We start from the raw sequence: 72089 nt of genomic DNA, 5'->3' as shown, positions 1-72089 counted from the left end.
CAGGGGTTCAGATTTAGCCTGTCTGGCCCAGAGGCCAGGATTTACCTATTTACCAAGCAGCTCAGTGACTCTGATGCAGGTGGCACATAAACCCATAGTTTAAGAAACACTCTACCTGTGAGGTGACAGTAGCAGAGAGAAGATGGGAGATAATGTGGTCAAGTATCTGGGTTTGGATTAAGAAAGATCTGGAAAGACCTTTTCAAGGTACTGTTCGAGACCTTTCAAAAGGTCTTGAAGGCCATGTTGAGGGATTTTGAGCTCAGTCTCTATGCAGGGAGGACCTCTGAATTGTTAAATCAGGAGAATATTATCATCAGGCTCAAATGTTCACTGCCCTCACATTGTGGTCAGATTAGAACTGGGAGAAATCTGAGTAAGAGACATTATTTAGGAGATGATTGTAATAGATCAGGTGAGTCAACATCAGGGATTCAGGTGATGCTGGCATATCAAATAATTTGCTCCTGACCATAGCTGTAAGTTGAATGTACTCAGTAATTATGTGCTGAATGAATGTTTTAAATGTACAACGTGCATATTTGGACTTGGGGAGATTAAAACTTTCGCAACATCAGCAGCACTCACAAACTGGAATTGAACATACAATTGGTGGACCCTAATTTTTGGTGAGTTTGATGTTGATGGCACGTATTCATTCAGAAATGAATCCCCTTACCTGTATTTAACCTCCTTTTAAGACAATCTTCTCGGAGGGAGCATAGCTCCTTTATTGAAAGATCGTTAAACATACGATCTCCTTCCAAGATTAATTAGGCGATCTCTCTGGGTACATTCTATTAACCTGTAATTAGAGTGTAAAGATACTCACGCTCCATGACACACATTTTAATTGCATCTCACTGTGTGCTGATATGACACACACCACTGGAAAACAAGGCAGGAGGAAGAAAACTGGCTGCAGAGAAAAAAGTGGCTTTGGCTCCTGGGCTGCATTCCCGGGCAAGGCAGCTCTCTGGCTCCCTGTCTCCCTTTATCCAGTGCCTTCTGGAAGACTCTCCTGTGAAAGACAGCAGGAGGCGGGATTCAGGTGTCTGGATGTTGTGCAAAATAATTTGGCTCCGCTCCATCAAACAGGTTTATTTGTACCTTTCCTAAGTTCCTCCTCTTGCCCTCAGGGTATTTCTGGTAAGAACCAATGACTTTGGATGCATTTACCACTAATAATAAAGAACTTTGGGAACAGCAGGACAAGAATTCGTTCCCCATTTTACAGATGCAAAAACTAGGACTTGGCAACAGGATCAGAATCTGGCTCTTCTGGTTTCTAGTCCAATTCCATTCTAGAATGTTCTTGTCTGCCTAAACTGGGCAGGTGAGTGTAAATCCCAGACCATGCTCTTAGAAGCTGTGTAATGGGATAGATTATCTTCCCAACCCTCCTCCACTTATTTATTTAAGGGGCATTTCCTGAGCACCCATGAGCCACAGTATTAGAGTTAATGCTTTGGGGAAGCCCCATTTCCTGTCCTCATTGAGTTTACAGTCTAATATCAATTAATGACACTTTTGATGAATGCTGTAATTACAAATGAGAACTATAAGATGTTGTGAATATTCTCATCCATCAAAATACGAATGTTCCCTATCTCAATAGGACTCCCTGTTTCTGCTCTCACAAGCATGTACGATGGTGACATTTTTTGTTGCAAAGCAAGGGATTCAGAAAAGGAGTATGAGAAGGAGGTTAGCAGGGAGGAAGAGAACTGAGTTCAATGGTGCCCCCCAAAATATATGAACATGTCTTTGACCCCAGACACTGTGAATGGAAAAGGGTCTTTGCGGATGTATAATAATTAAGGATGTCAAGATAAGATTATCCTGGATTATACAAGTGATCCTTAAATCCAATGACAAATGTCTTTATATGAGACAGAAGAGGAGAGACACAAAGAGGGGAAGGTCATGTGAAGATAGAGGCAGAGATTGGAGCGAGGTATCCATGGTCAGTGAACACCTGGAGCCGCCAGAAGCTGGGAGGAGCAAGGAACTTTCTCCCCTAGAGACTTCGGAGGGAGTGAGGCCCTATGACACCTTGATTTTGGACTTCTAGCCTCCAAACCTCTGATAGAATAATAAATTTGTGTTATAAGCTACCCGGTTTGTGATAATAGGCTAAGGCAGCCTGAGGACACAAATGCAAGAGCCAGGGAAGGCAGGAAGGGCACTGGGGGAGGGCAGCAGGCACATGGCAGGCAGCATTTAGGGAGGCACTCACTCTTAGGTCATACGAGCACAAGGGTGGCCATTGCAGAAACATAACAGTGAACCCCAGGCACCTAATTCGACTCCGTGCACGGAAGGATCTACACACGGTAGATGCTCAGGAGATGTCCCTTTGATTTTATCTTTTTGTTATTGACTCCCTTCGCTGTCTGTGTCCATCATATGATTTTTGGAGAGAAAGGAAAGACAGCGATAGTTAAGTGTTCAACTTTTAACATGCCAACCTGACCTCAATTCTGAAAATTTTGTCTGAGCTAAGAGACATAATTCTCATTTCAGAGGTGAGAAACTGAGGTAGGTGATGGGTGATGGGTGACTTTTCCTTGTGTTGGACTTAGGGCTAAAACCCAGATGTCCGTGACTCCAGCCCAGCTACCCCAGATGGCTCAGTTTGTTAGCCCTTGACTCACCCACAGGCTTGGACTTTCTGCTTTCTTTCTGATCACCTGCTAATGTGCTATTCACTCTTTTTTGATTTGGAGTAAGATATTCTGCCTTCAGGTGGCTTTTGGTCTAGTAAAGGGGGCAAGAGCTAGAATAAACCATTTAATGTAAAAAAAGGAAGAAAAAGATAAATATTAAATAGAAGAATGAAAAATAATGAGGGGATGCCTGGATGTGGAACCCTGCATCTTGGTAAACAGGAACATACAACCGCATAGTCCAAGTGGGAAATGCCTTTGTTTTCACATGAATTCATTTGATCCAAGGCTACTTCTACTTCAGTTGGACCAAGAAGCTGTCTCCTAGCTCTTTTTCCTTTGAGCTTCGGTATTTAAAATATCTTCAAAGCAAGCTAGGAAATAACTTTCCATTTTGCCAATGTTTGCTTTTCAGTGTTTTGAATGAATCTTCTTTGCAAACTGCTAAGCTAATTGAACCACCACCATTTCAGCTGAAAAAACATTCTGCCTTGCCAAAGCACATTTACTTGTGTACTCAACTTCCCCAATGAGGGGGGCCAGAGCTAGGGGAAATAATTGTTTTTGGCCTAAATGCCAGGTGCAGAATAAAAAGGTTTTTTTTTTTTTTTATTTGTTCTCTTTTGGGGAGGATGGGGGCTGACATTTGAAGGGCCTACTTCACACTCTTGAGAGATATTATTTTTCTTGGTTCAGAAATGCAAAGAATGAGTAGCTCAGAGAAGTCAAGTGACTTGCCCAAGGTTATAGACAGAAGGGTTGCTGTCAGGTCCCAGCCCAGTTTGTCTCATCTAGCAATGGCACATCGGCTCAGGCCGTAGGCTAACCATTCAAACACTAGGTGAATTTAATTTTCTCCCTGATATCTGTGATTTGATTCAGTGAAAAAAACTGGAATTTAAACTCAGTTGTATAACACTGCTGTGCCCTTATTTGATAATGTCCTATGTTCCAAATATGCCATTCAGCAATTGCAAAAAAAAAAAAAAAAAAAAAAAAGCTCTAAAAATACACTCTAAAGGAACATCAAAACTTTCCATGAATCAGATTCATTTGAGCAACGTATTACCTAGCCTTTAAAAAAAATCCAACGTATTCCCTTGACAGATTTATAAAACTAGGTTATTTCATCATAAAACCAGGTACTGTATATGTGTTATGGTTCTAGAAATGTGCTGGTGAATAGTCAGATTCTTCTTCCCAAGTTCAAAACAGAACTTAGGGACAAAGGGACTAAGATGAGGTATAACAGCACTAATGCATCACAATGGGACTAAGATGAGGTATAAGTCACCTTTGTCTTCAGGTCAGCAAAGGGAAATTGACACTTGGCAATGGAGAGATGGGATGCTGAACTGGAATTCACTTTGAAAAAATACTTTTTTTTAAAAACATGAAAATTGTGTTCAGCTCAAGGTTGAGCTTTTTTTTTCTTTCTATTTTTTTTCCCAAAGAAATGCATTTTATTTGTTTTAAGTCCATGTAGTAAGGAGAGCTGGGCTACCCAGGTGGCACTGGTTGGAACAAAGAGAAAACCGTGGTCTATAATTAAGACATTGAGTCATCTGCACACATGGGTCAAAACCTTTCCCTGTTTGTACGACGTGTTCCATAAAGGTTGTGTGAAGGAATGTTAGAGTACTTTGGGAACATTCCTGACACCTTGCCCACACAGACAACTTGTACAACAAAACCCATCCCTCATAGAGGTAAGACCAGTTATCAGGTCTTCTTAAATGTGTGAGACTCCGGTGCTGTAATCCTGGGCCCCATAACACCAATCCCCTCTCCTTGTCAGGGAAATGTGAGGCTGGGTCCTCCCATGAGGGACCATGGCTTTGTCAAGGGAGGAGATGGGTTCCGGTAGTAATGGCCATAAAATGAGTCCGGGTTCCCACTCACATTCAGTATAAAATCAGTGCTGTGGTTCCAGTGAAAAGAGCCCCCAAAGGACGGCCTCCTCTTATACCTTGTGACAAGAGTGACAAGGCCCCAGCCAAGACCATTTCTGAGCCAGAGGTTGTAGGCTGGGCCTGAACTTCTGAGGCTTCTCCCTTCTTTTTATTCCGTTGGGGCTGCCTTCTTCCGTCCAAGAGTCAGAAGTCTGTTACTTTCAAGGCACTCAGCAGTCACATCCCATCCCCAGATGAGTGAGAAGCCTGCCCCCAGACTCATGACTAGGCCTCTGCCTCAGGAATAGAAGTTCATCCAAAGTGAACTTGCCCCTTAATACGGTAGATGCATGTCTGTCTGTCAAGTTTACTTATAAAGGGTGATACCCAGCTCTGTCAGTCAGCACAGGACCATTGCCTTAGACCAGCATCATCTCCCTGGATGGATCCCCCACTGCCTGCTGAGGCCAAGTGCCCTCTGGCAGGGCCCACATCAGTTCTACCTTTGGATGGTTCCTCCCTGACCCCCATCCCCAAGGGGGCTGGCCTAGTGAAGTGGCCCCTGACAGATGCCCATTGAGGGAAATGCCACCACTGGGGGCTTCCCCGACAGCCACCAAACTCAGTCTGGCCTGCAGGATGAGTGGAGCAAGGCCCCGGTCACCTCTCTAAGCCTACAGCTCACTGCCGTCCCTCCCAGACAAATGGCCAAAGGAAGTGAGCTTGGGTTGGGGGTGTGTGTGTCTTGGTGGTTTTCAGAGGGTGTGCGGGAGGGCATGAGACTGGGACATCCATTGCGAGTAAGCAGGAATCACAACTCTGTGGTTTTGAGTGGAGACACACTAGCCTTCCTAATATAAAGTTCCACTGAGATTCTCTGCCCTGTCGACCTGTTTACGTCCCTTTCTGTACACAGGTGTGCACCTGTGCGTGAGCTTTGGATCCTGCACTTTCTGTACCCACTTAACCCCCACTCTTCAGAACTCAAGGGAAGAATCCTTTATCCTCAAAGGACATGGGAAATAGCCCACACTCTGTCAGCCTGGATGTAGCCCCTAAGTTCCACCACGTCATCCCTGTTTTTCTCACGGAGAGGGTGGCTCACCCCCACGCCTTTGCCCAAAGTGAGAACTCGCTCCTTCCTCCCCAGACACCTCTCCCTCACGTGTCTGGCTGCCTCTGTCAGGAGCTCTCTGGAGACTCCCAGTCAGGGGCCCAAGGCCTGGCCTCCGTAAGAGAGGGCTCCACCTCCATTGGAACAAACCTTCTTGCCCACCTTGGAAAGCTCCCTGCCTAGGAGTGAAGCAAAACTCAGGGAAAACAAGCATCCAAAGTCACCCAGCAAGTTCATGGAAACCTGGAACTCTGCCTGCCCCTCTTGCAATCCTGAAAGGCCCATGTCCTGTGAGAAGCCACTGGCAATCCCACTCTCAGGGCTCCCCCCACAAGCAGGAAAGTGACTGGTCCAAGGGGCTGTGACTGGATGAAACTGGCAAGGCTGAGCTTTCTAATGTTTGAAATTTACCTAGGTTTGGGCAAACACCATCTGATATTTTGAAGTTAAATGAACTTTTCTATAAATGGGTAGGTTTTGATATATGAATGGCCGAATGACATAGCCAAGAATTATCTGTGTCCCCAACACACAACACTCAGCTTGGTACTTGGCATGTGGAATGTACTGAACAAAAATGAGATTTTATTTAAGTGGTTTGGTAGCTTAATATTGGGTGGGTCAAAAGGTTTGTTCGTTTTTTTCCCTAAGATGGCTCTAGTAGCATTTAGTTGTCTTTAACTTCATTCGAAGCAATTTTGTTAGATTGTATGTGACAGCTGTCATATCAGTGTGCTTTTTAAAAAAAGACTGATCAAAATCGGTGAATTTTTGTGTAGCCATTTTAATATTGAAGATGGAAGAAAAAAAGCAACATTTTTGGCATATTATGCTTTATTATTTCAAGAAAGATAAAAATGCAACTGAAATGCACAAAAAGATTTGTGCAGTGTACGGAGAAGGTGCTGTGACTGATCGAACGTGTCAAAAGTGGTTTGCAAAGTTTCATGCTGGAGATTTCTCACTGGACGGTGCTTCATGGTCAGGTAGCAGTTGAAGTTGATAGTGATCAAATTGAAATAATAATTTAGTGCAATCAACGTTATACCACTCGGGAGATAGCCGACATACTCAAAATATCCAAATCAAGCGTTGAAAATCATTTGCACCAGCTTGGTTATGTGAACCACTTTGATGTTTGGGTTCTCCATAAGTTAAGTGAAAAAAACCTTCTTGACCATATTTCTGCATGCGATTCTCTACTGAAACATAATGAAAACGTTCCATTTTTAAAACAAACTGTGATTGGTGATGAAAAGTGGATACTGTATGACAATGTGGAATGGAAGAGATCGTGGGGCAAGTGAAATGAACTACCACCAACCACACCAAAGGCTGGTCTTCATCCAAAAAAGGTGATGTTTCGTATACGGTGGGATTGGAAAGGAGTCCTCTAGTCTGGGCTTCTTCCGGAAAACCAAACGATTCATTCCATCAAGTACTGCTCCCAATTAGACCAACTGAAAGCAGCACTCAATGAAAAGCATCCAGAATTAGTCAATAGAAAATGCATAATCTTCCATCAGGATAACACAAGACCACATGCTTTTTGATGACCAGGCAAAAACTGGTACAGTTTGTCTGGGAAGTTCTGATTCATCCACCATATTCACCAGACATTGCACCTTCGGATTTCCATTTATTTCAGTCTTTACAAAATTCTCTTAATGGAAAAAATTTCAGTTCCTTGGAAGACTGTAAAACGCACCTGGAACAGTTCTTTGCTCAAAAAGATGAAAAGTTTTGGGAAGATGGAATTATGAAGTTGCCTGAAAAATGGCAGAAGGTAGTGGAAAAAAAGGTGAATACATTGTTCAATAAAGTTCTTAGTGAAAATAAAAAACGTTTCTTTTATTTTTACTTAAAAAACCAAAGGTACTTTTTGGCCCATGCAATACTTTATGAGTGTCTTAGTCCATTCAGGCTGCTATAACAAAGTTTCATAGACTGGGTGGTTTATAAGGGCACTAACTCCATTCATGATGGCTCCACCCTCATGACCTAAGCACCTCCCAAAGACATCACCTCCAAATACCATCCCACTGGGCATTAGAATTTCAACATATGAATGTTGGGAGATCACAAACAAGAACACCATAGCAACGAGTTTTGCCTACAATTTCCAAAGTCAGAAAACAGTCTTACAGGGAAGTAAATAAAAACACTGTTATTCCTCTGAGTTAGTGCATGGAAATCCCTACCTCAGAGAAATAAAATGGGTAGTATGCTCAACCACCTCATTTATAGACAGAAACTCCAAAGAATATCTGAATATCATGCTTATCTCTGTAAAGCTTATTAGAGTCCAGATTGGATTAGGTATAAACCATTCTAAGAGTGTAATAGCTAATACCCATATTACAATGTTCTAGGCACTCTTCTAAGTGTTTCACGTGAGCATGTTAACGCACAGCTCCACTACAACTCTGTCTATACTGTTTACAAATGGAGACGCTGAGGCCAGAGAGGTTTGTTAACTTTCCTACTATAGGCAGGAAATGGCAGATCCCACCATTCTGGCATCAGAACCCACACCATCTGGCTTATTAAGCACTGCCCATGTTGCTTCTTTAATTGACACTCCAAATCCTGAAATCCGGCCCCAAAGTCCCTCTGCCGAACTTCCTTTTGAAAATGTTAAACCAAATTATTCTCTATACAGTGGACATTATTACTTTTATGTTCATTTTTACTGTTGTTAAGTTTATTACTAATTACTATGTTTCAGGGACTTACCTGAACTATCTAGAATAATGGTCACCTAATTCTGGGATATGGCTATGCTAATTCCATTTTATACAGGAGAACATGGAGGGGTCTCAAAGTGAGTAAGAGGCAAAGTTTGGATTTAAATCAAGGTTGTTTTTTTTCTCTGACTACAAAAATGAGGTTTTTTTCTTTCTTTCTTTCTTTCTTTCTTTTTTTTTTTAAACAAACTATAGGCATGTTGACATTTAACTTATAATTTCTTGCATATCCATAGCCTATCCTAAAACAGGAGGTGACACTGCTCACAGAAAACAGGTTGCACCTGTGACTCATGGTGGCTGGGTCACCCCTCTCTCGGCTTCATCTTCCAGTCTCGAAAAGGGCATCTTGTAAACGCTACTCTCGTCAATTCCTCCCAGAACTGGAGGTCAGTTAAAACTCGATTCTGTGCCATTCGTTTTATTCTTCCACCCTCTCTTATTTTTGTACTTGGCGTGTCTGCCTGTGTGAGTGGGGGTGGGCGGGGGTGAGGTCCCCTGGGCGCGACTGTGCAGATGTGCACAGCGATTGTTTTAGATAAGCTCTGTTATTACCCAGGGCACTTGTGGGCTGTTTCTTTGTTTGGCTTTCTTCTTCCCACTGACAGCTAAAGCTGTAGTCTTTTGTTTGTGAGTCTGTGCCTAGAGTCCCTGAGAAGGACTGTAAACTTGCCCTTGTGTCAAAGGCACATGGCAGCTGGAAAGGCGAACTGAAGCAGCCGGGAGCCCCGCCTGGAAAGGGGGTTGGGGTGGTAGTGATTCCTATGGTGACTCATGGGAGGAATTTCTTATTATATATAAGTCAAGGGGTGGGGGGCACTACATCCTACGCGGCCTTGTTCAGAGATACCTGGCTGGTGGGTGTGTGTTTCTCACCAGTGAGCATGCTTTGACAGACTAAAGTTTCTCTGTTGGCAAAAAGAGGAAAGCATCCGTGGCTGTGCCTCTCTTATGCCCCAGGCATTTTACCCTGTCACCTGGCTGTCAGTCGTGGTCCTCTGACTCTTGAGGTCCAGAGAGGGCTGGTTGGACTCTGAAACCCTCCCCCAAGGTTTCTGCAAATTCCCAGGGGGCCCTGCATCTCAAGGTCACTTCTAGCTCCAAAACGCTGCCCCTTCCCCAGGCAATGTGTGCTCCTTACTTTTGTTGATTTCGAAAGGGAAACTCAACCCTTTACTCGACTTCCTAAAAAAATCACTACAGTAACACTAACAACAAATTATTCATAAGTGAAGAAACAACAGGAGGAAGAGTATTTTGGAGAAAAAAATTTATACTGCAGAAATGTACGGGAGTTATCTTTGTTCTGAGTAAGCCCTCCTTCAAGCTTTCCACACTCACAGGGCAAAACTGGGGCTGCGACCATCATTTCCATGTGGCCTGTCTCCCAGCCCGGGGGTTTGGAGCACTTGGAGGAAGTGCCTAAGTGTGGCACTCCTCCCTTCCCTTTCTGTCCTCCATGCTCAGATGACCCACATGCACAGCTCAAGAGATACCCAGACCAGGCACTCTCTTTGCTCCTTAGATGCAATATACCCTGAAGCTCAGCCTGTCTTTTATTCACTGAGACTCAAGTCAAATATTTCAGGTATCTACCTGGGGACTGGGTCTCATTCATACAATATTCCAGTTAATTAGCATCAAAATTTTCAGACGCAGAAATTAATACTCTTCTCTTTTTAATTATAAGGAGAATTTTTAGTTTGAAGAGCAAAGCTGCCTGTTCCACTATCACAGTGGGCACAGTGCCGAGGGTCTGCCTTTATTTGTAGGGGCCAACAAAAATGTTTTAATTTCTTTGAAAATCAGAAGAAAAAAAATGAACTGCAGGTCAAAGCAAATGTTTCAGCATACAATATTAATATAATTGTCTTCATGCCAACAGTCATACGTGATCAATTGTAATATGTTTTTATGGAGCAGGGGGGCCATGGAGATTGAAGTGCCAAGGTAGGTCCGTGGACATTATGGTGGGTCATTGTTCCAGAGATAAAGTGAATTTTCATGTCACTGAGCTACTAATTGGTAATCTTGATCTGGTCTCCTGGCTTTGTAACCAGTTTACTTCTTAAAAAACACCACTGTCTGTTTACCTGGGTGACCCAATCTGGACTATCTGGAAGGTTCTATGGCTCACAGGGAATGTCTGGACTGGATTGTGAGACTCGAATTTCACCCTTCCTGTCTCTGCTCCTTACACAGCCAGCAGATAACCAGTGTTTCCAGTGGGTGGGTGGGTGGTTATCAACAACGAGATGTTTATCTCTACCAGAGAAGGCCTTTCAAGTAACACTTACCTTACCAGGCAACTTGTTCCAGTGACTATTTCATTGGGGAAAAAAATGTTACCCATAAGTTTGCAATTTGGATGTGTATTTGCAGCATGCATTAAGGTTTGCCAAAGGAGACTGTGCCTGAAGTGTGATGCCGAGACAGTCTGTGTGATCTCCTTGGTCTACGTGGTCCTGCTGATTGGAGAGCATGCAAGTAGCTCCCCAATCAGCAGGATCAAATTCCTTTTTGATGACTGGCTGGAGAAAATTCCTTTACGATGACATCATTTGATGTAGAAACCTCCATGAACTCAGTATAGTGAGGTTCAATACATGGGGGGACCTACTGTCCAGAAGCTCAAATCAGATCCTTCTGACCTGGGTCAGGCTAAATAGTGTTGTAATATTGTCATAGATCGTATCTGCTGAGGTTTTATGGTCCAAGGTCTGTCCACAGCGTTTCACTTACATCTTCTTATTTATTCCTTGAAATAGCATCATAAGGTAGCTACAAACTCCCACTTTGCAGTGGAGAACACTGAAAACCGGCAAGCTGAGGAACGTGCCCAGGGTCACTGTCTGCTTAAATTTGCTAGGACTAGAACCTTCCCAGGCATTTAATGCTTCAGAGATACCACTCTCTCTCCCTGGAGCTTGGAGCTTTTCTTTATTAACAATAATGATAGCAAGATCTATTTACATTGATTTAAAAGTCATTGAGCTGGGTGTAGAGCAGTGACTTTGAGCAAATGCCTGAGGGGAGTTATTTTAGTGGAACAAGGGTAGTGCAGGAAGCGAGCACCTGCTCACTCCGCAATCTGAGAATGCACAGTTCTGGTGGTAGGTGGGATTTGGATGAGGAAAAAAACAGGTATTACGGATATCAATACACACCAGACGTCAACCCAGATATAGAACCCAGTAGAAAGACTTCTACATTACAGCTGCAAGCATTTAAAATGCAAAACCGAGACTTCCCTGGTGGTCCAGTGGTTAAGACTCTGCGCTTCCATTGCAGGGGGCACGGGTTCGATCCCTGGTCTGGGAACTAAGATCCCGCATGCTGCTCTGTGCAGACAATAAATAAATAAATGAATAAACAATTTGACAAGATGACTTAAATATGTGTAGACCCTTTAAAAAAAATAAAATGCAAAACCATCTCAGGTTGAGAGGAGCTTGGACAAGACTGTAGTGGAGAGCCCCACTCTGGGTCAGAAAAGGGGTCACCCTCATCACCCAGTGGGAATCCCTCAGGTGTTGAATCCACCCTTTACAACTTCAATGAAAAGAAAATTGGCGTCGGGATGTCCCCCAGTCAAAACGCAGATGCTGTCTGTATTCTACACACTTTGGGGGACTGTGTTTCTCCCTTTCTTTTCTTACAGTTCAATAAAGTAGGGGAGCTCGTGGAAGGTGGCTGACTGGTGCTGAAGGGGGTCCCCTCAGACCACGATTTGGAGATCTGTAGAGCAGTGTTAAGTGTTCCAGAACTATCCTGTTGGGCACCACCTGGGTATCAGCCTGGAGTCTACAGAAAGATGAGGTGGGGGAAGCTGAGCCTGGATTCACTACCTGCTTTGAGCAAATTGCTTAGATTTTTTTATTACATGAAGTTGCAACATGCCTGACGTGCAGAAGGGCTCAAGGACTTTTAGTCCAATGTCTTATTTAGTTTGTGACTCTTCCTATCAGCATCAGCGTTTGGAGGGGAATGGAGGGGAGTGGTCTCCCAGCCAAAGACAGAGAATGTGTTTCCCATCAAAGTGCCATCACGACTGCGGGTGGGCAGAAGGGTTTGCCTGGCTCCCTGATGATCCCTGGGGAGGAGAGAAAGAGGAGCATTGATGCCAGCGCTGCAGTGGAAAGGAGCTGAGAACTGGAGCACCAGTGAAGCTTTCCCCACCCAGTTCTAGGGAGAGGAGTGGAGAGGGTGGAGGACAAATGGGGACAGCAGAGGTGAGGGAGGCGGGAAGGGGGCTCTGAGTCTGAGGATGGTGAGGTGGGCTTTGCTCAGCTAAGACAGGCTTCCCTGCACCCACTGCCTCAATCAATTGGAGCCACATTTCTGAACCCCAAACCAGACCCTTCTGCACCCTTTTCTGAACCTGCTCCAGTGCTGTCTTGAAACTGGAAAAGGGAAGGAGACAGCCTGAGTCTGCATTCTTGGAACACAAACGCTGCCAAGACCAGGACTCCTCGATTCCAGCCAGGATCACAGGGCTGAGGGGGTCCAATCCCCAGCCTCTAAGGGAACCTCTCATCTGGCACAAGCCTGGGGGAGCCCTGGATTCTCCCACCCTGTAGCCTGATGGGGATGAATCTGCTAGAGCCAGGGCTGGGGCCAGCACTTTCCCCTCCCTCTGGGGAGGTCGTCTATTCTCTGTGATTCCCGGCCCCAAACACAGTGATTTTAACATTGTAGGTGCTTGAAACATCTTTGTGTGATGAAAGGATCACCACGTTTTCATCGTGTGGATTTGGAACCTGCATGTTACGAAGATTATTATTATTGTTCACATATATGAATGCCCACATGGCTTGGCCTATACAGTCATGATTTTATTTCGTTTACCCTCACAAAAATACTGTGAAATTAACTGGGGAATGGAGACTTGAGTTCTGTGATGGGTAGAATTGTGACCTACCCCCCAACCCCGCAAAAAAAAAAAAAGATATGTTCAAGCCATCACCCCTGGGAACCTGTGAATGTGACCGTATTTGAAAATAGGGAATTTGCAGATGTAATAGCATTAAGATGAGGTCATAGTGAAGTTGGGGGGGTCCTAATCTAGTGAATATTACCCTTATAAGAAGAGGGAAATTTGGATACAGACAGAAACGCACAGGGACAGCACTGTATAAAGACAGAGACAGAGAATGGAGTGATGCACGTACAAGGCAGTCACCAGAAGCAGGGAGAGAGGCCAGATTCTCCCCTGGCTCCAGAAGGAACTAAGCCTGTGACATGTTGATCTAAGACTTTTGTCCTCCTGAACTGTGAGAGATGAAATAAATGTCTGTTGTTTCACAGCACGAAGTTTGTGATACTTTTACAGCCTCAGGAGATTAATAGAGGCTCAGAAGGGTTAAGATGCTTACTTGTCACAGTGAAGTCAGGGGCTTGGCCAGGATTTGGAAAGTGAGTTACATCCAATCTTAGTCTTAAACATGAGTCATGACTCCTGGCTTAGTCCCTTTTCACTGGCCCAGGACCCCCATTAAAAATGCACCCAAGGTTGGCTTCCTAGAAATCCTTGTGCTGTCACCTGCAAGAAAGTCATTCATTCACAAGAGCTGCTCAGGCCAGACTTTTTCTCAGCAAAGTTTGAGGATCCTGGGCACTCGGCCAGGGTTGGCTAAAGCTGGGTTGAAATGCAAAAGATGTATGTTTCCATTGGAGCATGAGTGCTTGTGTGTGTTTTCTTTTGTTCTGTTTTTCTTCTTTGTTTGAAAGTAAAGCTTCTTTATTACAGAGAATCGAGAATATGCAGAAAAGCAAATTAAAGGTGGGCCCGGGTGAAGTCCCATGCAGTTAACACGCTCGTTTAGGCTTCCAGGCCTTTTCCTGTCTGTTGTGCTGACGTGTGAAGAAAATCCAGTCTGTTTAAATGTTTAGTTTTCCCCAGATCCAGAGCACAGTGCAGTCCAAGGTAGAGAAAGAGGAAGTTCTCTTCAGAAATAGGCAGAAGAAGCATAAAACAAATAGGATTTTAGGAGAAATCAGGAAAAAAAAGAGGAGTCTAATATATTGCTCAGTCAGAGAAAAGAGACCTTGCAAGACCCATCAGACTTACATTAGGAGATAAGTTGCATGCCTCCCGAATGTCATGGACATGAGAAACAAGAAAACAAACAGTGGTTGTGTTTTGAGGTATCTCCTTGTGTATGTGATTCTCTGCTCACCAGCTGGGCTCCTCACCTGCCACCCATCCTCTGTTTAATTCCCTGATGAGAAAACTGAAGCTTTTCTGAGAGGGAAAATAGAATGGCCGAAGCCACATAGCCATTTAGTGAAAGAGTATGTACCGGATCGCACATTTCCTACCCCTGAGCTCTTGCACACATTTTGGTAAAGTCTTTTTTTTTTTTTTTTCTTTTAATTAAAAACGTTGCCCATCAGAAGACCTGAATAGACACGTCTCCAAAGAAGACATACAGATGGCCAACTGGCACATGAAAAGGTGCTCATCAGTACTAATTATTAGAGAAATGCAAATCAAAACTACAATGAGGTATCACCTTACACCAGTCAGAATGGCCATCACCAAAAATCTACAAATATTAAATGCTGGAAAGGTTGTGGAGAAAAGGGAACCGTCTTACACTGTTGGTGGGAATGTAAATTGGTGCAGCCGCTATGGAGGACAGTATAGAGTTTCCTTAAGAAACTAAAAATAGAGTTGCCTTATGATACAGAAATCCCACTCCTGGGCATATATCTGGAGAAAACTATAATTGGAAAAGATACATGCACCCCAGTGTTCATAGCAGCACTATTCACAACAGCCAAGACATGGAAGCAACCTAAATGTCCATTGACATATAAATGGATAAAGAAGGTGTGATACATATGTATAATACATATTTATATATACACACAATGGAATATTACTCAGCCATAAAAAGAATGAAATAATACCATTTTCAGCAACATGGATGGACCTAGAGATTATCATACTAAGCAAAGTAAGTCAGAAAGAGAAAGACAAATATCATATGATACCACTTATATGTGGAATCTAAAATACAACACAAATGAACATATCTACAAAACAGAAACAGACTCACAGACATAGAGAATAGACTTGTGGTTGCAAAGGGGGAGGGGAGGTGGGGGAGGGAAGGATTGGGGGTCTGGGATTAGTAGATGCAAACTTGTATATGTAGGATGGATAAACAATAGTTCCTACTGTAGAGCACAGGGAACTACATTCAATATCCTGTGATAAACCATAATGGAAAAGAATATGAAAAAGAATATAGATGTATAACTGAGTCACTTTGTTATACAGCAGAAATTAAAACAACATTGTAAATCAACTACATTTCAATAAAATTTAAAAAAAAGTTGCCCAGGCTCTTTGAAGATAAATTCAAATATAGAAACCAGGATGCGGAAAGACCCTTCCTCTGGCTTGACTGTTCTCCTTACCTCTGCATCACTGTCACTGCCACTTTTAAGTTCTATCATGTATCTTTTCAGATCCACCAAACTCACATACCTTCACACATACACATACATCCCCATGCTTTACCAAACAGGACTATAGCAGTTTGCTCTTAAAAAATAGTGTACGATGAATATGTTTCCAAATCAGTACATATATTTGTGCCCTCCTTAAAAAAAGGTCTAAATAGTATGCCATAATAAAGATGAACAAACTTTACATCATTTGCTCAGTAACAGGCATTTAAGAAGCTCCTAGGGTTTAGAGGTTGCCAGCAATGCTGAAAGAAACCCCGAGGCTTGCACAGTACAGATGACTAAGTGCATCTCTAAGAAGTACAGTTGCAATAGAGAACCAACAGGACCTACTGTATAGCACAAGGAACTATATTCAATATTTTGTAATAACCTATAAGGGAAGAGAATCTGAAGAATATATGTGTATATATATGTGTGTGTGTGTGTGTGTGTGTGTGTGTATGAACTGCTGTGCTGTACACCTGAAATTAACACAACATTGTAAATCAACTATACTTCAATAGAAAATATAAATTATTAAAAAAATTAAAAAAAATAAGAAGTACAGTTGCTGGATCAGTGGGTTGGGGTATATTAAGATTGAAATCAATACTTCCAAGGTGCATTTTACAATTTATATTCAATAATTTCCAATTTATAGTGCTAAATCATAACCTTCAATTGTTCTATGATATATAAAAATTTGGGCAATAATAATTTTAATCTCCAAGAATTCTTCTTCTCTGATTTCTCTTTTTTTTTTTTTCCTCTTTGTAGCAGCCAATTCTTATCTGAGGGTGCGATAGCTTCATGAATTTTTGCTGGATTTATTCAGAGGTAGAATAAGAGGAATAAAGCAAAGCATTGCCCTGCTTTTTATTCATCTCTCTTCCTTCATGTTCTTTGGTCTTGTAGTCATGTGGCTTGAATTTGGAGTCTGGCTTGGCCACCTACTAGCTGTGCAAACTTGGGAAGTTTTAACCCTTCTATGTTGCAGTTTTCTTATCTATAAAATGGGATAATGGTTGTACCTTCTTCATAGAGTTTCATGAGAGTTAAGCGAGGCAATAGGTGAGATGAGCTTAGACTCTTCCTTGTTCATAGTGAGCACTCAGAGATAGCCCTCGTGGTTATTTGATGCTGTCTGTTGGTTTTTCTCAAACTTCTAGAGATCCCTAGATCTAGACTGAACTTGGTGAGGAAAGAACTAGAGGAATCATGGTGGGAGGGTGGGGGGGGGTAATGTGGGTTTCCTTGGCACCCATTCATTTTCTCTGCACAGAACTCTCCTCCAGGAGAGGAAGACCATGGGCCCCATGGGTCAGTGAGAAGGAAATGCAGGTGGATGGTTTCATGGGATGACCTTGGTGGGCACACTGGCACTATCTTAATGGAAAAGATGATATGGTACTACATTGTCAGCCAGGTCCGTTTATTCCTTTAATTATTGGGCAGAGATGATTTTATTTTCTCCCCTTCCCTTCCTAATCCCTGAAATATACTTGTCTCTTATTGAGGATAAGACTTTTCAGGGCTCTGCTCTACTTATCTCTCTAACTGAGAAGGGCTCCTAGGAGGGATAATTTCCCCATTTACAACTTATATTCATTTACTCATTCACCAAATACTTACTGAACACCCTTGCTAGTCCCAATTCTAGGCACAGACAATGTAATAATAAAGGAATTGTTTCTATCCTCACAGAACTGTCAGTCTAGCGGGTTGGGGAGACAGACAGTAAACAAAGAAAGAAACATCAGAGGAGAATGTACTTGACTCTGCTTTGGTCTGATGCTTCACTCTCAGTCATGGCAGAAATTAAGTGAATGGAGGATGAGTGTATTTTGCTGTGAGGACCAGATGAGCAGAACTGTCCAAGATGAGATGTAAGGTTTTTGAGCTTCACCTCCAATGAGGGCATTTCCTGAGTTCCTTGAAAGTCTGGAGGTGGCCAGGTAGGGTTTCTGGGGCAGACTTGACAATGCAGGGGCAGTTTCGTTTAGTCCTTTGTGGACTTCAGCAATTTTCTCAGCAGGCTTTGTTTAGAACATTGCTGGAAATCTACACCACGTTTATTTTTCAGCCTTCCCCCAAATTAAGTGAGATGCCCAATATCTTTTCTAAAAAACCTTTTTCTCTGTGTAAACATCCAGAGTGATCTTCCATTGCTTGGAACCAAGACCCCCAGTGGAGGGGCAAACTATGTGTTAAATATCATTCCCAGGCATTAAGCTGCAATAAATCCTCCCAATAAGTCTGTGATAAAGGCTTCTTGTCATCACAGTAGAGATGAGGAAAGTGAGACTGAAAAATACAGCATCACACAGCTAGACCAAGCCAGAATACAAATGCAAGTCCACTTGACTCTCAATCTTCACCTTTTCAAATACACCATCCTGGTTACATGTCTCCAGTATTAATTCAGGACTGCTTCTGAGTACAGAGCAAAAAGACTACAAAGAGAAAATAAAAATGGACCTAGCTCTAGGAGGATGAGACAGAAGACCTGTGAGAAACTTGAACTTGACCTTAGACAAGTGTGAGTTTACACATGAAGAGCAACTAAGGCAGGGTCGAGATTGGCTCCATATGCACAGAAGGCAACAGTCAATATCACACCCACCTTTCCACCTCCCTTTCCCCAGCAGGATGTGCCATTTTCTTCATATCCATGCTGATCTAAGCTAACACATGAATGTCAAACTTATTCTCATTAATTTTAATTTTATAACATTTTTCTCCATCCTGTGTAAAACTTTTCTTTGAATGTTATAATCTGTTCAGCTCGGGTACATTTATACTGATTATTTAACCTTGGCTAATTTTTTGAACATTTCCCTCCAAAGCTCCTGCACACATTCTGCAATAACACAGGCTTTCAAGTGGAGTAATCAAGATTTCTTATGATATGACACCTCTTTTCATTTGTTCCAGGTCTCTTCATTATTTTACCCTTTTTTCTTTTATTAGGTGGGAGCAGAGGATTTAAATTGAACATCAGCAATGAAGAAAAGCTTAAATTCAGACTGGGAACAAATAAGTATGGGCCTGAATGTGCTGTAATCCTTAGAGAACAATGGATAATATCCTGGATTTTTAAAAAAAATTTGAACTGAGATCAAGAAGGGAAAAAATATTGGACTTAATTGGAAATCTCAGTTTTTTAAAACTTCATTTCTTTTTAAACTTGAGAAAGTCATTTACATTCTCTGAAACAGATTTCTCTATTTTTTCACATAGTCTCTCATGATCTACAAAAGGAATAATAACATATAATTTCATAGCTATTATTAAGATCGAAGAAATGCAAATAATTCAAGAAAAACCACACAGCATGTATTTGGAAAAGCTGTGCTTTGGACCCATGTTATATCCAGTATCAAAACTATATTCATTCCACAAAATGAGAGTCAAGAAGATTATTAGAATGTATAAAGTATCAAGATCTAGGTGGACAGTGGATCCTAAGCCAGACAAGTAGATAGAAATCAGGGCAGAAATGCCAATAGGTGCTATAGAAGTCCTAGGCCACTATGACCATAGAAACAGAAAGGATAAGGTTAAGCCAGTGTCAGGCCTAGATTCAGGGCACCCTGTACTTACCAGCCCTCCGTAATAGAGATTTCCAACTGCCTGGGCCAAAGACTTATTCTATGCTTCGGTTAAGACATCCATCCATCCATCCATCCACCCATCCACTCATCCATCGTCTATCAATCCAACCATCCATCCATCCATCCATTTACCCATCCATCCATCCATCCATCCATCTATCCATCCACCCATCCATCCATCCATCCATCTACCATCCACCAGTCTAACCACCCATCCAATGTATATTGAGCTCTTTTTACATGGCAGGTACAATGGTAAGTGATACAGTTCTGAGCAAATTGGCTCAGTTCCTGTCTTAGAGTTTATAATATGGTGGAGTCTCAAGAATCATTAACATAGTAATCACATACAAATATAAATAAGAATCGTGATAAACACTATGAAGAAAAAGTTCGTGTGGCAATAATAACTTGTAATTGAGGGTCTAATTTAATCTCCCCCCAGGAAGTGATGTCATACCTGAGTGGGGGTGGGCACTAACTGCGAGAAGGGAGATGTGAGGGCCAGTTATGACAGTAGGACATCATGCGGACAGGGCCTGAACCTGGCTTTTCAGTCCCTCAGTGGCACTGTGCTCCCTCTGTGTGGCTGTAGGACCAAGACCTAACAGCAGAATGGAAAGAAACCAGGTGGGGCTGGTGGGCAAGGCCAGCCCACATAGGCCATTGCAGGTTCTTGTCTTTATCTTAAGCACGTGGGGAAGTCTGGGAAGGGTTTAGTAGAGGGTGAATCGATAATATAATTTACATTTTGAGACTGTTACCTAGACTTAAAAGAGACTGACTGGGGTTGAGAAGTGGTGGGGACCTCAGTTGGTGAACCATGGTCCAGGCTCTGCCATTGTGCCTGTGGTTATACTATTAGTCGATAATGCCCTGGGGCTGGAACTCAAGGCCTGCAAGAGGAATCAGCCTTGACAATAGGGAATACTACAGGTGGGATGGTGGGGAAGGAGAGGAGACTGATGCTAATGAAATGTTTTACAGACTGTGTTAATTTCCTAGGGATAACATCACAAAGTACCACAAACTGGGTGGCTTTAAATAACAGAAATTTAGTCCCTCACAGTTCTGGAGGCTGGAAGTCTGACATCAAGGTGCCCACAGGGCCATGCTCTCTCTGAAGCCTCAAGGAAGAGTCTGCTGCAGACCTTTTTCTTTGTTTCTTGTGTTGCCAGCAATCCTTGGTGTTCCTTAGCTTGTGGACACACCTTTCCAATCTCTGCCTCTGTCTTCGTGTGCCTTCTCCCTGTATCTCTCTTTGTCTTTACATGGTCATCTTCTTAGAAGTACACCAGTCATACTGGATTGGGTTGCATCCTAATGACTACATCTTAACAAGATTTAATCTGCAAAGACTCTATTTCCAAAGAAGGTCACATTCACAGGTACTGGAGTTTAGGACTTACAATGTATCTTTTGGAGGACACAATTCAGTTTATAACATGGACATTACTCTCAGGTCCCACAACAATGTCCACAGGAAAACACCTCCTCTGTGCTGGTGACTTCCCTCTACCATCTCTAAGAAATGTTGCCACACATTGAATGTCAGCTGTGTGCTTGTAGTGTTCATGTTTTATGGACAATCCACCCAACAGTCCTCTGGGAAAGGTGTTGCCATCTTCATGTCGCAGATGGGGTCATAGAAATTTGGGGAGTTTAAGTGAGCCTCCTATTCTGCATAGCTAGGAAGTCATAGGTTGGTATTTGTGCTTATAGTTTTTTCTGTTTTGTTTTAGTTCAAAACCCTGGCTCTTTCATTTTTACCTTTCTGTGTCCTGGAAGGTGGACTCCTACCTTAAATTCCCTGTGCACTCAGGACATCTCCTGCAAAGAGAGATCTTGGGGCAATCACTGCTGCATCCAGAGTATCTCAGATGGGGGTCTTCAGCAGAACAGGTCAATGATCTAGAATTTCTCTTCTGACATTTTAACAAGCATAGTTTGTAATTAACTTTTGAATAGTACTGCTCTCTGGCATATTCTAATTGTTAAAAATTGTATAATCAAATCTACATTAAAATAAGTGTGCATTATTATTGGTGTAATTAGGTTTAAATGACAGAGTTTTAGAGATATTGAGTCTGCTGTTTTCCTCTCCTTCTGTCTCTCTCTCTCTCTTCTTCCCCTCTCTCTCACCTTTCTTTCCTTCTTCCCTTTTCATTTCTTCTTTCTTTCTGTCTCCTGTATGTGTGAATTGTGTGTGTGCATGTGTGCTTAAGAAAAATAACAAAAATACAAAAAGGCACTCAGCTTTTTCACTATAGGTCTAATTCTTGGTCAAGTGATAATACTACGCATTTCTCTTTTGGGGTCTTATTCATTAGAAGCAAAGACCCCCCATTGCTGTTAAAACAATCACATGAAATCGGCAAAAGAAATATAGATTGGACTTGACTTTACATTACCTAAATCAGCTATATGCATCTCATTTCATTGTTGCTTTTGTTCTTTCTTTAATTCATCATTTTACCTTTAACAAGGCAGTGGCGCACAGTAGAGACTAAAGTCTTTGAAATCAGAAATCTTTGTTCAAATCCTGATTCAGACACTTCTTAGTGGTCTGATTTCATGTTTCTCTTTCTCTCTCTGGCCCTCAACCTCATTCATTTACTTGAACTTCCACAAACACTTATTGAGTACCTTCTTATGATGCACTATTTCAGGTACCGAGAATAGAACAGTGGACAGAATTGTTTCTGGTCTCAAGGTACTTACATTCAAATTTTGTGTTTTATGTATTTTCTGTGATGTCTGAAAATCTTTTCCCTCAGGTATACTCGATGTATGATGTCATACAAATTCACAGCTACCACATAGAGATGAATTCCTGATATAATTGGTAGCTAAGATCTCCCTGAAAAAACCCTGTGATTTTAATCTCCATTGGTGTTTTCCATTTGGTTGTCCCTGAAAACACATAAAACCCAAAATTGGGTTCATAATCTACCCCCACCGATGAATTTGTTCCCTAGAATGGCTTAGCCACATAGCCTAACAAATACATGGTAATGCTAATAAAAGCACTGAGAACATGTATGACACTGTCTTGTCTTGCTCGTGCTTGTGCCATCTGTAGAGAGTCAATAAATACATGTTAAGTAAATGATGGAATGAATGAATAAGGAGGATGTGGTCTAGGAGGGAAGGTAGATACAGGAATAAAAAATCTTCTATAGTATTTCCAACATTTAAGACATCACCTAGTCCAGCTTAGCAGATAAACTCTTAAGTCCTTAACTGGAAGCTTGAACAAAGTGCTGTGGAAAGGCATTAATGCAAGGTCTGGTCAAGTCAGGAAATTCTTTACTGAGAAGGTAACATGTTACTTGGATCTTCAAAGAATAGTAGAGATTTTTTTTACATGGAGAAAACTTGCAGGAAAAAAGACAGAATAAGTAAAGGAGAAGAGCCATAACTGATCTGTTGAATGAGCTGAATTTGATAGAGTGTAACTTAAAACACTTAAAAATGTTCCCTTTCTCTGCCATAAAGCCCGTTCTGTCATCTCTCCCTTTCTAAAATTGGAGTAATGTTTGGAAGGTGCTTTTAAATCACTTTCAGGTATGTATTAGTCAGCTATTTCTGTGACAATGCTCTGTAACAAACCATTCTGAACTCAGTGGCTTTCAGGAGTGAGCAATTATTCTCACTTTCTCTGTCTGAAGGGCAACTGTGGTTCAGCTTGCCTTGATTAGGCTTGGCTGGGAAGTTCTCTGGCCATGGGTCAGCTGGATTTGACTGTGGGCTCTTGGTCTGCTCCACTGCTTTGTTCTGGGTGTAGTAAAAAGGCTCTGAAACCAGCAGTGAGAAAGGGAAGGTGCAGCCTGTTCCTTTATCCTTGCTTGTTTTGGTCACCCTTAGAGCTGCTCACAGACATCTCAGCTCTCTCTACTCAGAACAGGTAATACCACACTTGGACACTTATGTAAAGTTAGCTGTGACTGTCTGACTTGTTTTAGCCAACAAACTGTGTACCTTTTGGGTGGGAGCTGTAAGAATCAGTGCATGCTTAGCTGAATTCTCATTCTGTCTTCCTGGCTATACCAGCAGTATTCAGCTTGTGTCTCTGGGTGATACAACTAACAGAGCTCCTGGGACGGGCATGTAGCATGAGTGAGAATTATTTGTTTAAGTTAAGGAGGTATGTGTGCGTGTGTGTGTGTGTGTGTGTGACAGCATAATCTAGCTTATCTTTACTGATAATTCTTCCACTCTCCCCATCTCTGTTGCATCTGCTGTTTGTGACTCCTCTGCTGCACATGAGGGTAGATGAGGAAAAAATGGTACAGTTTTATGTTTCTGGTGCAGTTGTAGTTCTCCCTTAAGTGTTACATGTTCTTTGACATGGCAAATGTCTAAATGTTAATTCTTTTTTTTTTTTTTATAAATTTATTTATTTATTTTTAGCTGTGTTGGGTCTTCGTTTCTGTGAGAGGGCTTTCTCTAGTTGTGACGAGCGGGGGCCGTTCTTCATCGCGGTGCGCGGGCCTCTCACTATCGCGGCCTCTCACTATCGCGGCCTCTCTTGTTGCAGAGCACAGGCTCCAGACGTGCAGGCTCAGTAGTTGTGGCTCACAACCCCAGCTGCTCCGCGGCATGTGGGATCTTCCCAGACCAGGGCTCGAACCCGTGTCCCCTGCATTGGCAGGTGGATTCTCAACCACTGTGCCACCAGGGAAGCCCCTAAATGTTAATTCTTCTCTTATGGGATGTTGGAGGAGCTCCTTACAGTACCATGGCTGGAATTCCTCATTCTGCAGTATTTCCTGAGAAGGGTGATGCTTGATTCTACTGATGGCTTATGACTCCACCTCCATTCCTACTTCCAGTGGGATTCCTCCAGTCATTTTCTACTGGCGTCTGCTGTCCCCTGCAGGCAGACCTCTTGAAGAGGGTCCTCTTGAGACAACTCTAATCTAGCTGCTCTCTGCGGTGTCCACTAGACACACAGGAAGCGTGGCCTTGCTTCATTGTTGTGGAGGCAGTGTTCCCACAGCAGCTCTCTGTCCTCTATCTGCTTCTGGGGCAGCTCCAGCCAGCCTTTCCCACGTGGGCAAGTGTCCAGCATCATCCCTGTGCCCTTCCACTCTTTAAGGCACAAATCTGTTCATCAGAAAGCTCTCATTGTACTTTGCAGAGCCCAATGTCAGGACAGGAACTCAGGGCCTCCTCACATACCTGTCCTCACCTCCCCAGAGAGAGGAGGAAAATTGCCTTTACCCATCCTTCTAGACTGATGACTTTCTTGAAAAAAACTCTCCAGTAAATCTGCTTACTGACTCTCTGGGCTGCTTGTGTAGACAATTAGGTTGGTGGTGAGTTTGGGGTCTCAGGACTTGTTTTGTCTATTTCTCAGTGGATCTAGCAGAGATGGGCTTATCTCCTCTTGATAGAACATATGGGCAATTAACCTCTATTGTCCCAGCTTTGGGATGTCAATAGAAATTACAGAGGCAAACATATCCATTTACCACTTTGCAGAGGTTTAGAAGATTACCACATGTCCCAGGAGAAGTGAGAAGGTCAGTGTGAACAAAGTAAATGTGTTTTGGCTGGAAAAGAGGCAGGGTGTGGGGATGAGCAGGCAGTTTGGACCCAGTGATAAAGCCCACATTGTCCTATTTTCCATGATGCCTCGTACCCTGCCTTCTATTCCATCATGTTCTGAACTTATACAGGTTCCCAGTCCAGCTCAGATCATACCTCTCTTTCTCCAGCATCATTTTTACCACTAGGTTAACTAGTGTCCCCACCCCCAAAAAATCATGCTTACTCAGGACCTTAGAATGTGACCTTATTTGGAAATAGGGTCTTTGCAAATATAATTGAATTAAGATGAAGCCATACTAGATTAGGGTAGACCCTAAATCCAGTGACTGGTATTCTTATAAGAAGAGAATAGGACATACTTGGACACAGAGAAGAGTACCATGTGAGAATGCAAGCAGAGATCGGAGTGATGCAGTTACAAGTCAGTGATCACCAAGGCTGTCCAGGAACCAACAGAAGCTGGAAGAGGCAAGGATGGATTCTCCCATAATGCCATTGTAGGGACTACAGCCCTGCTGTTAGCTTGATTTGGACTTCTGGCCTCCAGAACCATGAGAAAATACATTTCTGATGTTTTAAGCCATCCAGTTTGTGGAAATTTGTTATGGTAGCTGCAGGAAACTAATACACTACCATCTATTATTTCTGTATCCACTTTCTATTTCCCCCTCCAACTAGAACACAAGTCCTTCAGCTGGCAGGAGGCTGGCTCTTATTTCTGTTTGGGTTTCCCCCAACATAGTGCATTGACATGGAGGTATTTATCATATATTTGCTGCAATAAAAGCATTGATATCTAGTTGATGATTAGCTTTAATTTGAAACCACTTCACAACAATTGGAAATTTATAACAAACACAGAAGTGTGAATAGAAAGAATGAATCATTACACGCTACTTACCTCCTACTATTGTCCATGCCTCATGATAAGTCCCCTCTTCCATTAATTTCAAATTTTCACTCAATTATTTGGGTCAATTCATATTCTTTAGAAATAGTTTACATCTCTAGTCAGCCCATTTACGTTTCATCTGAAGGAGTGAACTGATTTAAAAAAATGGAGTGAAATGCAAACAATTTTGAAACTGCAAGTAAACAGGAACTTATTAGAAATAACTTGGATAATGGATTTAGGAGAGTGTAATTTCACTTCAATTTACTTGCAGAGTGCTAATTATTAAATTATTGGAAACACACAAAAGGAAAGATAATGTGGATCTTCAATAACAAATGTTTTACATATTATAATGTGTTTCTGTGAATTTCTCAGAGAAAGGTATTATGCCTAAGACCCTTATTTTATTGCATTTTTGCCATAACCATTTATTTAAAAGTGTATCTCTGTTACTTAGGTGGAAAGAAACTTTTTGAGGTAAAATAGCGCACAATAAAAAGGAAATTGTTCTTATCATATAAAGTGTATTAACTAAAAATGAGGAAAGGAGGACAAAATTACCAAAGCAACTGAAATGTGAGAATTACAAAAAAAGAAATTAAATACATTCACTTTGCCCACTGTGTGCATTGTAGGTATTATATACACGAACACATAGGAAAACAATTAAAGAAATGGAGAAAAATGTGCCTGACTTGCATTAGAAACATCAAGGTCCGAAGTTCAATGTCTTGGGTGGAACATTTGGATCACAAATGTCACCTCTGAATTATCACAAACTCTGTGTTGGTGGGCTCAGATTAATGAGGACCGACTGCATATGTAAAACTGGGAAAGTAATATATGGACAGTGTTATCTTCTTCCTTTCCTAATAAGTCATTCCCAGATGGCAAGTTGCACCCCAGAGACTGGAGTTTTCAAGTTGTGTTAATTTTTTCCATCGTACTTCCTGCTGATCGATATTGCTACCCAAAGCTGCTTTCTGCAATGAAAACAATCTAGCTAAAGAGGAAGGAGGCAGCACTTCTGTGTGAATTATGGATCGTGTGCTGAGAAAGAGCCTTCTCCATATGTCACTTTCATCGGAGTGAGTGAATGCAGGATTCATATTATTTTCTTTTAGCCAGAATGGCTTACATAGCTGGCTTTCTAGATTTGGGGCTCTTTGTGTGGGTGGATAAGTAATCTTTGTAAGTGTATACTTTCTGCCCAGAAAACGTAACCAGCCAGTGACAGTCAGGAAATTAGGGTCTTGGTCCAGCCTCTTCCCTTATTTTGTCGGGTGACCTTGGGCCAGGTGTTTGATCCTTAGACATGACAAAGATTCTCTCCTGACCAAACTCTAGCCAGGCTCTGCTGAGCAATCTTCTTTACTAGACTGGACTCTTTTCCCTATTGCAATAGTATATTACTGATTAAAATCTGCTCTTGCCACTTTAGCTAGTGTCTGACTTTGCTTGCCTTTGACAGAGGCCATGATTTTTTCCTGATGGAAGAGGTGGATAATAACCAAGGTTCCCATCAACTCTGGTGTTTTTTTGATTCAGTACATTAATCTCCAGGGTCAGCTCTGTGTGGAATTTGTCACCTGTGTCCTGAAGTTTCCGCTACTCCCTTAGCAAAGAGAGTTTGCCTCTGTGACTCTCCCTCATCCAAGGAGTAAAACCCTGCCTTTGTCCTTTGCCATCAACTCATTGAATGAGATTCTTGCACTGCTACAACTTCTCCAAGGTCTTAGGAGGCAGGAAATAGAACCAGTTGGGAGGAGTCAAAGATAGCATTAAACACTAGCTTTATTGATGACTTCTGCTTGGAAGTCGAATTATGTGGAGAAACCCCTTCCCACTCCTCATAGGAGAGACCAGCATACAAGGCGGGTTTGCTCATGTTTCATTGGAATAATAAAAAGCAGTATTGCTATTCCTTGCATAGCGTAAGTTTCCTTAAACCATGTTAGCCAGTGCACACATACAAAACCTGTTTAATTTGACAACTATTCCTGTTGGTGAGTTTGTGGGGAAAGTCCTCAAATTGTTAGTATAAATCCAAAATGGGATAACACCTATAGAGGGAGATTTGGCAACATTGATTAAATGTACCTGCATATTTACTCTTTGATATGGAATCCACACTTCTAGGTAAATATTCCAAGGTAAATTGACAAACTCTAAAAGCGGTATGTACACAGTTGTACATGACAGCACAACTTGAAATAGCCCAGGAGAAGAGTCACCTCCCTCTTGGGTAATTGACCCAGCTTGGCAGAAGGGGTCAGGGCTGCAGTTACACAACAGGGGCTGGAAGAATTTCAAGAAAATTGGCGTTGATGTTTGATCACAAATGGGCAAGTGCAGTTCCGTCCCCCAGTAATGAGGGGCTGGGTTACGTCTCCAGGTAAGCCTCTACCGCCTGCTGAATGGATGCCCAGGAGGACAGACAACAGCACCATTTGCAGCCCTAAGCCAAACTGCAGTGATCGGGGCTTTAGTCAGTCCCAATAATGTCCCTCTTCGAAGGTTCCCCTCAGAAAGAGGGGCCTACAGGACTACGGAGAAACTGTTGCTGAGGTGTGTATGGTAGAGTGTTTCTACATTCAGAAGGATGTGGATTGCCATTGCCTGGGAGAACACCACGCAATCTCTCCTACTTCTTTGTATTCAAGCAAAGAGGCCCCCTTTCACACCAACTAATTGCCTGTTTCTCAGTTTGGCTGTTCATTGTCATTTTGTAGAATATCAATAGTGCTTAGCAACAGCTATCTCTTATGCACTGAATTGTGTTCCCCCCAAATTAATATGTTGTACCCTTACTTCCCAATGTGACAGTATTTGGAGCTAGGGCCTTGAAGGACATCATTAAGGTTAAATGAGGTCATGACGGTGCGGCCCTAACCCAATAAGATTTGTGTCCTTATAAGAAGAGAAAGAGGGCTTCCCTGGTGGTGCAGTGGTTGAGAATCTGCCTGCCAATGCAGGGGACATGGGTTCGAGCCCTGGTCTGGGAAGATCCCACATGCCGCAGAGCAACTAGGCCCGTGAGCCACAACTACTGAGCCTGCGCGTCTGGAGCCTGTGCTCCGCAACAAGAGAGGCCACGACAGTGAGAGGCCCGCGCACCGCGATGAAGAGCAGCCCCCACTCGCCGCAACTAGAGGAAGCCCTCGTGCAGAAACTAAGACCCAACACAGCCAAAAATAAATAAATAAATAAATAAATAAATAAATAAAGTGTAAAATTTATAAAAAAAAAAAAAAAGAAGAGAAAGAGGCACAGGAATGCACACACAGAGGAAAGGCCATGTGAAGACCCAGTGAGAAGGTGGCATGTACAAGCAAAGGAAAGAGGTCTCATTAGAAACCAACCCTGCCAGCACCTTCTTCTTGGGCTCAGCCTCCAGAACTGTGAGAAAATAAACTTCTGTTGTTTAAACTACCCAATCTGTGGTATTCTGTTATGGCAGCTCTATCAAAATAATATACCATCCAGTCCCCTTATCTTTATAGCTACTATTTTCTCCAGACATCTCAGATGCCTGATACATGTCTCCTGAAATGCACTGTCTTTCATCAAAATATTCTCAGAATTCACCTCCAGTAAATGTTGTAACAACTGGGCCACCATCTTCTTCCAAAGCCCCCTGTTTTCCACCTACTACCAGGGGTGGGGTCCTAGTCCAGCCAGGAGGTGGGCTATCCATCTCCAAATTGTCTGTCATTGCCCACTTTATTCTACCACTCCCTATGCCAGTGGTTGCAGGGTAGGTTTTCTGGAAGCAGGCGCTTAGGTGGAGTTTGGGCTACAGGATATTTTTGAGGGGTCAACACCAGTGAAGGGAAGTGGCTGGAAACAGGATTGATTGCAGGAAGTGAACTGCGATACAAGCCTGACAGAGCTTCAGAAAACACAGTGGGATCTTGGGATCTAGTACCATCCATCAGAGGATCCCACGTTGGGTCAAAATGGCCAGGCCTTCATACCTACACCTTGCTCAGTCTCCCAGGCTGCTCCGGGTAGGACATAACCTCAACTGAGCCTGCTTTCTTCAGCTGAGGCAGTCCCTGAAGGGCAGACAGTTGGGAGGTATCTGCTGGCCACATCCTTACAGCTGGGCAGCAAATCCTTCCTGGCTGGGGGACACTGGTGTTACAATGTCGTGTGCACCCAAACAAAACCTACAGCAAAAAATTATTCTTGATGGTGGAGTGTTTAAAAGCAGTTGCTTTGAGATAGGAAGAAACAAATACAAGGGTCACCCACTTGTTCCTTTTATTCAGCACGGTATGAAAGTGACCTGCTAGTGTAGTATGGCAAGACAAAAATAAATGAAATAAGGATTGCAAAAGAAGAAACAAAACTGTCATTATTTGCAGGCAATGTCTCTGTGCATACAATATTGTGGCAAGTTGTATGTTCTAACACAGCCCCACTCATATCTTGCTGCTTAGAGTGTGATTGACACTCCTCCCAGGGAGAGGTGGCCTCTATGTTCCCTCTCCTTGAATCTGCGAGGGGATTTGTGACTGCCCAGATCAATGGAGTCTAGCAGAAATAGTGCTATGGTTCTCTGTCTCTCAGGACACTTGCTTTTGGAGGCCAGCCACCATGTTGGGAGGAAGCCCAAGACATGTGGAGAGACCACATATGAGTGTTCCAGCCGACAGCCTCAGCTAAGGTCTTAGCTAAGAGTCGGCATCAATTGCTGGGAAGTGAATAAGATTTTAGATGGTTCCAGCTCCCAACTGTCCAGCAGAGGACATTATAGACTGGAGACACCCATCTCTGCTGTACCCTAACAGAATTCCTGACCCATCAAAAGCGTGAACAATAATACATTGTTATTATTGCTTTCAACCACAAGATTTTGGGATAATTTATTATGCAACAATAGATTGCTACAAATATTAAAAGAAACTATAGATACATTAGAATTAATAAGAATTTAGCACAGATGTTGGATAAAAAATCAATATAAAAATCAGTTGCTTTCTATATAACAACAAACAAAAGTCAAATTTAAAAGTTTACAATAGCATAAAAATATAATTACATAAGAATAAATACAAAAAAAGTTAAGTCCTTCAAAGAGACAATTAAAGAACACTATTCAGATATACCAAAGGAGACCTAAAATGTAGATATGTATTATGCACATAGATTCAGAGTCTATACTGTGTAGATATCTAATGCCATATCAACCAAAATCACAATTACTTTTTAACATAATGAGCTGATTTTAGAAAATTATATGGGGATTGCAAAGTCTATGACTACCAGTAGTTCTTCAAGAGAACAGAGTGAATATTTGCTCTACTTGATTACAAAGCTTAAGGAGCTTAAGGACTTGATACTGGATTATAGGTACAAGGACTGTAGAGTATATAAATGGACAACAACAGAAAGCTTAGACACTAAACTCATGTAGATACAGAGGCTTTAAATATGACAGACAGGTAGAGTAGACCAGTGGTGAACTGATGGATTTTTCACTGAATGTCCTAGACACAACTTTGGTAACCATATTGAACAAAAAATGAAATTAATTCCTCTACACAGAAATCAGCTCCAGGTGGATTGAGACCTATACATGAAAAGTAAAAAAATTAAAAAATTAGAAACAAAATAAAAACGTTTCTTTATAAACTTGTAGTAGGAAAGGTTTTTTTTTTTTAAAGTAATCTATAAGACTGCTCCTCCTCGAATAAGATTGGTTAATGTGACCAATTAAAATTAAGAATTTCTATTTATCAAAAAAATCTTTATAGATTACAGATGGAATTACATGAACCTTTAAAATAATCAAGTGGGGACAGAGGAGAAGGACGGAGGTATATTTGGCTCAAGTGTGGTCTTGAGAAGGTGGATGTTGTAGCTGGGAAATGTTCACAATAGTAAAAACTGGAAACACTGCAAATGCCCATGAATAGAATGGATCCAAAAAGCAAAACAAAACAAAAACAAAAACCATGGCACATTTACACAATGTAACTATACAGCAAAAAAATGAACTACAGTTACTTGCCTCAATTGTGGATGGTTTTCATCTGAAGAAGGAGAACCAAGTGCCAAAGACCTATTCACTATAATTCAAAAACAGGCACAACTAAATGACATTTGTTGAGGGATCCATGTGTGGATGGAAAACACAGAAGGGAATGATTATTACAGCACTTTGTGTAGTGATCATCTTTGTGTAATGATTATTACAGCACTTTGTGTAGGCAGAGGGGGTGAGACATAGTGGCTTCTAAATAACTAAAAAATTTGATTTCTTAATCTGGGTGCTAGTTACATGTTTACATCATTTAAATATGTTATATATTACATTATATTATAATTATATTATATTATACTATATTATGTCTCTTATGCACTTTCCTGCATATAAAATATAACTCATAGTGGAAACAAAAGTATCAAAAAAAGACATAGCTATTATGATAAATCTTGAGAAGAGTAATGCCTGATATTTCATACATAGCACTTCTTATTCAAATTTATAAGGTGCTTTTATTTGGATTTGTTTTAGAAATAAAATATCACCACTTGTTCTCTGGTTCATTTATTGGCCTGCATAGTTCATTGACTGTTCTTTCTGTATGTGACACGTTACTAAGTATTGAGGACACAGAGATAAATAAGACAGAGTCTTTGCTCTCAGGGAGTTTGCCTTTCAGTATACGAATGTGCTTACTGTGAGTGGAAGGGGGATAGTTGAACAGCTTAGAGAAAAGAGCAGTGGATCCCAAACTTGAACATACATCAGGACCCAATGGAGGACTTGGCAAAACGCAGGTTGCTGGGCCCACCCCCAGAGTTTCTGACTGAGTAGACCTGGGGTTGGGCCCAGGAATTTGCATTTCTAACCATTCCCAGGTGAAGCTAATACTGCTGATCCAGGGGAAACTACTGATTTATAATATTTTTATAATCTTAAACGTCTTTTTTAATTTTAATGACTTCTCTATCCTCATCTTAAAAATTTAAACAAAGAAGCACAAAGAAAAAATAAAACAACCTATTTATATATAAAGTTTAACATGTAGTGTTCCCTAACTCTTCATAAAACAAGATTTTTTTTTTCTCTTTTCAGATCTCATGCTTTCTTGAGAAAATTAAAGGTAGAGAGATATGAAAGGCAGAAGGTGACATGTCCATGTTTAAACTGGGCATTAGAAGAGAGCAAGATGCTTCAGTAGTACTAGATTAGATGGGGTGTTTGGAGTGACAGCTATCTGTCAGAGGAAGGGAAGTAAGAGCCTCAGTGAGCTTCATGGAATGGCTTACTGAGTCAGCTGGAGGGATGTAGAATTCAAGAGACCACTGAGAAGTAACTCAGAATTGAGGACTCACCCCCTTATATATGGGTTATTAAAAATTTATACAGATTTGCGAGACAAAGAAGAGAAAGATCTGCATAAAGTGCTCAAAACAATTATCTGAATTTTTTCTTTTAGTTTTTAAATGGTTGTGGTTTCTTTGTCTCTCAGACAAGAGATCCAGAGGCATCCAGTCCAGGGCTGGGGAAGATGTTGGATGATGCTGTCAAAAGCTCATGATCCTCTATTCTTGTGGTGCCATCCTCAGCTAGTGGTTCTCCTCATGGTCCCTAGGTAGCTGCTGTTCCTCCGGACATCACATTTGAATTCCATGAAGGAAGAAGAAAGCAGGGCTATGCATGAAAATACACACCAGGTAAGTTTCCCTTTGTCAGGCAAGTGAGAGCTTTCTTGGAAGTTGCAACCAGAATTTTTCTGTTTCAATCTCATTGGTTGGAATGATGATTCATGATCACCTTGGGATGGAAAGAGGGTAGGGAGAGGATGGAATTGGATATAGAGTTGGTCAGACACAGTGTCTGCCACACCCAGAAAAGACCATCTTAATTTCAGTCTTTGAAGATGTCAGTTTATGCGTTTTCTGCAATATGCAACTTACCTTAGGGGGAGATATCTCTTGCTAGATTTTAACATGACACCATGCATATCCCATAGCAGGGCAGGAAAACTACCTCCTCTCCTGTAGACTCATTCCTTCCTTGTTTTATAGTATGGTAATTAGAGTGCTTTCTTTGGAGCCAGACCTTGTGAGCCTGTATCCCAGCTCCTCCTCTTATTATCTGTGTGACTTTGGGCAAGTTACTTGCTCTCAGGGTCTGAATTTCTCCATTTGTAAAAAAAGGATTAAAAGTGCTTCTCACTTTATCAGAATGTTGTGAGAATTAAATGAGCTAATCCCTGTAAAACAAAGCAGTGATCAGCCCACAGCAAGCACTCGATAATGTTGGCAATTATTCTTCAAAGTTTAGAAATTTACATGGTGCCAACTCCTATCACCAGGCTTGAATGAAATGCCTTTCATTTCCTTTTGACTTATTCAAAGCTTCTTATTGTTCAGTTCCCCTTTGAACTTCTTGTTTATGAAACCCCAGAGCTGTAATGTTTGAGCTTCATAAGTGACATGGTTGCTATTCTCTCTTAAGCAGGGCTTCCTAGTCCTGACAATAAGCTTGTGGTCATGACTTTCCATATTTTCTCTTAGGCCTGTGAAATCTGCTTCCTGGGGAAGGTGCTTGCTTAGACCTACATTTGTTTCAGCTGGGACTCAAAACATCCTCAGCAGATTCCTGAACTAAAGCTATTGATGTTTCTGAAGCACATGCTCCTGGGACCCCAAGAGCGCCAATGCCTCTGCTCTGTGTTCCTCAAGATACAGTCCTTCCCTGACCTTTAAATTCTCCATGCTTAAAATAGCATTTCTATTTTCTCAATTTCCCTTTCTGTTCCGATGTTCCTTCAGGAGGACTCCACTGGGTTTCCTTACCTTGGGTTGTACTCCTTTAGAAGGTCAGTTTCCTTCTCCAGCATTGTTCATTGGATCTGTGTGCTTCCTTTAATTTTCCCACTGTTTTCTGGCCCAGATATTTATATCACTAGTATTTTCCTCTAGATAATCTCTTATGGGTTTCCCATAGTGAGAGATATGAAATCAATGAGTCCTGGGCCTACAAAAAGCAGGAGTCCAGAGTTGGATGATCCAAATACAGAGAGTATTCAACCTTTAGACCAATATCTAGCCCAGTCCTGGTCTTGCTCCATTGTTTTCCTGACTGGTTCCCCTTTTAGCTATCTCAAATCTAAATCTACTGTGCTCACCTGTATATCCCTAACTCCATAAATTCATCAATCATATTCCCTCAGGCACAGAGAATACCTTCATTGCCTTTTCAATAATTGGGGCCTTGAGACATAGCTGGTGATTTGTAATCAAACTAAAAAGAATTTACCCTGTCTTACTTTTCTTCACCATGATATGATGCTAGTGTATAAAATATAATCCCCTTTCTTCCAGAAAACATCAATCCCCCAGGTTTTTAAGTTAAATTACTTGGAAAAAATCATCATCTTCCTTTCATGTAAACACAGCAAGTTCTCCTGGGTTGATTATGTGATCTTTTGCATGAAAATGTCATAATAACAATGCAAGTAAATGTTTAGTGAGTTACCAGCCACCCTATGTAATAGAAAATCTACTTAACATATTGAAAAAAATGTAAGAACATGTAAGGACAAAATGTTCCTGATATGTTCAAATCATTTGTTATAAGTTATGGAGGATATTTTAGTTCAATTTTATTCAACTGAACACTGAACTCTGATTAAAATATTCAGGAGGGCAGCAAACTTGTGTATCAACATCCTTTCTGTTTTTCAGGAAAAAATAATTGCATTTACAAGAAAAAAGATAGATAGGAAAATGAACATTGATGGCAGTGAAGTTCATAGCAAATTTTAAGAATCATATTTACTGTTTGAAACAATCTTGAAACCTGATGAAGAGATAATATGCTGTAAGAATTTTATATTCTTTCTATTTTTAGGTGAGGATATTTACTATAGAAAAAAATGAAATAATCTAGTTAAAGATTAAAAATAATGAAATCAATTTAAGTAACATATGACACTTTTTCAAATGCTTATGATTAAGCTTTCAAAGTACACATTAATTCTCCTGGTAGGACAAACCATATACATTCAATTGTTAACAATGTTTTCTATACATATATCTTCTCATTGCTAATAGAAAATAATATGCTCAAGTTCAAGTACCAAATTGAATTTATCTTCATATTTTCGAAAGTGAAACTCTATTGACATCTCTCAAGTACTCAGTGTTTTTTTTAAAAAAACAACTAAATTGATGAAACCATGGTTAAATTCTTTGAAATTCAGAATTCCCTTTTAAGAAAAAAACCCAGCTGTTGACCTTGTTAATCTATAGCACAGACAGGGAGGAGAAAAATGTAGAATAATAATTTACTGCAAAATTAAGAAGAATATGAATGCATAGTATTCCTCTCTGAGCTTGTCAATACTTAATTTATATAAAAGAAATACAAAATTCATGTCCTGATTTTGTATGAAAGTAAAATATCATTTCTGATTGAGAAACTAAAACAAATCTCTTTTTTACATAGTCTTAGAAAATGTAACACATAAACTCCTTACTGAATATACTTTATTTTCATATACTTTATTTTATCATATTTTTTGTAGTTATTCCTCTGAAGTACTTATTAGCAAAAATATAATGTGATTTAACTAATTCTAAGATTTATTATTTTCTCTCTAAACAGGAGAGAAAATAATTACTTTTATGAAATACTTAGACTAATAGCTTCACTCATTTATTTATTCAACAGATTTTGAGTGCCTAACAGGTGTCAGGCGATGATACAAAGGACACATCCGTAAATGTGACCAATTGAAATTCTTTATTCCTGAGTTTACTGTCTAGTGTAGGTTAGACAGCATCCCCCCACCCCCACCAAAATCAGTAAATTGTATAGTCTGTTAACAGGTAATAAGTACTATGTAAAAAATAAATCAGAGAAGGAAAATGATAAGTACGGACTATTGGTAATAAAAGGGGGTGTTTGCAATTTTAAATGAGGGTCATGAAGACTTTCCTGAGAAGGGGACATCTGAGCAAACACTGGAAGAAAGTGAAGGAGGGAGATATGGGGGCCCAGAATCCTTGCATAGTGACTAGAATGGTAAACAACTTTCTAAGAAAATGCCATGTGTAATTTATGTTTGCAACAAATCTAAATCCTACATGTAGTGTAGCTCTGACACTAAATCTAAATCCTACATGTAGTGTAGCTCTGACACTAAGGGGCTCATAATACCTTTTCAAAGTCCCTTTCTCTCTCATCTTCATCATCTGAAAAATAATGAGGTTGAGCTTCATTGGTTCTCGACCAATGGTACTGTCACTGCCCTTTGGGGGCATATGGAAATGTGAGAGGGTGCTTCTGGTTGTCACAATGATTAGGGGATACATAAGGCAGAGGGTGAGATCCAGGGAAAGTAAACCTCTAGTAACACACAAGAAAGTCCAGCATAGCAGCTTGTCCTACTGAATATATACGTAGGTCATCTGTTGAGAACTCTGAGCTAAGTGATCAGGAAGGTCCTATCTGGAGCTGACAGTGAACATCTCCAACTTTATGTGAGTGGGGAACACTTACTTATTCCCAAGTTTCTATGAAGAGGAGCCTTCATTAAAGTAACATTTGGGCTTCTTCCCCTCACTCTATCTCTCTTCAGCTTCTCTGTTTGGTGCATTTATGGCTTACCACTTTCTGTCTTTTTACTCTGTGTATTAGTTTTCTATTTTACTGTAACAAATTGCCACAAACTTAGTGGCTGGAAGCAACATCCATTTATCAGCTAGTAGTTCTGTAAGTCAGAAGTTAGGCATGGTTTTTCTGAGTTCTTCTCAAGGTGTCACAAGACTGAAATCAAGGTGATGACCAGGCTGAGGTCTCTTCTGGAGGCTCTGGGGAAAAGATCTACTTCCATCCTCATCTTTGTTGATGTTGCTGTTGACAGAATACAGATCCTTGTGACTGTAGGACTGAGGTTTCGCATTTCCTTATTGGCTGCCCAGCCTCTGCCCGTAGAGTCTGCCCACATTCCTTGACACAGAGTCCCCTCCATCTTCAAGCCAGCAGCAGTGTGACAAATCCTCTTCATGCTTCAAATCTCTGAAGGCTCTGTCTCTAACTTCTAGACCAGTTTTAAAGGGATCATGGGATTAGGTCAGACTCATCTGGATAATCTCCCTATCCTAATATGGTCAACTGAATTTGGACTTGAATTATATTTGTAAAATTCCTTACAGCAACACTTAGATCAGTGTTGATTGCATAACTGGGAGAACGTATGTGTTTACCAGGGGCCAGGAATTTGGGAGGTTATTTTAGAATTTTGCCTACCACGTCAGGTTTTGTGTCCCACATATTCTCTGCTTCTCTATGCAGTAAATTTTATAGAGGTTGCCTGCTTTTTAGAAGTCCTGCAATTTCTAAGCTTTTCCTGTAATTGAGAAGGTGAGTATATTTCTGGGTGTGTATTCATATGCTTTCACTTTAAGCCAAGTTCTCCAACTTAGCTTTAATTAGCAAAAAAGCTTACACATAAGGATCTCTGTCTGATTCCTTCATCTATCTTTTAATTACTTCTGAAAACAAATGAAAAAGACAGTATTATTTATTAACTATCTGTAACCATTAAAACATAGTGCTATTGTTTTAGATGTTACTATGTTTTCTATTAAAGAAACACATTTCTGTTAATTGGTCAAATCCAAGAAGGACCCATAAAATATCAAAATAAAGCCATAGTTCTTATTGATCTCTGCTTTACTATATATTTTAAAATTATACAAGTAAGAGAAGAATGTTTTTATTATAAAATATTAAGTAGAGATTAAGCTTGACATCCATCTCCCAATATTAGCCCAAGAACAAACCATGATTAAAATTATATAGTCATATAAGTAATTTTCCAACAAAATTATATACATATATTATTAACATTTTTGCATTATTAATTTCATTATTATATGTAAAAGGCAAATCACTGAGTAAGTCTCAGAAAAATTTCCTTGTTATTTGCATCTTACTCTTTTGAACTTCTGCACAATAGTTCATTGTATGAGTTTATCATATTTTTAAATTTTCACCTCAATGGTGATTATTCCCACTGTTCCTATTGCTTGCTAATACAAATACTGCAGACACAGGGAACTCCCTGGCCATCCAGTGGTTAGGACTCTGCCCTTCCACTAATGGGGGCCAGGGTTCGATCCCTGGTCGGAGAACTAAGATCCCACAAGCTGCGTGGAGAGGCCAAAAATAAAATATATTGCAGGCACAGACATCTTTCTACAAATCTCTTTGGGTGCATTTGTGAGCAAATATTTCAGAGAGATCCTAGAATTTATATTTGTGGGTATGCCACTTCTTATTTAATCTATGCTGTCAAATTGCTCTTCATGAGAGCATTTATATTCCTATAAATAGTTTGGTTGCAGGTTTGTGGAAGCCCAATGAAAATCTCTTCTTCTTTCCCATCTGAACTTTGAACTGATTCAGTAATAAGACAAAAGTTGTGTGAGATAGAAATCAAAGATGACTGCCACTGTCTTTCCTATCTGTACTCACATGCTACTCTTCCCATCAAAAGTAGAGTCTAATTCTCCTTCCCTTGAATCTGGGTTGACCGTAGTTAGTAGCCTTGACTAAAAGGATGTGACAGAAGTGATATTTGGAAACTTCGAATTAGGATACAAAAAGCCTTGCAGGTTTTACTTGGGTTTCTTGGAATCCTTACTCTCAGGAAGTACCCATAGAGAGCAGAGCTAAAATGCTGTAGGAAATCCAAACTATGTGAGAGGGTCTTCTGGTCAACGTTCCTAGCTAATCAATGAGCTAAAAGCCATCATCTAATGATAGAAATGTGAAAGTGCCATCTTGAATGCCTAGCCCAGTTGAGCCTTCAAATGACTCCAACTCCAGCTGCTATCTGACTGCAAACAATGTGAGAAGCCCAGGAAACCACTGCCCATCTAAGTACAGTCAACACTTAGAACTCTGACACATAAAAATAAATTGTTTCAAGCTACCGAGTTTAGGGATGTTTCATTATTCAGTAATAGATAAATGGAATCATATGGTAGATGGAAGCAAACATTCTACTTCATTACTTATAAAACTTGTTTTTGAATAAGTAGTTTATTTTTGCAGGCAAGTAAATTTCTACACTGAATCACAGAATTAGATAGAATTCCCACTGGAAGTCCCTGGATTGGAGCAGCCTTCCCTGCTTGATCCCTCAACCACAGGATCAGAAAATACAAGTGCAAAACAGAAAGCTTGTTGATTTTGAGCTATGTACTATCAAGAGAATGGGAGAAAGAAGAAACCAGGTTATGCAGTCTTACTCTGTTTCATTTTTGGAACTCCACAATCATATTAATCCTTCCTCCTGTAGGAATAAATGATTGACAGGCAGAGAGAGGTGTGCTATGTGACTGGGGCTTTCCTCATGTGAAAGAAAAGAAACATAATAAGTGGGGGAAAGTATTTTCCCACCATAAATGTATAAGAGTACTCATTTCTCCATAAGCTTGCTAACAGTAAACATGATCTTCAGTTTTTTTCCTATTCTGTGATCTGAAAAATTATATATCTTTATTATATACCTTATTATATGATATATCTCTACTTATAATTATATATGTTACTATACAGTTTACATTATATATCATATATCTTTATTATATAATTTTATTATTATTTATATATTACTACTTTTATTATTTATATAGCTTTATTATTTTTATTTGCATATATTTCAAAGTTGAATATGTATTATTGTGTGCTAATTCCTCACATTTTCCCTTCTGTGTGAATTGGTGGTTTATATCCTTTGCCCATTTTTCTTTAGGGTTTTTGTATTTCTCTTTTAAATTTGTAGGAGTTCTTTTTATAGTCTGAAAACTAATGCTTTGCTTAATTTTTAAGGTGAAAACATTCTTCCCCAGTTAAAGGTTTGTTTTTTACTTTTTAAATCATACCTTAATTTTAACATTTATATCTTAAATTACCAGAACTTCCATTTATGGATTTTGTATTTTGAATTTTAATGAGGAAGAGGCCTTTCCTATTCCAAGATTATAAAGGTATTTATTTATTTTTGTACATTTTAATATTATTTTTAGGCTTAGGTTCATATTTCATCTATAGTTTTTTTAAGATATGGTAGGAACAAATTTATTATCATTATTCCAGAAATACTTATCTAATTTTCACAAAACCTTTTATCGCCTATTTTACAATTTTCCCACTGACTTGAACATACAACCTTTATTACGTGATGAACTCTAGACTTCTGTTGGAGGCGGTCATCAGGAGGGCGATTGACCTGGACCTGGGCAATCGGAGGTTACTTACCCACTCCACTGTCCCTGGGATGTACGTTCTGCCTGCCATTCTCACAGTGGGAGCTGTTTTCAAGGATGCAACCCTAAGAAAGCAATGTGCTGTTGAGGCCATCTGGGCTGAACACTAATGTGACTGATTGCCAATAAGGCACCTATATAAATTTTTTTTTAAATTGAAGTATAAATGATGTACAATATTATATGTTACAGGTATACAATATATGATTCACAATTTTTAAAGATTATAGTCCATTTATAGTTATTAAAAAATATTGGCTATATTCCCTGTGTTGTACAATATATCTTTGTAGCTTATTTTATACATAATAGTTTGTACCTTTTAATCCCTTACCCCTATCTTTAAGATTCTGATGAGTGGGTGTGGAGATTGACTTGACTTGTGGCCACCCAAGACAAGCCTAGTAGGTAAGTTCCTTTTCTTATTAAAACTGCCACCTGCCAGTCTGGAGTGTTTTTTTTTCTTTGGTCTCTGCATGCATGCCCTCTGTGTAAAGAGATCAGTTTCATATTTCACCAAGGGAACTCCTGAAGTTATGAAACAACAACCTCTCATTCTGTTCCATTGCTCTTTTTTAGATTTCCTGTATACAATCCCATATTCTGAGTCTGTCTGGTTATTCCTGGTGGGGTCATTTAACACATTCTTATATCCTCCTCATATATCCTATACATAGAAGTCATGCTATTGGCTTGATTAGACTCAAGTTCAATGTTTTGGGCAAGAACATTTCATAGCGTGCTTTGTATTATATCACCCAGGAGGTACACAGTGCCTTGCTGTCCCACTATGACTGATGCAAAAATGGATTAATGGGTTCAGGTAGAACAGGTCAATCTCACTATTATAAATGTCTTCATAATAAATTATGGTAAATTTTCACTAATTGTTCATGAATTGATTGTCATTGCCTGAGCCAATGATTCAACTGGGGTTTTAAATAGGGATTTTAAAAATTCTATAATTCCTTCCATATCTATTATCTAGAATTCATCTGTAAATAATAAATTTTCCTTATCACCTAGGGCAATTTGGTCTGTGACAACTTTATAAAGGAAATGCAAGGTAGGTGCTTAATTCTTTTCCTTTAATTTCCAGTTTGCAGGGAAGGAAGTTGATGGTCCATTGTCCAGTTAATTCCAATGGTGTCTAATACGGTTCTCTCTCTCTCTAACACACTCTCTCTCTCAATCTCCTCTCCTTCCTCCTCTTTTGTTATGAATCCATCAGCTTTTAAGTATTAAACAAAGTTCAATCAACTGCATTTATTATTCATTTTGATGTTCATATTGCCCTATCTTTGGCCAATGGGAGCCCCTTCATTCATGCTCCAGTGCCTTTTGACAAGATCTTGAATTATTGTCTTGAATTGCTCTCTTGCTTTCTGATATAGTAAAGTATCACAGTCTTAATTTCTTGCCTCAGACATGGGAAGAGAGCTTTTTAACTTTATCACCACCTTCTTTCATACTTTAAATTTTCATCATTTAAAATAATTAAATCTATTTTAAATAATTAAAATTATAAATTAACCCACTCTTATGTGGTCAGTTAATCTACAACAAAGGAGGCAAGAATATACAACTGAGAAAAGACAGTCATTTCAGTAAATGGTGCTGGGAAAACTGGACAGCTACATGCAAAAGAATCAAGCTGGACTCCTTTCTCATATCATATACAAAATTAAATCCAAAATAGATTAAAGACTTAAGTGTAAGACCTGAAACCATAAAACTCCTAAGAGAAAGCGTAGAAAGTATGCATTTTGGCATCAGTCCTAGCAATATTTTTTTAGATATGTCTCCTCAGGCAAGGGCAACAAAAGAAAAATAACAAATGGGACAACATTAAACTATCAATAAAAAGCTTTTGCACACGAAATAAATGATCAATAAAACTAAAAGGCAGGCTACTGAATGGAAGAAGATATTTGCAAATGATATATCTGTTAAGAGGTTAATATCCAAAATATACAAAGAATGCATACAACTCAACATCAAAAATAAACAAACAACCCGATTTAAAAAGGGACAGAGGACCTGAACAGACATTTTTCCAAAGAAGACATACAGATAACCAACAGACACATGAAAAGATGCTCAACATTACTAATCATCAGGGAAATGCAAGTCAAAACCACAATGACAAATTACCTCACACATGTCAGAATGGCTATTATCAAAAAGACCACAAATAACAAGTGTTGGAGAAAAAGGAACATTTGTGCACTGTTGGTGAGAGTGTAAACTGGTATAGCCACTACAAAAAACAGTATGGAGCTTCCTCAAAATATTAAAAAGAGAACTACCATACAATCCAGCAATTCCACTTCCACTAATTTGAAAAGATATACGTTCCCCCTATGTTCATGGTAGCATTATTTACAATAGGTAAGATATGGGAACAACTTAAGTCCATTGATAGATGAATGGATAAAAAAGATGTGATGTATATAGACACACAATGGAATATTATTCAGTCATAAAAAGAAGGAAATCCTTCTAGTTGCAACAAAATGGATGGACTTAGAAGGTATTATGCTAAATGAAATGTCAGATAAAGACAGATACTGTATGATTTCACTTATATGTGGAGTCTAAAAAGCATAACAAATAAGTAAACATAACAAAATAGGAACAGACCCATAGATATAGAGAACGAACAGGTGGCTGCCAGAGGGGAGGGTGCTAGGGGGGATGAAAAGAAAAATAAAATCAGCTATGTGAGGTAATGGATGCTAATTAGCTTGATGGTGATGATCACTTCACAATGTATATTTATATGAAATCATCATGTTGTACACCTTAAATATATATAATTTTGTCAATTATCTCTTAATAAAGCTGAAAAAAGATTAAAAATTGTAATGTGCATAATTAAAATGCATCCACATATGAGTTTTGACAAATTCACTTACCCATGAAATGACCACCAAAATCTAGATAAAAAACCATTTCTATTGCCCAAAAATATCCCCTGCCTCTTTCCAATCAATGCCCACCAGTACTCCCAGCCCCAGGTAACAATGGTTCTGTTTTTTATCACTATAGGTTGGATTTTAGTTTTGCATATTACTGAATAACATCAGAATGAAATCATGTAGAAAGTACTCCTCTGTGTCTGGCATCTTTCTCTCAGATTAATGTTTTTGCAATTCATCCTTGTTGTTTTATGTAGCAGTAGTTCATTCTTTTCACTGTCAAATAGTATTCCATTGCATGGATATATTGGATCTGTTCATCCTTTTATTTGTTGATAGACATTTGGCTTGTTTCCAGGTTTTGGCTACTAAAAATGAAGCTGTTATGAGTATTCAAATACAGTTTTGGTAGAAAATTATTTCCATTTTCCTTGAGTAAATGCCATGGAGTAGAAGTCCTGGGTCATATGGGAAGTATCAGCTTAACTCCATGAGAACCTGCAAAGCTATTTTCCAAAAGTTATGACATTTAACTTTTCCACCACTGATGATGTATGAGCATCTCAGTTCTATTTCCTTGAGAGTTTTTGTTTTAATTTATATTCCTCTTATGAGTAATGATGTTGAATAAATTTTCATGTGCTTATTGGCTATTTTTATATTTGCTGTTGTGAAATGCTTGTTCAATTCTTTTGTTAATATTTTTAGCTTTGGGTTGTTTGTCTTTTTATTGAGTTTTGTAAGTTCTTTATGTATTTTAGATACAAGTCCTTTGTCAGATACATCTATCACAAAGATTTTCTCTCCCTCTGGGGCCTTCTCCTGATTTTCTTAAAGGTACCTTTTCAGAGCACAAGTGTTCATTTTCCATGCGGTCAATTCATTTTACATGTCCTGTCTATAAAATTTTGCCTATTCCAAGGTCACAAAGCTGTTCTGTGTTTTTGAAGGGATTTTATAGCTCTAAATTTGCTCTATTATCCATTGTGAGTTCATTTATGCATATGGCATATCCTAGGGGTCATGATTGATGTTTTTCCATAAAAAAGATAATTTCCTATCGCTGATTTAACAAAGCACCATATGGTGACTTCAAGCAACACAAATTTGTTGTCTTAGAATTCTATAGGTAAGAAGTCAGAAATGGGTTTTACTGGCCTAAAATCAAGGTGTCAGCAGGGCTGCATTCCTTCTGACGGTTCTATGGGAGAATCTACTTACTTGCCTTTTGCAGCTTTTAGAAATTGCCAGCATTCCTTGGCTTGTAGCCCCACATTTCTCCAACTTCTGCTTTCATGGTCACATCTCCTCCTCTGACCCTGACCCTTCTGCCTTCCTCTTATAAGGACACCTGTGATTATACTGGGCCCACCTGGACAATCCAGGATACTCTCTTCATCTCAAGATCCTTCATCTAATCACATCTGTACAGTCCCTTTTTGCCATGTAATGTAACGCATTCACAGGTTTCAGGGATTAGAACATGGACATCTTTGAAGGGAGAAGGCATTATTCTGTCAACCACATTTGTGTTCCTGGTGAAATGTAAAGTGAACTATGGAAAATTACTTTTGAGCAAATGAAGCTGTGTGACATTTTCCCCACTTAGCTGACCTGTATGTATTAGAAGTCTGCAGGCACAGACACATGAAGGGTCCAGTGGTCTTTGGTGCGTTAACACATTTAATTCTACCCAGCAGGAACAGTTTTCATTTTAGAGATGAAAAGAAGTCCCACAAGCTTATTTAACAACTGAAGGCTTGAGTGTGCCAGCTGGTGTGAATGTTCACCCACTCTTTCTCACACACCCTGATTTTTTTTAAATTATTTTTTTGTTCTTAAAGAGTTTAAATACTTTTGATTTAAAGACAAAAAAACTGTATCCTGAGAATAACTCCAGAACTCCTTTTTAGAGCAGCTAAAACATTTTCAGTAACCATCTGTCACCTGTAGTTCATGAACATTTGGAGAAATGAAACATGATGTTGCTGGGGTAAATGCACATGAAAAACAAGGATCTCAAAGTTATAACAAATGCTTTGCCATAGTTTATTCCTTTTAAGATGTAGAGTGAACACCCATGGAGTGTAAAACATCCATTTTCATCTTTTGTTCAATTGATATCAAATATGAATTGGCATATGATCATGAAGTAATATGAGATTCCCATAATAAAATCATAATATTCTGTATGCTAACTTGGCCTCCAGTGTGTAAGCTTCCCAAAGAATTGATGTTAAACTCTTAGAGGGAAACCTATATTAAATTAATATATAACATTGTTATTTTCCTAAGGCTACTTTTTCTGGCTGGTTATTAAAATAAAATACACATTCATCCATTTATCTCCTGAATGATATAAACAATAATATTTGTTTTCTTTGTCTAGTGGGAAGCTAGTTGTTACATGACTGTTTCTCTATATGGCCAAACATTTGATAGCATTATCTTGTTGCTTCATCCTCGCAAGGTGTGTGGCTTTCATCTGCAGTGTTGAAACTGGCTCACAAACTCCATGTCTATGTTCTAACCCTGGGAAGGGAAAAGGGAAGGTGAAATGCAACTGTGTTTGTCTCTGAGAACTTAACTTAGAACTTGCACATGCAACTTCAGATGACATCTTATTGGTCAACGTTTTTTCACATGACCAAGACAATCTTCCAAGAAAGCTGCAAGATGTAGTGTTCAGCTGGGTAGCCATGAGAACATCCAACACCTAGGGGGTGGTAGGTTAAGAGAGAGAGAGAGAAGAAGAGAAAGAAACTAACTACAATGTGGTAGGATTTATACTAGATGCAAGGGCAAAATATTTTACTTAGAGATAGAAGCATAAATGGAAATAATGAAACATATATTAAAAAATGTTCACTCATTTCCCTCCCTCCCTTCTTTCCTTCCTTCCTTCCCCTATTAAGCATTACATCAGATACTGTTCTAAATATGCGGACAGGGATGAGAGATGTTAAAAGAGATAGGAAAAAAAAAAAAAACCCTTGCCATTATGTAGCTAACCATCCAGGTATCACAGTGGTTCTCAATCTTGACTGCTTATTAGAATCACCGGAAGAAATTTTACAAATTAAAATGCTCAGAGTGTAACCAAATGAATTGTATGGGACTCTGGGGGCGAGACGCAGCACCAGAATATTGGACAGCTCCACAGGTGATGCCCACATACAACCAAGCTGAGGACCACTGAATGGAGATCAGATCATCTCCCTGTACCAACACTGACTCTTCCCATCTCTTCACAGTCAAGCCAGGTGATTGAAGGCTGCAGTCGCCAGAGTAATCACCCAGTGGAAATTTTACAGTAGTTTTCTGTTGCTTTTATTGCTTTCCCCACAAGCACTCCACTGCCATCCTGCTGTCCTTTTTAAGGTTCCTTCCATGCTCATTCTTCCTTCAGGCTTTATATAAGTTTAAAAAATTTTAATTTCTATTTTATATTGGAATATAGTTGATTTAAAATGTGTTAATTCAGGTGTACAGCAAAGTGATTCAGTTATACATATGTATATATCCATTCTTTTTCAGATTCTTTCCCCATATAGGTTATTACAGAATATTGAGTAGAGTTCCGTGTACTATACGGCAGGTTCTTGTTGATTATCTATTTTATATATAGTAGTCTGTATATGTTAATCCCAAACTCCTAATTCATCCCCCCCTCACCGCGTTTCCCCTTTGGTAACCATAAGTTTGTTTTCTAAGTCTATGAATCTGTTTCTGTTTTGTAAATAAGTTCATTTACATAAGCTTTTTACCATAAGCTACCACTCCACCACCACCTACCTCCACCCAGGTAACTCCTGCTCACTCGTAGGATCTTGCATCAAATGTCACTTCCTCTTCCATCTTTCCTTACTACTACTGCCCAGACTAGATCAGTTCCCCTATTACAATATCTCACAGAACCCTGCACTTTCTTTTCACAATGTTTATGACAGTTTGTTAGAAATTTAGCTGGATAATTATTTCATTTATATCTACCCTTGTTAATAGACTATAAAAGCTCTATGAAGGCAGATACTACTTCCACTGCACTCATTATTAAACCTCAAATACCTAGAAAGATGACTGTTGCTTACTAAGCATTAATTTTATTTATTTCTTGAATGAATGAGGCAGGCAGGAGGCTGGTCTCAGAAGGGCTGATAGGGTATTTATCATATTGAGGAATGATCGTGACAACATTACGACTGAGAGAGGCAGTTGCTTAAGCTGCATTTGTGGTATCAAGCCTGGGAGACTCAATGAATGGTCATGTCACTAACAGAAATTGAGATGCCAGGAAAAGCAATGTTTGTTTAACCAACTTGTACAATGGTTACCTCACTGGAAAATCAGGAATTGAGTTCCCAACCCATTCAAAACAAATCTATACGACTGAGAAGAGGAGATAAACAAGAGCAGTAATTGGAACTTCAAGACAAATGTGGAATTCTAACATAAAGTACTATTGGTTCCAGCATTTCCTGGTCCTTGGGAATGTCATAAAGGCACCAAGGGGAGCCTTGGGAAAGCTAAACCTCTTGAGGTCCCCTTTCAGACACATTGTACCACCAGAATTTTCTTGCCAGGACTCTCCCCAGGTTGTTGCAGGGCACCTGTGAGGTAGCCTTCTCTCAAGTACTTGGAGAAGCTTGGCAAGAGACCCCTCTACTCCTCTCCCTACCCCAACTACTTGATGTTCTCACATCCTCCAGGCAGAAGCCCAGAGTGGGAAATAGGGACACAGACGTTCACCTCTTGCTCTCGTCCCGTCTTTCCTTTTTTTATATTCTCATAGTACATGTATTAATTTCTCAGGTACCACAAATTGGGTTGCTCAAAACAACAGAAATGTATTGTCTCATAGTTCTAGAGGCCCAAAGTCAAAATCAAGGTGTCAGCAGGGCCACGCTCCCTCTGAAACCTCTCTGGGAGACTCCTTCCTTGCCTCTTTTAGCTTCTGGTATTGGTCAGCCATCCTTGGCATTTTTCGGCTTGCAGATATATCATGCCAGTCTCTGCTTCCATTGTCACATGGTGTCCTCCCTGTGTCTGTGTGTCTTTGTGTCTTTACATGATATTCTTCTGTGTTTGTGTCTTCACATGGCTGTCTTCTTTTAAGGATCCCAGTTACATGGGATTAGGACTCTCCCTAATGACCTCATCTTAACTTGATTCAATCTGTAGAGACTATTTAAACATAAAGTCATGTTCATATACCATTACTGGAGGTGAAGACTTCAGCATATCTTTTGGGGGGACACAGTTCAACTGTAAACCCTACTCACATCATATCTATCATGAAATGGCTGGCTTCCTGCCCTTGCTGCTGTAGGTGAAAGGATGTCTCTTTACATTGTTAGAGAACGCTATGGCAATGGATGCTTGTTAATAGACCAAAGGAAGAGAAATAAGTATTGGGAAACCTACTCTCACGACCATTGCCTGGCTTGCAGGGCCTTTGCCTTAGTGCCCAATCCTATTTTTGCATGACAAAACTCATATATCACCTTGCTCCTTCCCTTTGCATTCTGTCTGGGACAAGTTCCCTAGGCAAATGTAAGCTAGCAAGGACAAAGTTCATGTATAAAGAAAGGCAAAAGAATAAAAATTTCATTAATAATGTAATGGTTAATACCTAGATAAACATCTGGATATTACTAAACTATTACTGAATAATCTCAGCCTTATGCTTCTGTGACCTGGCTCAGTTGTTTTGTTTGTTTGTTTTCTCATTGAAGAATAGTTGATTTACAATATTGTGTTAGTTTCAGGTGTACAGCAAAGAGATTCAGTTTTATATATATATATATACATATATATATGTATATATATTCTTCTTCATATTCTTTCCATTATGGTTTATTATAAGATATTGAATATAGTTCCTTGTAGTATGCAGTAGGACCTTGTTGTTTATCTATTTTATATATAGTAGTTTGTATCTGCTAATCTTAAACTCCTAATTTATCTCTCTCTTGCCACCTTCCGCCACTGTCCCCTTTGGTAACCATAAGTTTGTTTTTTATGTCTATGAGTCTCTTTCTGTTTTGTAAATAAAACATTTGTATCATGTTTTAGATTCCACATATAAATGATATCATATGATATTTGTCTTTCTCTGTCTGACTTGCTTCACTAAATATAATATTCTCTAGGTCCACCCATGTCGCTGCAAATGGCAAGATTTCATTCTTTTTTTATGGCTGAATAATATTCTATTGTGTGTGTATATATGTATATAATATATATTTATATATATATAATATATATATTATATATATAATATATATATAAATATATATATTATGTATATATTATATATATATAATCTCCACGTCTTCTTAAGCCAATTGTCTGTTGATGGGCTCTTGGGTTGTGGCCATTGTAAAAACTTCTGCTATGAACATTGGGGTTCATCTATCTTTTTTTTTTTTTTTTTATTTATGGCTGTGTTGGGTCTTCGTTTCTGTGCGAGGGCTTTCTCTAGTTGTGGCAAGTGGGGGCCACTCTTCATCGCGGTGGGCGGGCCTCATTATCGCGGCCTCTCTTGTTGCGGAGCACAGGCTCCAGACGCGCAGGCTCAGTAATTGTGGCTCATGGGCCTAGTTGCTCTGCGGCATGTGGGATCTTCCCAGACCAGGGCTCAAACCCGTGTACCCCTGCATTGGCAGGCAGATTCTCAACCACTGCGCCACCAGGGAAGCGCCTCATCTATCTTTTTGAGTTACAGTTTTATCTGGGTGTATGCCCAGGAGTGGGATATACTAACTTTTCAAATTAGAGTTTTTAATTTTTCCAGATATATACCCAGGAATGAGATTGCTGAATCATATGAATAGTTCAGTTTTCAAGTAACTCAGTGTTAGTTTTGAATTTGGGTGCTACTACAAATGACAGGCTTATTCAATATAGCTGACTTTGGGCCCCAGATCCTAAGCTGTTTCCATCTGGAAGTCAGAGATTGACTTCCGCTACAGAGTTAAACTAAAGAAGAGTGCTCCTGAATGAGAGGGTCTCTCCTCTTCCTTCAAGGTCTTCTCTTCCGTGCCTGGGATTCTCACTGCCATGTCCACTGAAGACAGGCCCTGTGTCCTTAGAGGCCTGTGCTTACAGCACCAATGCATCTGCTGGATTTGGGAAGACAAATTAAAGCACCTCACCAGCTGCTCACATTGTGTTGACCCAACAACTAATTGAATGGTCAGAAGAGTTCACTTTTAATTTAGCCATATGCATCTTGGTAGAAGTAGTCACAGCTCAGTGGGTGAAAAGACAGTAGACATAAAAAGACTTGAGAAGAGGAATTGAATACCAGACAGCCTTTGACTGGGGTGGGGGGACTAGGCATTTTAAATTTTGGTGAATTTGGTGAACTTTGAGTAGCATTTGCAAGCAACATAGATTATAGAAACTCATTCAGTTTCAGGTCCTTTGTTTTTGAAGCAGAAGCACAAGGAAAACAACTCCCATATGTTCTCACTTTCAAAATTGTGAGATAATTAGTTCACTTTAACGAGTCAGGAGATCTGTCTTCTGTATGAACATCATATGGTACATGCGGTAAACTGATAGCTTTTAAGTGTCTCCGGCCGGACGTGGGATTGGAGTTCAGGTAGTTGGGAGGCTCTGATGATGGGCTATTAATTATTCTTCCTTAATTAGATGTCTGCATTTTGCATGTGACTTGATTTGTTTTTAGGTCATAATAAAGTAAACAACTCATTACCAAGCCCCTCCCTAAATACTCCGAAAGAACATAGTGCATGCGTCAGAAGGAAATAAATATTTACCGATTGAACTGACAGCCTTGTTCACAAATATATGCCAGTTTCATGTTTGTGTTTATTGTTTTAACTTTTACTTTTTCTAATGCTACCTAAAATGTCTGCTTTTTCCTGTGGATCAATTTCATTTTAAATCAGCTTCTAAATATTTTTTCTATCATGATTTTTATCGTTGACTGTTTGGGACCTTACTTCATGGGCATCGAAGGCTGTCATAGATAGAAATTGCCAAATTCTTTTTTTTTTTTTTTTTTTTTGGATGTGTTGGGTCTTCGTTTCTGTGCGAGGAGGACTTTCTCTAGTTGTGGCAAGCGGGGGCCACTCTTCATCGCGGTGCGCGGGCCTCTCACTGTCGCGGCCTCTCTTGTTGCGGAGCACAGGCTCCAGACGCGCAGGCTCAGTAGTTGCGGCTCACGGGCCTAGTTGCTCCGCGGCATGTGGGATCTTCCCAGACCAGGGCTCGAACCCGTGTCCCCTGCATTGGCAGGCAGATTCTCAACCACTGCGCCACCAGGGAAGCCCCCAAATTCTTTTTTAAGTGAGAAACAAAAGAAAACCCTTTTATTTGTCAGGCTCACTTGTCATGGTCTATAGGTCTCACTTCATACTCATCCCAATATTTAGAAAAGGCAGGACAGGGATCCTTTCCCTCATTATACATGAGGATGTGGAAGCTTAGTTAAGCTTTATTCTTTTTGTTTGTTTTCTTTTGTTTTTTACTCACCAAGGCAATAAATAGAGACCTTGCCTCTGTTCCCATTGAGCTTAAAAAACATAAAACGAGCAAGTACCTAGCATTAGGAATATGAGGGCAGGTGAGAAGCCTCTCAAATTCAGGAGATCAAGGAGGTTTACCTGAGAAAGAGACATTGGAAATGAGACTGGGAAAGAAAGAGTTGAGTAGGAGAGTTAGGTAGGGGAAGATGGAAAAGGAGAGGGAAGAGTTTCAAAGGCAGGGGAAGAGCATGTGTAAGGCCTGGGAGGTAAGAAAGAGTTACTTGTCTGAGGAGATGTTATGGACAAACGATGGCTACAAATGAGTTAGAGGAGGTTGAAGAATGTTGGGGAAATAAGTAGTAAAGTGAGAAATTTAAGATTTTGGTATGAGCTAAAGAGATTAATGTACATCCTTTCCATGAAATGACAGAGATTATCTGATTCTATCAGATTGTGAACTTTTGTCTTTGCTTAAGCTATTTTACAATTCTGAATATAGAAGGCAACTTGTAGAAAACTGAGAGCAATGCAAACAATTTTTGCCTAGATAAAAGCAAATTTACTCTGTCCAGTGCAATGCAGTTGATTCTGGCCTATGGATAGAACAGTTTTTGCAAATTCATGTCAACACTTTTTACTCCACGTGAATTTATGGTTCTTTGACTTCTCATCTAAACAGGTTGTAAATTTTTTTCCAGTTCCTTCATTAACTAATGGATTAAATAAAATCTTTGACACATGTTAGTTGTATACCTGTGTACCCAATAATTTTAATTCCCCACAGAAATTTAGTTCAGGCTTTGAATACAAAATTGCTGGGCCCATATTCATATGTTCTTTCTTCTTTTGTCTTCACAGAGTAGCTAGTGGTTCACAGCACATATATACTTTTGCACCCTCAGACACCAGGCAATAGTTTTCCTATAAATGGGTGACTTTAGTTGGCTTTGCAGCATTCCTCTGGTCACTTTCTATTATCCACACTAATATATATTTTCTCTGCCCATGCTCTTCCAACTCACCAGTGTGTGCGTGCACACACACACACACACACACACACACAGACAGACTGTACTCTGCAGAGGGCTGGAGTTCTATGGAGGGGCCTCAGGGGCAGCTGTGGGCTCTAAAACATCCAGGTGAATGGTCTCCAGGCCTTTACCTGGACATAGGTGATACAATTAGCAAGCGCCATGTGTGTTTATAGAGAAGAGCCCTTGCTGAAAGTTGGTGTTGTCAGACAAAGATTTTTGAAGGGGGTAGGGCTTGTTCTTGTGTTGGGATGTCAAGGATGAACAGGATTCCACAGTTGAAAAGAGAGTACATGGCACAGAAAATAGAACAAAGAAATAAACACGTGCCTGGGAGGCAGATCTTTGAGTTGATGTAGGTAGTCATAGAGAGGGCTCTGATGGAAGTGGAGAAAGAGGCTGAGAGGCCCACTGCATTCCTTTAGTGGAATTTTCTGGAATTGCACAGGGCAATTCTACTTGTAGCTCACGCTCTCCAGACAAAACTTACAGGGGAAGAGGGAAAATGAAGTCTTAACTTAGAACCGGTACTTTTTGTTGTTTTTGATACTGAGGAAGAAGAGGAGACATATTGGGAATCAACTATAGTTTCTGCTCTAGCCTAGCTCAAGTAACACCTGGTCATTGGTCTTGGCTGAGATGATTATAGAAAGATCCCACTCTCCTTCTTCTGATATCACAATTGGCATTCTCAGTGTGACAGGAAGATCATCATTACAAAATCACAGGTCTGAGCCAAGGCTCTAACACTCAGTGGCAATCATTTGGCCTTTTAAGCCTCTGAGCCTTGTAGCTTCTTTTTCCTTATCAGCGAAATGAAGCAGATGTCTTGGAAATTCTTCAGCATCTCTTCCAAGTCTCTTGCTAGGGTGCTCGTCCTTTTTCTTATACCATAAGATCCTTTAGGACAAAGATGATAACCCTTTCTTTGGGCTTGGTGATATTTCACATGAAGAGATGATCAAGAAAGTAATTTCAATAAATTCTGGTTGATTAAAAGTCTAAATGAATGAGTGGATGAATGGGCAGCCCAAGCTGTATGCTGTCTTCTCTCTCTGTTTTAGTCCCTCATTCATATAGCTGCAGAATTGAACTTCTCATTGAGTTTCCTAACAAGCATCCTTTCATGAAAAAAGCTCTAATAAGCAAAGCAAATTCTAATAAAGGGTTTATGGGGGTGTCAAAACAGGGAACTTGCATCATGTGCTTGGCAGCCAATGGTTTCAGAATCCATAAGGATATGTCTAGTCTTCGAAGCCATTGCTTGACTATACCACGGTGGTGTCCCCCACCCTCACCTTGCTATTGCTCTATGCAGGTCCAGCTTTTCTGGCTCATTCTTCATCTCTTGTATTGTTTTCCACCCCCAACCCACCTCCAGACCAAGATGACAAAATGAAATAAAACAGCGAATAAAAACTGCAACTTTCTTCCAACTAAATAAATCATTTAGTGATTTATCTCTACATGTTATTTTTCCAAGCAAAATGAAAGGCTGAGTTCACAGAGACACTTTCTTTAAAAGGCAGGTGAGGTTATAAACATCTTATTTCTGTTACAGCCAAATGGACTAAGAGATAAAATGAGGTAATGGAAAGAAGAGCAGGGATGTAGAGTTAGTCATTTTTAAGAGCTGCCATTTACTGACTGATCACTATATACCAGGCTTAATCATCTAAAACGTATTATTACCCTCATCTTGTAGATGCAAAATATGGTAGGATCAGAGCAGTTTTGGACTTTTCAAGATGATAGATAGTATTTGCCATAAATGGAATTAAGCCCAGAGCCATCTGATTCCAGGGCTTGTCCTTTCCTTCCTCAAAATGTTGCTTTGCTGTCTTCTGTATGAGTTTATTCTGTAATCAGGAGAGCCATCTCTGAATGCTTGACTTCCCCAGGTAAAAAATGTACACCCAGCAGCAGCTAATTACACCTGAGCAGATGTAGTTACCCCTAAATTACTCACACTGTCTTGGCTTGCACTTCACCAATGATCCCCTATAGGACTCTGTAACCTGATAACAATCAGAAACTCGGCAAAGCACTTATCAGCTATTTCACAATGACAATTGTTTGCCAGCAGAGCAGATGAAAAGGAATATCACAAAGAGGCTCTTTAAGTGGGAAAGGTAGAGAAAGCATACTGTTAAGGGGATGTGGTTCCAACAAATGGGATAACCGTAACCCAGAAAAAGAGAAAAATAAGAACTGTTGAGAGTGAAGAGCTTTTCTTCTGTTTTCTCAAAGTTATCACAAGCAAAGTTCATCCAGTGGTAGAGGATGATGGATACAAAAAAGTCTAGACCAGCATTAATATAGAAACCCCTTGTGGCTACAGGCAACTACCTAAGTTGAATTAATGATAATTAGATAAAATAAAAAATGCAGATCCTCAGTCACACTAGGCACATTTCAATGCTCAACAGCCAGGTACTGGTGGCTACTGCTTTGGACAGCTCGGATATAGAACAATTCCATCATTGCAGAAGGTTCTACTGGACAACACTTGTCTAGAGCGTAAAGTGCTGAGAAAAAGGGAAACCGCTGATGGTGATGCAGAGCTAATTAGCAGAGTAAGCATTTGTTGGGCAGTGACTAGGATTAAAACTGAAAGTCCTGGAATTGCTCCACCTCAACCGTCCTTAAATGGCAATAGTAATATCCACCCATTTTTTAAAAAATTGTGCTATAGTACACATAACATAAAATTCATCATCTTAATCATTTTAAGTGTACAGTTCAGTATTTTTAAGTATATTCACAATGCTGTGCAAACAATCTCCAGAATTTTTCTTCTTGCAAAATCGTAACTCTATACCAATTAAACAACTCCCCATGTCCCTCATCTCCCAGCACCTGGCAACCACCATTCTACTTCCTGTTTTTATGAACTTGGCTACTCTAGATACTTCCTATAATGGAATCATACAGTACTTATCCTTTTGTGACTGGCTTATTTCACTTAGCATACTGTCTTTGCGGTCCATCAGTGTTGTAGCATGTGTCAGAATTTCATCCCTTTTTAAGGCTAAATAATATTACAGTGTATATAGGTATACCACATTTTATTTATCCATTCATCCATTAATGAACACATGGTTGCTTCTACCTTTTGGCTATTGTGAATAGTGCCTCTGTGTGCATGGGTACACCAGTATCTCTTTGAGATTCTTTTCAATTCTTTTGGATACATACCCAGAATAGGAATTGCTGGTTCATATGGTAGTTCTGTTTTTAATTTTTTGAGAAATGCTGTATTGTTTTCCATAGTGGCTGTACCGTTTTACATTCCCATCCATAGTACGCAAGGGTTTCGATTTCTCTACATCCTCACCAACACTTTAACATTTGTTATTTTGTTATTTTTTTCTTCTTTTTTTGGTAGGAGCCATCTCAATTGCTGTGGAGAATATCCACCTATTTTTAAAAGCCACTTTATTTTCCATGATATGGACACTGCTTGGAGGAAACAATTTTTGTTTTTTTTACATTTCTGATTAAAATGACTACACATTTATCATAGAAAATTGAGAAAATATGCTGAAGACTTCACAAGAGAGTGAAAAAAAAATAGGCATAATCTTACCACTTAACCACTATTAATATCTTGATGCACATTAAAAATACATAAACAATTTTATTTTTCCAAATGGGAGCTATATCTTATGTACTGCCTTGTAATTTGATTATTTTAAAAATAATACTTATTGATATTTTTGTCATTAAATAATTTAAAGTGTTTTGTAATAAATAGGTGGTGTTTAATCATGTAGATGTTAACATACTATAACTTATAAATTAAGTTTGAATATATACAATGTTTTTGATTATTTGTTATTATAATAACGTTGTAATTAATGCTCTTAAACTCAAATTACTACATAACTGTATGAAAACATTCTAGGACACATTTCTGGATTTTTCTAGTCACAGGGTTTGAAATAAATTTTTTTAAACTTTTCTTCTTGAAGAATAACATACATATAGAAAACTAAAATTGATGATTGTACATCCTGATAGACTATCATAAAGTGAACACATCAACATTACCAACTTTTTCTTTTTCTCTCCAACTAGCTTTTTCAACAAAAGCTGACTACTGCCAGCTGATTCAATTAGGTTTCCCAGAAACAGATGCCAAGATGAGAATTTGTGTGCAAGTGAATTATTAAGGAAATGCTCCCATGGGAGACAGGTCAGGGAGTGAGAGAAGCAGGGAGGGCAGAGAAGGGGAGAAAGATGTCATCAGGGGGAAAGGTCCCCCCAGGTAGCTTCAGTCTGACCTGAGAGGAGAACTCAGGAGTGAGACGACTCAGCGTTATTCCATGCGTGTCAGGGGGGCCGGACTTTCTTACTCCCAGTGACAGTCAGTGGTAATGACTCTGTGGGAATGGAAAACACAAACTCTCAGACCCCTCTATTTCTCTGCGCTTATGGTCAAAGCCTCCAAAGGAACAGCTTGTCCAAGAAGCTCCACTTCTGTCCGTACTGTCCATTGAAAGTCCTGCAGAGCAGAGGTAGAGGTGGTTGCACAGAAATGGTAAATTGGATCAGAGGGGACTGGGGACATTGTCCCACATACAGGAGGTTCCCTCCTGTCCAGAAGAAACCATGATCCTGACTGTTACCACCATAAATCAGTGTGGCTTGTCGTTGAGCTTTATGTAATGGAATCATACAGATGGTTCTCCTTTGTGTCTGCCATTCTTTCCTTACTGTGATGTTTAGGAGACCCAGCCAAGGAGTTGCGCACAGCACCAGTATGTGCATTTCCTCATGTTGCAGGATGGTTTACATATACCACCATATATCTAGCAGTTTACTCTTCTTGGATATCTGAGTTGTTTCTGCCTACGAAATATTATTGAATGATGTTTCTATGAATGCTATTGAGTGTATGTATGTTCCCATTTCCGTAGAGAGAAATTTCTGGATAGGGTTGGTAAGATTTAGTTTTAGTAGACATGGCTGAAAACGATTCTCCAAACTGGTTACACCAATTAAAATGTCTACTAGAAGTTCATAATAATTTCAATTTACATCCTCATCATACTTGGTATGGCCAGTCTTCTTAAATTTTAGCCATTTTGGTGGGCTTGTTTCTCACTGTGGTTTAAACCCATATTTCTTAAAAAAAAAAAAAGAAAAGATGTTGACCATGTCATCGTGTGTTTATTGTCTGTTTGGATACTCTCACTTGTGAAGTACATACTTGTAACTGTTACCCATTTAAAGTTTGGGGTTTCTGACTTTCTCTTACTGATTATTAGAATAAGTTTGTTTTGGGGAGGTAGCACCAGGGGCATAGAATGTCAGGTGGTATTCATGAATAAAACAAACCTGAGGAAAACTGGAGTGTTAAAAACTGAGGCAAAGTCATTACCTGGTTTCTGGTTGGTGTATTCTCCTCTCATTTCTTTTCATATGCAGATATCTTAGTAAATGATAATGCCACGTTTTAACATTTCTGTGCTGTGGTTTTATTTTCACAACAAATGGGGGTCCTCTGGGCAGGATTTGGAGTCTTCTGGTCTGGAGAACAACGCAAAAGGGTTACAAAGTGAACGTCAAGTGCACATATATGAGACCCCTTGATGTCTCAAATTTTTGTCTTCTGCTTACCTCTCCTCTGCCACCTAGGGACTGACGCTGCAGTGAAGCTCTATTCTTGAGCTATTCAATGTTCAGGAAGGCTTTCACTCTTATATGTAGGAAGCATAGACTGAGCCTGGCTATACAGATTCCTATCTGCTGTCTGACTCTACCCCCTCCTCAAAAAGGAGATGGTTATTTTTGTGTGCTCTATTTTGATCCTTATACAAAATGGATTGTCTTAAATTTTTGAGTTATTAAGGACCATTACACCTCAATTTTTGTTGAACTATGATGGTCCTCTACTTCTAAGAGAGGAAACCAGCTCCCCACAGATGGCCCCAAATAATGGTTTTCCCTTGTTGGATCCTGAACCATGGAAGAGAAAACCTGGAAAAATCATTCCCTTGACAAAGTATCTGTAGGAAGATGAGGCTTACAAAAGAATGATGCAATCCTGCATTGCCTTCCTCACAACATCCTCAGGTGAGGTTTCTGAACATCATTAAGGACCTGGGGTGAAGTGGGAAAACTGGAGAAGACTTTTACAAATACTTGCAAAAAATCCACAAGATAAAGACCAAATCCTCACATATTTGAAACCTTTATCCATCCACCAGGACAGGTTTGGGAAAATTGTGACCACTAAAGAGGATTCTTTATGAGTGTCCAAATGAAAATGAAAAATGAGTGTCCAAAGAAACCTCAGTCACCTTCACGTTTTGCTTGTACGTTTAAAATCACTCTTGTGCCAAGTACTTACACCTCTGTATTTTTCTTTCCTGAGGATGACAGAATCTCCTCTATGAAATTGTCTGTATCAATATAAGAATAAGCCTTTGAAGTATCATCACCAAAGTCTCTGAGCCCCTAGGAGTGCTATCATAGAAACCATGACGGGTAGTTCCTCTTCTAACTGCAATAAATGGGCCAAAGACTCCTTGCCAGGGTGAGTTATTTTACAGAAATGACTTTTTCTATTGTCCAGACCTTAATTTTTTATTATAACTTTTTACTTTGAAATAGTATAAATCTCACTAGCTATTTTGAAAATAATACAGGATTCCTGTGTACCTTTCATCCAGCTTCTCCCAAAAGTTAAAGTACTTAAAAAATCATAGTACATTTTCAAACCTAGGAAATTGGCATTGGTACAGTAATATTAACTCAAGGGCAGACCTTACTCAGATTTTGCAAGTTTTTACATGAACTCTTTTTATTTTTATTTTTTGTGTACCGTTCTAAGAAATTTTATCACATGTATAAATTGACGTAAACATTATCGCAATCGGTTCCATCACCACAAAAAACTTATTCACTGTTGACTTAAATTCTTGAAAACTACAGATGGAAATAGATCAAAGTAGAGTAACTTTCCTTGCTTACAGTAATTTATTATAAAGATCTAAAGAGGGGGAAGAATTATTAAATTTTAAAACTATTTTAGTGTATCAAGAAGTGTTTAGATGATACTAGAATGTAAACATGTTTAACCCTAAGACATTTCTTCCAGTTATAGAATATAAAATTGTAAGCAGCAGTGTTCTGGCTATTTTTGCTGCATAACAAATTGCCTCAAAATTGAGTGGATGAATAATAACCACGATTTGTTTTGCTCACAAATCTATGATTTAGGGAGTGGGGACAGCTCGTCTCTGCTCCGTGCAACGTTAGCTGAGCTGGCTCACCTGGGACCAGAGGACTCACTTACAAGACAACTGAGTAACCTGGTTGCCAAGCTGTTGCCTATCAGTTTTTTTCCCATGGGGGCTCCTCTGTGGAGTGGCTTGGGAGTCCTCACAGCATGGTGGCAGGGTTTTAAGAGTAAGAGACAGGAAATGAAAGCTATCAGTTTTTTAATGTCTGGGCCAAGAACCTGCACAGCATCATTTCTATCTATTGGTCAAGAAGACACAGAGCCTGGATTCAAGGAGAGAGGATATATATGTCACTGCTTAATGGGAGGAGTGGCAAAATTGTTGTGACCATACTTTAAAAGTACCATATTATTTTTTGTATAAAGGAATTTGTCACCTTAAAAAATTCTTGGAGTTTTAAAAATATATTACAAATATGTTGCAATAAAAATGAAGTTCAGAAATAGCTTAATCTTAAGATATATTTGTTTGGAAAAGAGCCCTTCCCCCAAGAAAACTATTAAGATGTATATAGTGAAATATAGGAAATGAGATAAATTTCTATCTGAATAATTATATGTGGCTAATGATTTTTATCAAAAGCAACAGGATGACAGTAAATGCTTGAAACTAAAAATTATAAGAATTAAACATTTTTAAAACTAAGAATTTTTTTTTTCTAGTGGAGTTTTAATCTGTGGTTGATAAAACAAGCCATAGGCCAATGAATTGACAAAACACTTCGTCCTGAGGCCAAGAGCCTTAACATCTTGCATGATAGCAAGGATAGTACCTCCTTTCTCTTTACAAGAGGCTCTTTTTGAATTTTGTATTTTTCAAAACTTTGATTCCAAACTTGGGGATTTTGTATTAAATTCTTTTTAAATATGAAAAGATGATGAAAGTAAATTTAATAATGAAATGAGAACATTTATCAACTCTTCTTGATTCTGAAAAGTTGTATTTTGTGTGCTGTTCTGTAGTATTAAGTGTAGTTAACACAGAAGTAAAAATCAGAGATTTTGGTACATGGTATATTTGATTTTATTTAAGAATTTGGATTTCTGCACTAAAACTAAGTAGTCAAAGCTTTATGCAAATGATTTAAAATATGGGACTTCAGTTGAAATAAATTTTAACAGTTAATGTGTTATAATTATAAACATTCTTGTTTTATGAATTGGCTCTAGAAGGACAAGGACCCAGATAATCTAGAAATTATATGAATCCGTAGAAACATTTCTACTTGAACTCTGTAATCATGGCTTAAGGTTGTAATACCTGACTTGTTTCCAGTTGCTGTTATTTTAAAATTAAATTGTAATTTTTATTGTTATATATGCTGGCCATTTTTTATAATACATGTGATTAACTTTGTGAAGTTAGAATTTGTACAGCAATAAGGTAATGCATCTGAGAAACTTGTGTCCTAAACTAGGTTTATCTACAACTGTATGAGGATATAGTAATACCTATAAGGATTTCAGGACAAACACCAAGAGATTATATTTATTTTATTTCTCTTTGCTAATGACATGGGATTCTAAGGTACTAGGGATCTTTTTGATTCCCCAGTGGAAAAGGTAAAGCTTTGGCTGGTATTGTGTCAAGATACTGCTAATTAGGGTAATCTCATTGCAACAATACACAGCAAGGGAATGTTACTAAGGTTCTAAGGTACTAGGTACCTTAGATTCTAGGTACTAGGGATCTTTTTGATTCCCTAGTGGAAAAGGTAAAGCTTTGGCTGGTATTGTGTCAAGATACTGCTAATTAAGGTAATCTCATTGCAACAATACACAGCAAGGGAATGTTACATGTGAAAGTCTGTGTGTTCCAATACTGTCAGAAATTAAATCTTAGGCGGCAGGACTGGTTCATTCAGCCAGAAAGCAACTACAGATATCTTGGACTTAAAACTATGTACCAAGTTGTTGTAGGTGGATCAAGTGATGAAATGAAACTATTGTGCAGAATTTTGAATACAGAGCTGATGGAGTTTTGTTTGTGTGTTTTTAACCATCTCAAGGTAGAACGAATGCTTCTTTCCTAGTGTTTTAACAATCTAAGCAGCCTTCATTCTCTATGGATTTGCCAGTGGCAACTCTTAGAATGCCAACAACCTCAGATTGAAAAAAAGGAGAAATCCCTGAACTAATGCTATAGATCAGGTAAGTATACTTGCAACCATAGAGAGTGAGAAATTATAATTGATTCTATAACAGGATTTTTCAAAGTGTTTTGTACCAGTGGTAGCAGCATCATCAGAAAATTTATTAGAATTACACATTTTCAGCCCACTCCAAATTTACAGAATCAGAAATTCAGGGGGTGAGGCCCAGATCCAGCTCTCTCTTTCTCTCTCTCATTCTTATTTTCAGTAGTTGTTGTTTTCAACAAACCTTCCAGGTAATTCTGATGCATTAAAAGTTTGAGAAACACTATTTTAAAGCAAAATAATCTGACCGCACATCCATAGCAAAATGCAATATAAACAAAAAGAAAAACCAAAAAAAAAAAAAAACTTAGTAAATACATGTTACATTAATATTGAATTGCTATTTTAGAATGGTTTTCTTATATTCTCAGTAAAGTAAAAGGGCAATGATGTTTATTTCATTTGGAATCAAGATGCTCGGTATACAATAAAAGGAAGTGTAATTTTGGAATAAAAAATTTAAGTAAAAATATTATACTCTTCAAATTGGATTGGAAATATCAAAATCAAACATAACTTTACAAAGGAAATTCAGAATACATCCTTTTTAGCTCTGCCCGAAGAAATAGCCCAGAAGAAGTGCTTCTCTCTCACCCTCCATTGTTTATAGTAGCACTTAAATTCTTGTCTCCAGTGCTATTTTGTCACTATGAGACACGGGGGTTCCTTGTAGAAGTGGTTGATTCTACTTCTGGATTTGAAAGGTAAAAACGTGAGCCTGTGAAATCCATTGTGCTGGAAACCAAGTAGTTTTCACAAATAATAGAATACATAATCATATCAAAAGAATACAAAATACCCAATTTGAGGGGAGTTTCTGTTGAGTTGAGACAATTGGGCCTCAAAATAACATTAATGCAGATTGATTTATATACAGTAAATCTGAAAAGTCCTGAGTCTATAATGAAAAACAAAAGGGGAAAACACTAGCATAAAGGTCTCTAAATGAAGGTGAATAGAAAACAAATGCAATCTTTGTGGTCTTGCTATTCAAAATGTTGTATTATTGACTCATCTATTGCATCAATGAAAAATAAGCTAGTGAATATAAATACACCACCTAGAAATCAAATTTTCCTGACTCACTGGGAACATCAATAAAATTATTCTATAGACTGTGACCTCCAACCAGATAAAGGCACATAAAATATCCAAAATACAACTGGAAATAATTCCAAGTATTATCGAAGAAATTTGTTGTCTTCCACAGGGTTTAAATATCTAGAATTAAAAGAAGAACAACATTTAGATTTCTGAGTTTGTATCAATTCAGGGGTGAGGGAAGCTACAGTTTTTTATTAGTAGGAATGATAATTAGGTAATTGGTTTAGTCTGAATTCAGAGAAAGAAGCACTTTTCTCTTGAAATTATAAATTTGACACAACCATAAAGTGGCTTCTAGATTATCTTAGTAGATAATGCCATTAAAAAGAAAGGCCAGAACTAGCCTGAGGTCTTTCCAGTTGTCCTAATTAAGGTGTGGAGTCAGGTTAAACAACTGTAAATTTAGCCCATGATAACTTCATCACTTTCTCAGCTGTTCTTTTTAACAACTCTCTCCACACATTGGTGTCTTCTGAAAGGCTCTCTTCTATTCCAAAGTCCTTCTCAGCCTAACTATGAGCTTCCAGGCCAACACTGGACTCTAGGGCAATCCAGCTGGGACACTAGACCTGTACAAAGGCATTTCAGAGTAAAAACTGCTTCACTCTCAAGACAGGCTCTCCCTTGTGGATGCTTTTTTGGCTCTTGTGGAATGCACAGAACTCATTGCAAACAAAAATCCACCAAAAAGCCACTGCTGTACCAAAACTGCCACCAAAGCAAGATGAGCCTGACTCTTCACAGAATAGCAGATATCACTTAAACATCCACAAATCCAGAAATTTTTATCTCACTGGTGTAACTGTATCCTCACAGAGAAAAAGGAAGTTACCCTGTCGTATGCACAATGGACTGCATGAAGACTAGAAATGAAACAAGTCCTGAAAAACTGTGTGGGAACAGAAAAATAACCAGAGGACTATTGAGGTGAAATGGAAAATCACTCATTTTTAAGATTCCTGTCTTCACCCTGTTTACCATTAAAGTCATTCAATATCCTGAATGAATATTGTGACTCCCTTTCTTTTCAAACGTATACTGCCATCTCCTTTCAGATGTATAGCTTATATTGTTCCTGTAATTCCTTTTGTTTTCAAATTGTGTCCTTCAAAATCTCTTCACATAGTATATTTTAACTTCTTTAGTCTTCTTCCTTCCACTGACCCTTCTCAAAATGTACTTAAAACAACTTTGCCTTGTTCCTGATTTTAGTGGAAATGGTTTCAGTTTTTCACCATTGAGAACGATGTTGGCTGTGGGTTTGTCATATATGGCCTTTATTGTGTTGAGGTAGGTTCCCTCTATGCCTACTTTCTGGAGGGTTTTTATCATAAATGGGTGTTGAATTTTGCCGAAAGCTTTTTGTGCATCTATTGAGATGATCATATGGTTTTTCTCCTTCAATTTGTTAATATGGTGTATCACATTGATTGATTTGTGTATATTGTAGAATACTTGCATTCCTGGGATAAATCCCACTTGATCATGGTGTATGATCCTTTTAATGTGCTGTTGGAGTCTGTTTGCTAGTATTGTGTTGAGGATTTTTGCATCTATGTTCATCAATGATACTGGCTTGTAGTTTTTTTCTTTATGACATGTTTGTCTGGTTTTCGTATCAGGGTGATGGTGGTCTCATAGGATGAGTTTGGGAGTGTTCCTCCCTCTGCTATATTTTGGAAGAGTTTGAGAAGGATAGGTGTTAGCTTTTCTCTAAATGTTTGATAGAATTCACCTGTGAAGCCATTTATTCCTGTGCTTTTGTTTGTTGGAAGATTTTCAATCACAGTCTCAATTTCAGTGCTTGTGATTCGTCTGTTTATAATTTCTATTTCTTCCTGGTTTAGTCTCGGAGGGTTGTGCTTTTCTAAGAGTGTGTCCATTTCTTCCAGGTTGTCCATTTTACTGGCATATAGTTTCTTGTAGTAATCTCTCATGAGCCTATGTATTTCTGCAGTGTCAGCTGTTACTTCCCCTTTTTCATTTCTAATTCTGTTGATTTGAGTCTTCTCCCTTTTTTTCATGATGAATCTGGCTAATGGTTTATCAATTTTGTTTATCTTCTCAAAGAACCAGCTTTTAGTTTTATTGATCTTTGCTATTGTTTCCTTCATTTCTTTTTCATTTATTTCTGACCTGATCTTTATGATTTCTTTCCTTCTGCTAACTTTGGGGGTTTTTTGTTCTTCTTTCTCTAATTGCTTTAAGTGTAAAGTTAGGTTGTTTATTTGAGATGTTTCTTGTTTCTTGAGGTAGGATTGTATTGCTATAAACTTCCCTCTTAAAACTCTGTTCGCTGCATCCCATAGGTTTTGGGTCATCGTGTTTTCATTGTCATTCGTTTCTAGGTATTTTTTGATTTCCTGTTTGGTTTCTTCAGTGATATCCTGGTTACTAAGTACTATATTGATTAGCCTCTATGTGTTGGTATTTTTTAGGTTTTTTCCTGTAATTGATATCTAGTCTCATAGCGCTGTGGTAGGAAAAGATACTTGATATGATTTCAATTTTCTTAAATTTACCAAGGCTTGATTTGTGACCCAAGATATGATGTATCCTGGAGAATGTTCCATGAGCACTTGAGAAGAAAGTGTATTCTGCTGTTTTTGGATTGAATTTCCTATAAATATCAATTAAGTCCATCTTGTTTAATGTATCATTTAAAGCTTGTGTTTCCTTATTTATTTTCATTTTGGATGATCTGTTCATTGGTGAAAGTGAGGTGTTCAAGTCCCCTACTATTATTGTGTTACTGTCGATTTCCCCTTTTATGGCTGGTAGCATTTGCCTTATGTATTGAGGTTCTTCTATGTTGGGTGCATAAATATTTACAATTGTTAGATCTTCTTCTTGAATCTATCCCTTGATCATTATGTAGTGTCCTTCTTTGTCTCTTGTAATAGTCTTTATTTTAAATCTACTTTGTGTGATATGAGAAGTGCTACTCCAGCTTTCTTTTGATTTCCATTTGCATGGAATATCTTTTTCCATCCCCTCACTTTCAGTCGGTATGTGTCCCTGGGTCTGAAGTGGGTCTCTTGTAGACAGCATATATATGGACTTTGTTTTTGTATCCCTTCAGCCAGTCTATGTATTTTGGTTGGAGCATTTAATCCATTTACATTTAAGGTAGTTATTGATATGTATGTTCCTATTACCATTTTCTTAATTGTTTTGGGTTTGTTCTTGTAGGTCTTTTCCTTCTCTTGTGTTTCCTGCCTAGAGAAGTTCCTTTCGCATTTGTTGTAATGCTGGTTTGGTGGTGCTGAATTCTCTTAGCTTTTGCTTGTCTGTAAGGGTTTTAATTTCTCCATCAAATCTGAATGAGATCCTTGCTGTGTTGAGTAATCTTGTTTGTAGCCTTTTCCCTTTCATCACTTTAAATATGTCCTGGCACTCCCTTCTGGCTTGCAGAGTTTCTGCTGAAAGATCAGCTTTTAACCTTATGGGGATTCCCTTGTATGTTATTTGTTGTTTTTCCCTTGTTGCTTTTAATATTTTTTCTTTGTATTTAATTTTTGATAGTTTGATTAATATGTGTCTTGCAGTGTTTCTCTTTGGATTTATCCTGTATGAGACTCTCTGCACTTCCTGGGCTTGATTGACTATTTCCTTTCCCACATTAGGGAAGTTTTCAACTATAATCTCTTCAAATATTTTCTCAGTCCCTTTCTTTTTCTCTTCTTCTTCTGGGACCCCTGTAATTCAAATGTTGGTGCATTTAATGTTGTCCCAGCAGTCTCTGAGACTGTCCTCAATTCTTTTCATTCTTTTTTCTTTATTCTGCTCTGCAGTAGTTATTTCCACTATTTTATCTTCCAGGTCACTTATCTGTTCTTCTGCCTCAGTCATTCTGCTATTGATTCCTTCTAGAGAATCTTTAATTTCATTTATTGTGTTGTTCATCACTGTTTGTTTGCTCTTTAGTTCTTCTAGGTCCTTGTTAAACGTGCCTTGTATTTTCTCCGTTCTACTTCCAAGATTTTGGGTCATCTTTAATATTATTACTCTGAATACTTTTTCAGGTAGACTGCCTATTTCCTCTTCATTTCTTTGATCTGGTGGGTTTTTACCTTGCTCCTTCATCTGCTGTGTATTTCTCTGTCTTCTCATTTTCCTTAACTTACTGTGTTTGGGGTCTCCTTTTTGCAGGCCACATGTTTGTAGTTCCTGTTGTTTTTGTTGTCTGCCCCCAGTGGGTTATGTTGGTTCAGTGGGTTGTGTAAGCTTCCTGGTGTGGGGACTGGTGCCTGTGTTCTGGTGGATGAGGCTGGATCTCGTCTTTCTGGTGGGCAGGACCACGTCCAGTGGTGTATTTTGGGGTTTTTGTGACCTTCATTTGATTTTAAGCAGCCTCTCTGCTAATGGGTGGGGTTGTGTTCCTGTCTTGCCAGTTGTTGGCACAGGATGTCCAGCAATGTAGCTTTTTGGTCATTGAGTGGATCTGGGTCTTAAGCATTGAGATGGCCATCTCTGGGAGAGCTTTCGCCATTTGATATTACGTGGAGCCAGGACGTCTCTGGTGGACCAACATCCTGAACTCGGCTCTCCCACCTAGAGGCACAAGCCTGACACCCAGCTGGAGCACCAAGACCCTGTCAGCCACATGGCTCATCAGAAAAGGGAGAGAAAAAGAAAGAAAGAAAAAAATTAAATAAAATATAGTTATTAAAATAAAACATTTTAAAAAATTATTAAAAATAAAAAAATTAAAAAGTAATAAATAAAAAGAAAGAAAGAGAGAAGAGAGCAAGCAAACCAAAAAACAAATCCACCAATGATAACAAGTGCTAAAATGTATACAAAAAAAATGAAAAGAGAACATACAGAACCCTAGGACAAATGGTAAAAGCAAAGCTATACAGACAAAATCACACAAAGAAACATACACATACACACTCACAAAAAGAGGAAAAGGAAAAAAAAACTATATATTTAAAAAAAAAGAAGAGAGCAACCAAATCAATAAACAGATCTACCAATGATAATAAACTCTAATTGCTAAACTAAGATAAACATAAATACAGAAACAAATTAGATGCAGAAAGCCAACCTCAAGTCTGCAGTTGCTCCCAAAGTCCACTGCCTCAATTTTGGGATGATTCATTGCCTATTCAGGTATTCCAGAGATGCAGGGTACATCAAGTTGATTATGGAGATTTAATCCACTGCTCCTGAGGCTGCTGGGAGAAATTTCCCTTTCTCTTCTTTGTTCACACAGCTCCTGGGGTTCAGCTTTAGATTTGGCCCTGCCTCTACATGTAGGTCACCTGAGGACGTCTTTTCCCCACCCAGAGATGACAGGGTTAAAGTAGCTCTGGCTCACTCAGGCAGGAGGGAGGGAGGGGTACGGAATGCGGGGAAAGCCTGAGGTGGCAGAAGCTGGAGTGACATTGCAACAGCCTGAGTCATGCCATGTGTTCTCCGGGGGAAGTCGCCCTGGATCACGGGTCACTGGCAGTGGTGGGCTGCATAGGCTCCTGGGAGGGGAGGTGTGGATAGTGACCTGTGCTTGCACACAGGCTTCTTGGTGGCTGCAGCAGCAGCCTTAGTGTTTCATGCCCGTCTCTGGGGCCCGCGCTGATAGCTGCGGCTCAACGCCCGTCTCTGGAGCTCGTTTAGGCAGTGCTCTGAATCCCCTCTCCTTGCACACCCCTAAGCAATGGTCTCTTGCCTCTTAGGCAGGTCCAGACTTTTTCCTGGACTCCCTCCCAGCTAGCTGTGGTGCAGTAGCCCTCTTCAGGCTGTGATCATGCAGCCAACCCCAGTCCTCTCCCTGGGATCTGACCTCCGAAGCCCGAGCCTCAACTCCCAGCCCCAACCTATCCCGGCAGGTGAGCAGACAAGCCTCTCGGGCTGGTGAGTGCTGGTCAGCACCGATCCTCTGTGAAGGAATCTCTCCGCTTTGCCCTCTGCACCCCTGTTGCTGTGCTCTCCTCCGTGGCTCCGAAGCTTCCCCCCTCCGCTACCCGCAGTCTCCATTCGCAAAGGGGATTCCTAGTGTGTGGAAACTTTTCCTCTTTCACAACTCCCTCCCAGAGATGCGGGTCCTGTCCCTATTCTTTTATCTCTGGTTTTTCTTTTTTCTTTTACCCTACCCAGGTACGTGGGGATTTTCTTGCCTTTTGGGAAGTCTGAGGTCTTCTGCCAGTGTTCAGTAGGTGTTCTATAGCAGTTGTTACATGTACAGAAATACATGTAAATGTATTTCTGATGCATTTGTGAGGAAGAAGGTGATCTCCACATCTTACTCCTCCAGCATCTTGAAGGTCTCCCTAACATACCTTTTAGGGACATTTACATATTTAGAAAAATTACAAAGAAAAGCAAAGGGTGATGAACAAATTCCAGAAAGCTGTTACTTCTTGCAGAAGATGCAATTAACGAGGGGAGCATAGAATATTTAGATATGTTCTGTTACTTAACCTGGATTTTGGATACATGGCTATTTTTTATATTGTTAAAATGATTAATAAATTGTACTCCTATATGATGTTTTCTTTTATAGGTATGATATTTTTATAAAATACTTGAAACATATGTCAAAATACTTTATTTACTGTGACTGTATTCTATAAACCAATTAAAGAATTTTAAGTATATATCGTATTGTGTTTATTAGAATATCTTATTTTTCTTAGCATATATTATCGTAGTTGTAACTGTAAATTTAAAAATAATTTCTATCCATGGAAATGCAGAAAATAAGGAAAGATTTGATAGCCCATGCTCTCTGTCACCTTCAGCACTTTGCTGGTGTGGTACATTTATCTTTCCACCATCCACCCATTTATCCATCCATCTGCTCAACCATTCATTCATCAATCTTTCCATCTATCTGTCCATCCAACCATCTATCCATTCATCAATCTACTCATCCATCCATCCATCCACCCATCTATGTGCCCATTCCTCCAACCATTCATCAATCCACCCATTTATCCATCTACCATACATTCATCCATCAATCCTTCAAGCATTTACAGGGCCCCTGCAGTTTTTATCAATATATACTTTAACAAGAAATATAGGTATTTACAAGTAACTAAGTTGTGTTATATGCTAAGAAAAGGAAATACAGCTGAAAATCATAGATTATAAAAGGGAAGATCTAGTTTGGGAAATGAGAAGGCTAGTTAACATCTAATTTTTAATTCCTTAGCTTAGTATTTTGTTAGATTAATTGAAATCACTTTCTTTAGAAAGATTTTTCTTACCTCCCATGCCCTGAGATGCTGCAACATTCCTAAAATCACACAATCAGAATGAGCAGAGATGTTCAGTGTGCCTGGGTCTCTGGAACCTACCTTCCTCCCACATGCCATTTTGGAAGCTTCAGATTTGTGCTACAAAGGCCCTTGAGTGACTCAAGGTCATAGGAATGTTCAACAGAATTTTATTAAGATCGTTGAGTAACAATGTGTAGAAATAAATACAAATACATCAATGTCATGTAATAGGTTAGTCAAAAATATTTATTATGATCTTATTGTGCATAGAAATATAGGTGCTATGGAGTACTTAAAATTTTAAGAACGATGTAGTCACAATATTTGACAGACTCCTTTGTTTAAGCCACTTTGAATTAGATTTCTGTATCTCATGATCAGAAAAAAGAAATCCATTGACGTGTAATTAAACATTTCAAAAGGGCAAAGCTGAAGTTCAAGCACAGCAAGACTCAGGCTGTCATCATCATTGTCAGCAGATGTCCACAAAAATTCTTATACTCTGAAGGTTAGCAGGTGAAGACACACATAAATAATAATTTGTCACTGCTCTAAAATCATATTTAAGAGTTGGTTTGTTAATCACTGCTTGCGTTTTT

Source organism: Balaenoptera ricei, chromosome 5 (genome assembly GCF_028023285.1).
Source record: "Balaenoptera ricei isolate mBalRic1 chromosome 5, mBalRic1.hap2, whole genome shotgun sequence".
NCBI lineage: Eukaryota > Metazoa > Chordata > Mammalia > Artiodactyla > Balaenopteridae > Balaenoptera > Balaenoptera ricei.
This window is presented reverse-complemented; position numbering follows the sequence as displayed.